Here is a 72,089-nt window from a genome sequence, read left to right on the forward strand (position 1 = left end):
ATGTGGTGTGTTGGCGTTGCTAAATTGTCCATTGTGTTTGGCGCATTAGTCAGAGTGGGATGAGTTACTCTTCAGAGGGTCGGTATGGACTTGATGGGCTTTGCAAATTGTCTGTTTCCACACTGTAGTGAATCCAATCATTTTCAATTCCTCGGAAGAGCTAACAACAACTGCATAGTTCCTGGAAAGTAGAGTTTCAGGGAGATCAGGTGTTGAAGGAGGCATTTGGCATGTTTGCATTTATTGGTCAGTGCACTAAACAAGAAAGGGATCTGGGTTATACCTCAGTTTTTGTCGAGTTTGCACATCCCCCCTTTGTCTGCGTCGGCTTCGTTTGGGTGCTCTGAATTCCTCCCATACTCAAAAGAAGTGCAGGTCCGTTGGATTAGCTGTGGGAAATGTAAGGTTTCAGAGATTGGATGGGATTCTGTTCATATTGTTGGTGTGGGGCGAACGGCCAGCTTGGACACCGTAGGGATTCTATCACTGGATAAATCCAGAGTGCGGTGGGTGCGTGGACTGCGGTAGTAGTAGAGTCAGAGATATTAGGGACATTTAAGTGACTGATGGACAAGCACATGGATGGCAGTAAATTGAAGGGTGTGTCTGTTAGGTTGTCCTTAGGTGAAGATAAATGGTCGGTGCAACGTAGTGGGTTGAAGGCTGGACTGTGCTGTGTTCTTTTTACGGGTTGGGAGGTCACGTTGTGGCTGTACAGGACCTTGGTGAGGTCAATTCTCGTCTCATTAATTTACGAAAGACGTTACCAAGGTAGGACCCATCCTCATAAAGGTAAATATCTTAGAAGGGTTGCTGAGCAAATACATTATTAAATGTGGGATCATAGTCCCTCGAAAGTGCGTTTGCAGATGGGCAGTTCAGTGAATGTAGCGTTTAGCACAGTAGCTGTTACTGGTCAGTACATTGAGTGTAGGAGTTCGGAGACCATGTTTCAGTTGTACAGAACATTGGTTTGATCAGATTTGAAACGCCCATACTGCCTTCAGTTCTGGTCTCCCTGCTATAGGAAAGGTATTGGACAATTTGCAAGTGTTCAGAAAACATTTACAAGGGTGTTGCCAGTGTTGGCGCATTTGAATCAGAGGTTGTGAATTAATAGGCCGATGCAATTTTTCCTGGAGCACTGCAGGCAATGGGGTGATCTTGTAGGAGTTTGTATAATCATGAGGAGTAATGGATAGGGTGAATAGATAATGTTTTCTATTCCCCAGGTTTGGCAATCCAAAACTAAAGGACATAATTTTAACATGAGAGGGGGAAGTCTGAAAGGGTTCAGAAGGGAAACATCCCTTATGCAGATGGTGGTGTGTGTCCAGCATAATCTGGTCACATGATCAAATTCGACCGAAGAGTCTATTTCCATTCTGTACATTTCTGTGATTGTGTTGCCATACGTGAAAGACTTCAGAAAATATCCAACAACTTAATGCTAAGTTTGTAGATCTTGGGTTAATGGGATAGGATGAACAGGCTGGGGATTTTTCCCTGGAGTGTCAGAGACGGATGGGGTTCTCTTATAGAGGAGAACGGAACATTTGGATGATTAGGGCCTTTTATTCCCCGTACACCTATCGTGTGGGGAGTTCAAAACTAGAGAGCATCAGTTTAAAGGTGAGAGCGGAAAGATTTAAATGTGACCTGAGGGGCAACCTTTTCACTCAGAGGCTGATGTGTGTAGAGAATGAGCTGACAGATGACTGATGAATGCAAGTAAAATTACAACATTTAAAAGGCGTCTGACTGAGTACTTCAATAGAAAGCGTTCAGAGTCATATATGCTAACTGCTCATAAATTGGACTGGATCAGCTAAGGATATCTCCTTGACAAAGATGAGTTGGACTGAAGGGTCTGTTTCTTTGCTGTACAACTCGATAACTCCAATTGCTTCAGCAAAATGGTGGAAATCTGCAGGTCTGGCAGGTTATGAAATGGTGACAGATGCAGGAAACATTGTAGATTTGAACAATTGTTCAGATGATCACACACGGCACTATCATATACGAGATAGTCAGGACGCCACGTGCTGGAGGTCAGAATCGAAAAGTGTGGTGCTCGAAAATCAAAGCAGATCAGGCAGCATCCGAGGAGCAGTAGCATCAACGTTTTTGACAGGATCTATAAGGTGGGATGGGCGATTGAAAGGTGAGACAGTTCAAAAGGGAAGTTGGGGGCAGAGAGATGATGAAATTGGTGAAATCAACACCCCTCCTGTTGCCTGATTAAACCATTCAACACTGGTCCCACCTCTCCATCTTCCTTCCCACCTGTTGGCACCACTCTCTGTTCCAACCGCTTTCCATCACCCCCGCCTGAATCTCTATATCACGCTCGCAACAACCTTTCCCCCATCCTCGCTCCAATTTGTCTTCCACTCCCCAACCAAACCACAAATTCTTGATGACTTGCTTATGCCCAAAAACAATGAATCTCCTCCTCCTCGGTGCTTCCTGATCAGCTGTGCTTTACCAGGTTCACACTATAATATAGCTTACACACGAAATGTCGGAAAGTGGGACTACAGGTGTTTGATATCCAGCATGGATAAGATGGGGATGTAGTGCCTACCAATTTTTTTTATCCGAGACTCAGACGACAAATTGTTCTGTGTTTCTCTGCGATTCCCTCTGTTAGGAAGCAGGCAGGAGCAGCAAGCACTGGAGAATACAAATGATATGTAGTCTCCATAGCGAGAAGATTCAAATGCAGGAGCAGTGCTATCTTTCTGGAAAGGCTTTGGTGAGTACTGTGTGGACTTTTGTTCTCCTTTCGGAAGGAAGGCTACCCGGGTTGTTGAGAGTGTGTAAAAGAGGATCACTGAGTCCTGAGATCTGTAGATAGTTAAGGAAGACAGATGATGAAATTCAGAATCGGCAAAATGTGGAGCTCGACAAGGGCGGCATGTCAGGCATTTCAGGTCAGGAATTTTCATCAGGTCTGACAATGTGTCCAGACCTGAAACCTTAACTTCTCTGCACTTCCGATACTATCTGACCTGCTGTTGTTTTCCAACTCCATATTTTATTGACTCTGATTCCTGAGATGTCGGGATTGATGTATGAAAAAAGACTCAATCCTTGTTTAATCCTCCTTCCTTTTGGCTTTCTGAGCCGCTGACTATATCACTAACTAATATTATACGTCCCATTTCCTTATCTGACTCTGATCTCATTCCTTATCTTATCTCATTTAAGCCTGTACACTGGTTCCCATCCCCGGTCAGACTAGTTTCACACCTCACAAGCGGAACTGGCAAAAGCCGCTAAAAGATTATCTGTCCCAGCTCTGCCCAGGGGCAACCGGTCAGTGTTGCACAGGTCCCACCTAACCCACAAACGGTTCCAATGTTTGAGGAATATAAACCCATCTCCGGCATACCATTTCTCCAGCCACACATCCAGCTGATCTCTCCTGAAATTATTACATTACAGAGCTATGTTTTATTGTATCTCTGATCTCCATATATTTAGCTTTTAGGCCCTTGTCCCTTTGTTTCGCGCTGTCGTTGGTACCTACGTTTTCCACGACTACTGGCTGTTTACTCACCAGTTCCTGAATATCGGTCAGCTGCTCCATGATATCTCGGACCCTGGTACTAAAGAGGTAACATAACATCCAGGATTCAGGTCTGCCGCAACAGAAGGGCCTCTCTGCCCTCTAACTACTGAACCCCCTGTCACTATTGTCTTGCCACTCCAATTCCAGCTGTTCTGAGCAGCAGAGCCACATGTAATGTCATGAACCTGGCTGTTGCTGATTTCCCCTGAGAGACCACCCCACCCATTTCCCCCTCAACCAGAATCCTAAGTGAGATGTCTGTTTGAGCAGGGGATGATCCTTCCTGAGGCATTTACTTGGTCTGATGGCCATCCATTCCCTTTCTGCACGTGTAACCCTCACCTCCAATGTGACCAACTCGTAAAAATACTGTTCATGACATTCTTGGTATTCCGTACACTCTACTGTGTATCCACCGATACCTCTAGATGTGAAAAACAGTTAACCAGTAGCTGCAGATGGACACATGTCTTGCACACATAGCCTTCAGGGACACATTGTTGAAAAGGAACACCCACAAGTCAGACGTCTCCTGTCACGTCTTCTCTCTAAATCGAACTAGTTAATCCCAGTAAGAGAATTTAAATGTGCTGGCAATCTTCGCACATTTCAAACATTTCTATTATAATCAAACACCCCAATCTTTACTTCAGCTAATACGTTATACTGTAAAAACTGTTAAAAATACTCCACAGGTATCATTTATAAATTGGCGGTTCCGATTGGGACTGTCTGACTTTTTGAAAATCCCGAACTAAAACTGAGTTTCAGTTTAACCTTCTCCTGTCTCCATTCACATTCTGTTTTCAGCCAATATCCAAAGCACTCTCAGTGAACCAAGCAACACACAGAGATCACTTTGTTGTCTGCTCACACCTGCACTGATGTAAACAGGCAGGAGGTTGCAACAACACAGAAAGCCTGGCAGCATCAGGAGATGGAGAAGTCGATGTTTCTATTGGAAGCCTTATTCAGGACTGCTTTCTCCAACTTCCAGATGCTGCCTGGCTTGCTGTGTTCTTCCAGCCTCCTGCCTGTCTCCTTTGTATTCCAGCACCGATACTGACCTCAGCCTCCTGAAACGTTCAAATGCATCTCAATGGGACCTCAGGGAACAGCATCTCGTCTTTCAATGCAGCGGTTTGTAACCCGAAACTCAACATGGACTTCAGAATTCCTGGAAATGTGTTGGAATCCAGGCCATAACCAACTTGAAAAGGATGTTTGCAGGTAATTGAGAATGATGCGTTTATTGGTTAAAGTCATTAACAGGGCAATTGCGAGTAAATATAATAGTTTGAACAAATAGACGAGGTGTAATTTGGACGAATGTGCACTCCCTCTCAGACCGGTGTCTCCGTCCTCAGCTGGAGGACCCACAACTGCGCATATAGTCCAAGGGCGATCTAAAAAGGAATTTGAACATCTTTCTGCTTTTCACATTCCAAAAATATTGAAGATATTTTCCACACACCGAACATACCAACATTTTTCTTCCACAGTTAAATGCCAATGATATTCGGATTCTGCTGACTCTGCTTATTGTAAACGCATATGTTTGAGACCCCGGTCTCAACTGTTCATGGAAAAAAATCATGGAGAATGAGTTCACAAAAAAACGCAGTCACTGCAGGATGAATACAAAAGGTAAATAGTTCTCTTGATTTCAGTTTGTTGCGTAAATGTTGCTCTTCAAAATGATCGTCACCACCCAGGTAGTGCATATGCGCATGTGCCTCGTGGTAACTTCCCCCAACAAAGATGGTGGGCATTACTCGGACCGAGCACGACCGGAGGCTACGGCCATTTTCCCATTTCCTGAAACCATGGGACCGAGAGTTTCTAATACCAGACAAGCGAACTACACCAGTTGCATATAAAATCTACCAGTCCAAACTGACTCTATTATCTCCCGGTATCCACTGTCACTCCCCCCGTACGCATCTGCTGCTCCCGCACTCACTGTGGTCTCCAGTCACATGACACTGCGCAGGTGTTGTGTCACTATCCACGCCTGCCTTTCACTCCCATTCGTTATAGGACGAGCCGCTCCAGCTTGGTTGACAGCCCCGCCCCTCCTCCTCATGACCCAAAGCTGCCATCAATTAGCTGGGCCCTATTGTGAGGTCAGTGGCGGGATCCTCCCTCTCTCTGACCTAAATGCGGAAGGTGTGCAGATGGTGACGATCAAGAACAACAAGCTGAAATTTTTGGGAACGCTCAGCTAGTCTGGCAGCATCTGGGAACAGAAATCAGTGTTAACGTTTCAAGTCCAGTGACCATTCCACAGAACTGATGGTAGCTGCAGAAATTAGAATCACTACAAAATCCCTACAGCGTGGAAATACACCCTTTGGTTCAGCAACTCCACACTGACTCTCCGAATAATATCCCACTACCCCATTACTCTGCATTTCCCCTGACGAATTCACCTCAGGTACATGTCCATCAACACTATGCGCAAATTACCATGGCCAATACACCTGACCTGCACATCTTAGAACGGCAGGAGGTGGGGGAAAAGAGTAACTAATAGATTGGGACAGAGCACACAGAGATAAATGGAACATTTGGAAGGATATAGGAGTCAATAACGATCTGGCCGCGAGGGTGAATAGCTGTTAATGGAGGCGAAAGAAACCTGTATCTGCCAACATCTTCGTGAAGGTGGCGAAAATGGCGGCTAAATATCTACTTTCGGCCTGCAAAACAACGTGAGCGTCAAATTGCCGGCCACGAGCCTGTTCCCTGGCCAGCATCTGTCTTATGCGTACGGCAGTGTTACAGTGAAACTCGTTGCAAGCTTCCAGAACGCTCCTGAACATGCCAAATGGCCTCCTATTTCAAGAACGTCAATTCCCTTCCCAGTTGGTCAAAAATGCCCTCGAGTGCATCTCCACCATTGTCCGCACTTCCGCCCTTGATCCCCACCCGTCCAACTGCAAAAGGTTTAAACGCAATGGGCGGAACAGTAGCTGAGTGTTTCGCGCTGCTGCCTCACAGCGCCCGAGACGCAGCTTCAATTCCCACCTCGGGTGACTGCATGGAGTTTGCAGTCTCCCAGTGTCTGTGTGGGTTTCCTCCGGATGCTTTGGTTTCTTCCCACTGTCTAATGATGTGCTGGTAAGATGAATTGGCCATGATAAATTGCCCATTGTGTTAGGTGCGTTCGTCAGCAGTAAATGTAGGAGAATGGATCTGAGTGGGTTACTCTTCATAGTGTCAGTGTGGACTTGTTGGGCCGAAGGGCCTGTTCCATACTGTAGGTAATCTAATTAATCCCCCTGTTCATCACCTTCCACCAAGTCAACCTCTAAATGCAACGGATCGCCCAGCGCAATTTCAAAGACTTACAAACAGATCCCAAGACTAAAAATATATTTCCCAACCCACCCGTTTCAGCATTCTGCAGAGAACATTCCCTCCATGACTCGTCGTTCGGCCCACAAACCCCAACAAACCAACATCCACACACAGACCTTCACTTGCTGTCGCAAATGATGTAAGACCTGTACCCACACTTCCGCCCACATATCCATCCAAGGACCCAAAGAATCCTTCCACATCTGCTAAACGTTTTCATGCACATCCAACCAATATGTGACCTTCTCTACTTTCGGGAGATAGGACACCAGCTCGTGGAATATTTCAGAGATCATCTCGAGGACACATGCACCAAACAACCTCAGCTCCCTGCGGCTGATCAGTTCAACTGTCCCTCGCACTTCGCCAATGACGTGCAAAGTCCTGGGCCTCCTCCACCACCACATCCAAGACACCCTGCGCCTGGAGGAAGATCACCACATGTTCCACATTGGGACTTTACGACCACACGACATCAATGTCAATTTCTTACCTTTCCTTATCACCCCTCCCCCGCTTTTCCCAAATCCAATCAGATACTCGGCACCGCCTTTTTGAACTGCCGTCCCTGTCCAATTACCTTCCCACTTATCCGGTACACCAAGCTGTCCGACTTATCACCATCGTCCCAGCACCTGCATTTACCAATCACCTCCCCAGCTAACTGCCCCCAGATACGCACACTCCTCCTATTTAACTCTTCGCCCTCTTCCCCGTATCCTAAATTCCTGAGTTACAGCCTATGCCTAAAATAGCAATTCTCCTGTTCCTCGGATGCTGCCTGATCTGTTCTGACTTTCCAGCGCGAAACTTTGACACAAGTTGAAAGAACATCACCTCATTTTCCACTTTGGGAAAATGCATCCCTTTGGTTTCAATGCCGATTTTAATAATTTGAGCTCCAGAATTCTCCTATATCCTATCATCCTCTCCGCAGAGGTTGGGGTGGTGGAAAGTGAGGACCGTGGGATTTTGTCCTTGTTGCTATTGGAGGGGTGAGGTTTTAGGGTGGAGGAGCGTGATGTGGATGTGATGCTTTGGAGGGCATCGTCAACGACATGAGAGGGTAAATAATGGTATTGAAAGAAAGAAGCTATCTGGTATGTTGTATAGTAGGAACTGGTTCTTCTGTGAGCAGATACGTCAGAGTCAGAGGAATTGGGAATACGGGATAGCATTTTTGCAGGAGTTAGGGTGGGAGCAGGTGTAATCCAGGTAGCTGTGGGAGTGGGTGTGTTTATAAAAATTGTCAGTGTTGAGTTGATCGTCGTTGATGGATGTGGAAAGGTCCAGGAAGGGGAGGGAGGTGTCAGAGATGGTTCAGCTGAATTTAAGATCGGGTGGAGTTGATGATCTGCTTGGAGTGGTGCCAGTGCAGTCATCAATATAGCGGCGGGAGAGTTGTGTATTGGTGCCGGTGTAACTGCGGAAAGTGGACTGTTTACATAGCTAACAAAAAGGAAGGCATAGCTGGAGCCCATGTGGGTGCCCATGGCTACCCCTTTCATCTGGGGGAAGTCGCAGTATTCAAAGAAGGAATTGTTAAGGGTGAGGACCATATCAAGAAAACGAATAAGAGTGTCAATGGAAGGGTACTGGTGGGGACGTCAGGAGAGGATGAAACGGCGAACATGGAAGCCCTGGTCATGGCGGATGGAGGTGTAGAGAGATTGGATGTCCATGGTAAAGATGAGGCATTGATGGCTGGGTAAACGTAAGTCTTGGCGGAGGTGGAGGACGTGGGTCGTGTCTCGAACATATGTGGGAAATTCGTGGACGAGGGTGATCCGACAGTATAGAGTTAGTGGAGATGAATTTCGTGGTGCAGGAGAAAGCTAAGATAATCAGTCGGTCGGGTTGTGTTGGGCTTGGGAGTCTTGTCCGGAGGTAGAATCAGGCGGTGCAGAGTTCCCAAATTATGAGGTTACACATGGTCTCGGAAATAATTGTGAGGTCATGGGGACGAGGTCATGGTCGTGGAAGCGGAAGGAGGGGCTGTCTTAAAGTTGGCGCGTGGCTTTAGCGGTTTAGACGTCAGTGCGCCACACTACCACTCACCGCCTTTTCTGGTGAGGTTGTGATTGGAGTCAAGGGAGTGGAGGGCTGTGTGTTGTAAGAGTGAGAGTTTGAAGTGGAGGAAGGAGGTAGACAGGTTCGAAATAAAGAGATCGAGGGGTGTAATTCTCCAGTGCGTGGTAGCCAGGTGGATGGAGTCTGTTAGAGGAGGAAGAACGGGTCCTTCAAAGGTGGTCGGGAGTCCTCAAATAAAAAATAAGCTCAGAGGCAGTGATGGCTGAAATCGTCGATGTCACGACACGTAATGAATTCGTTGATATGTGGATGGAAGGGGATGAAGGTAAGGCTTTGGCTGAAGACTGTCCATTCGTCCTCAGTGAGGAGGAGGTCTGGGGGATGGGGAAAACTCGGCAGGGGTGGGAGCTAGGACCTGGTGTGGGTGTCTACCTGGAAGTGGGCGCGGAGCCTGTAACTGAATTATGCGTGGTGTGAGGGCAATAAGGGTGGAGTCATTAGCAGAGGTGATCTGCCCCTCAATGTTCTTCAGGGGTGGAAATGGTGACAGTGGGATCTGTGGGAGGGCGTTTCGGCAGTATGCAAGAGAGTGGCGTGAGTAGGGGCGGAAGTGCTGGTGACGATGATAGGCGTCATGACGCAGGGCGCGTGACGCCATCGATGACGTGAGGGGAGGATTTGATTTCACGCGTGAAGCATGTGAAATCTTTAATGGCTGTGGACGAAACCACGACAGGAATGGAAGAGATGTGATTGATCGCCGTGAGCATGGTGGCTGTATCGGCCTCATTGTTAATGGTGTTCCCCAGCCCGAGGGACGCTTCTGGAATGTTTATGAACCGCTGGTTATGGAGCTGGCTATATAAAAGTTTGTTGTACTGACAGGTTTTAACGTTTTAGTTGGTGGAGAAATATTGTTTGATGAGAGTATGAATTCGTCTTAGGTTCCAGTACAGAACGGGTCCTTTGCACTTCTGAGAGAATGTAGCTCTCAGTTGAGGCATAGCTTGACTAATTTCTATTCTACATGGTTGAAGATGCCCTCCAACGCATTTCATCCACGTCCCTGATCTCTGCCCTCAAACCCCAGCCCTCCAACTGCAAAAAGACGGAATCCCCCAGTCCTAATCCTATCCCCCACCAAATTCCACATAAACCGTATCATCTGCTGACATTTCCCACAACTACAAACGGACCACACCACCAGGGTTATATTTCGCTCCACACTCCGATCCGCTTTCTGCAAAGACTATTCAGTCCATGACTACGTGATGAGGGCCACGCCCCCCAACAATTCCACCTTCCCCTCCTGGCACCTTCCCCTGCTTCCACAATCTTTGCAATACATTCGCTCACTTCTCCCTCCTCACATCCGTCCGAAGCCACAAAGGAGTCTTCCTTATCTATGAAAGTTTCACCTCCACTTTCAGAAATGTCATTTCTTGTATCCATTGCTTCCGATGTGGTCTCCTTTACATTGGGGAGACTGGTCGTGTACTCGCAGAGCGCTTTAGGGAACATCTTTGGGATACCCGCATCAATCAACCCACCATGGAGTGGCCGAACCTTTCAACTCCCTCGCCAACACTCCCAAGAACATGCAGGTCCTGTGTCTCCTCCACTACCACTCAGTTACCGCCCGACGCCAAGAGGAAGAACGCCTCATTTATGATCTCGGATAACTTTAACCCCAGATAATCAATGTGGACTTCATTAATTTTCTCATTTCCCCACCACCCACACCTTCAACTTGTTCCAAACTACCAGTTCAGTACTATTCTCATGTCCTATCCTCCCAATCTTCATTCCCACCTATCTGATCGACCCTTCTCTCCGAGCTATCATCTTCATCCCCACCTCCATCCACCTATTGCACGCTTAGCTACCTTCTCCCCAGCCCCACCCCACTTCTATTTATTTCTCCATCCCGGAGGCTCCCAATCACATTCCTGATATAGGGGCCCAAGCGGAATTTTCCTGCTCCTCGGATGCTGCCAGAATTAGTGCGCTTTTCCAGCACCACTCTAATCTTGACTACAGCCGTCAATCAGTTACATGCCATTGTAAGTTGAGTGATGGGACCCTCCCTCTCTCTGCCCTGGGATGGTCTTCATCATTCACAGTGAATGGGGCACTATCACAGAGCAAAGGGGATGGGGCTATTCAGTCCATTTGGGCTGTACTCTCTCCCTCAGGAGATGCTGCAAATCTGTCCCAACTCCCCTGCCATTTTCCAAAGCCCTCAAATCATTCCTTAAAAATGTAACATCCAAATCTTTTTTGTGAATAACTGCTGAATCTGCACCTGGTTGCTGTTCAAACTGGACAAAATGCTCAAAACTTACAGAGTAAAATACTCTTCACGTTTTCACACTGCATTATTCATTAATTACCTGAAAGGTGTTAATACAAAGTTTATAAAGGCGAATAATGTCTCTCTCTCTGAAAATTATATATCCTGGAAACAAATTTACATAAAATCTATATCACTGTTTAACATTCTCAGCTCCAAAGGCAATTATCTGAGTTTCTGTTTATAGGCCTTCCGTCTGAAAAACAACCCTCAACCATTGCTGTCTGTATGCAATTGACACGCTCACCCTGAGTCTCATGTGCCTCAAGTTTATTCATTTGTCTACGATGCGGAATTGGGTCAAACGTTTTAGTATGGTCCAAATAAACAATTCAGTCTACTGTGCCTTTCTCAGGCTTCCTGCTTACACATCAAAAAAACTCAAACAAATTTATGAGGGAACCTCTCACAAAACCATGCTGAATATCCAAAATCATTCCGTGCATCTCCAAATGCATGCAAATCCTATGCTTCAGATCCATCTCAAAATACCTGCTAACCATCGAATCACAGACTTCTAATATAATTCCCATTCTTCTAATTTGGATTGCTTCTTAAACAATGAAAAAACGCATGCCACTCTTCACTCATCAGGCACTTCACCCATAGTTATAAATTACACAAATATCTCTCCAAGGAGCCCTGCGATTTCCTCCCTGATGTCCCACGATGCATTCAAATACACTACAGCATGTTCTGGAGATTTATCTACCTTTGTGTTTTCTTAGACTACATTTGTATTATCCTTGACCTTATTTGCCAAGATTACCTGAAATCTTGACTTTGCCTTAGTGATCTCCCGAGACTAATATAGTGGCATCTTATTTGCAGAGGCACAATCTGTTAGAACTGTCCCAGAGTCCAGCAAAATTGAATGAATTGTCAAAAGTGATGTGCTATTTACAACGCTACAACTTTTATGATCCTAGGATGCATTACATCCGGGCCAGAAGACCTGTCTACCTTTCGGCTGGTAGCTTTCCCAACGCTGCTTCTTTACTGATAATGATTGTTTCGGTGCACCCATCTGCCATTGTCTCCATAAGTCTGCAAAATTGAGATCAGGAGAGTCCAGAGACAGTGTGCTCCTGTCATAAGACAAAGCTGTTGAATGTAGATTCTTTTTTGCGAGCGTGTAGAATCTTAAGACTTATTTTAAGGTAAGAGGAGAAAGTTTTGAAAAATATATGAGGATCATTGATTTTTTTACACAGATAGCGGATCGTCTATGGAATGAATCTCCAGTGCAAGTGGTAGATGTGGGAGTTACAATGTTTAAATATATTTGGACAGATGCATGAATCAGAAAACTTTAAGGACTTTGGCCAAGCGCAGGCGGTTGGAACGGGTTTAGTTGAATTTGTGGTCATTGTGGAGTGGTTAAACCATCCAGTCTCACAAATCTCCCAATCATAGTTATAAACTTTTCTATCGATGTCAGCACATCTAGCCACACAAACCTCCCTGTCACAGTTATCTCATCCAGCCTCTCCAACCTCTCCATCACTGTCATCACGTCCAGTCTCACAACTCTCTCAGACACCTCATTCAGTGTCACATCCATCCCTATCAATGTCAATTCGTCCAACCTCAAAACCCTTCCTGCCACTGTCACGTCATCAACACAAATCTTACTTTCACTGTAAGTTCATCCAGACTCAGGACTCTAACCGTCACTCTCATCTCATCCAACCTCACAACCGTATCTGTCACTCTCATGTCATCCACACACCCTCCCTGTCATTCTCGTTTCATCCAGCCTTACAAACGTATGTGGCACTGTCACTTCATCCACACTAACGTTCTGTCAAAGTCATCTCATTCAGCCTCACAACCCACATTATCACTGTCATCTCATCCAGACTGACTACCCTCCCAATCGCTCTCATCCCATCCTGCCTCATTCCCCTCACTATCACTGTCATCTCATCACCCCTCACAAATCACCCTGTTACTGTCGTCGCAGCCAACGCGTAACCCTGGCACTCAATGTCACACCATCCATCCAACCCTCCCAGTGACTGTCACATGATGCAGACTCACGACTGTCCCTGTCACTGTCATCTGATTCAGCCTCATAAAGCTCGTTGTCTGTTATCTCATCCAGCCTCACAACTGTATCTGCCATTGTCATCTCATCCAACCACACAACACTCCCGGTCACTGTCACCTCATCTGCACAACCCTCCCTGTACTGTCATCTCATCCATCCTCACAACCCTCCTTATCACTGTGATCTGATACAGCCTCACATCCGTATCTGTCACTGTCACCTCATCCACACAACCTGCCTGTCATTTTCATCTCAGCCAGACTCTTATCCCTCCCTATCACTGTCATTTCATCCAGTATCATATCCCTCCCTATCACTGTCATCTCATCCAGCATCATATCCCTCCATATCACTGCCATCTCAGCCAGTCACACAACCCACCCTATTACTCTAATCTCATTCAACATAACACCCTTCCCAGCCACTGTCGTCTCATTCAGCCTCACATCTCTCCATAGCACAGTCACCTCATTCTGCATCACAGGCTGCCCAATACTGTTACCTGATCCAGCCTCATAGTTCTCCTTGTCACTGTCCGCTCATCCAGCCTCTCAAACTTCCCTGTCATTGTCACCTCATCCACACTCAAATCCCTCTTTCTCACTGTTACCTCATCCAGCCTGACAAAACTCCTGATCACAGTTACAACCCTTTCTATCGATGTCTGCTCATCTAGCCTCACAAACCTCCCTGTCACGGTTATCTCATCCATCCTGATAACGTTCTCTCTCACTGTCACCACATCCAGCATCACGACTCTCCCTGTCACTATAAACTCATCCAACCTCACGAACCTCCCTATCACTATCAGTATAAACTCATCCATTCTCAAGATCCTTCCGATCACTAGAACACAACCAGCCTCACAACCCTCCCTGTCACTGTCACCAAATCCAGCCTCACAACTCTCCTTGACACTCACCTTATTCTGTCTAAAAACCCACCCTATCATCGTCATCCGTCATCTCATCCAGCCTCACAACCGCATATGTGACTTTCACCTTATCCACACTACCTTGCTGTGAAAATCATCTCATTCAACGTCACGACACCTCCTCTCATTGTCATCTCATTCAGACTCACAACCCTCTTTGTCACTTTCGAGTCATCCTCACAACTCTCCCTGTCACTGTCATCTCATCCAGCCTCGAAACCCTCCCCGTCAGTTTCATCTCTTCCAACCCCACAACTGTCCCTGTCACTGCCATCTCATCCAGCCTCTCAACAGTCCATGTCATTGTCACGACATCCATAACCCTCGCTCGTCCAGCCTCACATACCTGCTATAATGTCACTGCGACCAGCCTCTCAACCGTCCCAGTCACTGTCATCTCATCTGGACTCACAATGCTCCATGTCACTGTCATGTTATCTAGCCTCACAACGGTCCCTGCCACTATCACCTTAACCAGCCTCGCAATCCTCTCTATCACTGTCTTCTCATCAGCCTCACAAACCTCTCTGTCGCTGCCACCTCATTCAATCTCGCAACCAACCCTATCACTGTCATCTCATTCAGCCTCATAAGAATCCCTGTCACTTTCACCTCATCCTGAAACTCAGACCTCCCTACCACTGTCACCACATCCAGCCTCACAACCCTACATGTCACTGTCATTCATCCAGCCTCACATCCGTCCTTGCCACTGCCATCCATTCCAGCCTCACAACACATTCTATCGCTGTCAGCTCATCCAGACTCACAAGGCTCCCTATCACTTTCTTCTCACTCAGCCTCTCAGCCTGATCTGCCACTGTCATCTCATCCAACCTCAAAATCCGACGTCTCACTGCAATCACATTGAGCCTCACAACATTTCCTGCAACTGTGACCGCATCCAGCCTCTCAACGCTCCCTGTCACTGTCACCTCACCCAGCTACACAGCCCTACCTATCACTCTCTCCTCATCCGCCTCACATTCCTCTTTGTCACTCTTATCACATCCAGTCTCGCAACCCTCCCTATCACTGTCACCTAATCCAGCCTCGCAACCCTCCTTGTCACTATCATGTCATCCGTTCACAACCCACCCTGTCAGTGTAATCTTATCCAGGTTCACAACCATCCCGTTTAATGTCATCTCATCCATCCTCGCAACCCTCCCTGACACTGTTACCACAACCAGCCTCACACCTGTTCCCGTCCCTGTCAGGCCTTCCAACCTCACAAAACTCTCTGTCACTGTCATCTCATTCAGACTTCAAAACGCTCCTTGTCACTGTGTTCTCAGCTAGACTGAAAGCCCTACCTGTCACTGTCAAGTCTTACAACTTCACAACCGTCCCAGTCACCGTCTTCTCATTCAACCTGACTACAATACTGGTCACTGACACCTCAGTCAGCCTCAAACTCCTTCTTCTCACTACCAGCGCATCGCCTCGCAACCATGCCTGTCACTGACATATTAAACTGTCTCACAATTCCTTGTCACTGTCACCTCATCCAACCTCACATCCCTTCCTGAACTGGCACTTAATCGAGCGGTTATGAGTGTGTGTGTGTGTGTGTTTGTGTTGCGGGGGTGGGGGGCGTGGAACAGGGAAGTGTCAGAGAGAGATACTGTGGCGTGGAGAAGGGAGTTAGAGATTGCGGCCTCAGTAGAGAGAGAGAGAGAGAGGCAAGCGAGGAGAGAAAGAGACAGAAGAAGAGTAGCAAGGAGGAGAAAGACACCGTGATAGGGAAGGAGAGAGAGAGAGAGTGCGAGCAAGTGTGACATGGGAGGACAGAGAGAGTGGCGGTGAGGAGGGAGAGGTAGACAGTGTGCTGCATGGAGTAGAGGGAGGGTGTGGCGGGGAGAAGAGAGTTTTAGAGAGAGAGTGCGACATTCGAGGAGTGGTAGAGAATGAGTGAGTGCGGCAGAGGAGTGGGCGGCACGGTGGCCCAGTGGTTAGCACTGCTGCCTCACAGCGCCTGTAGACCCGGGTTCACTTCCACTGTGTGGAGTTTGCACATTCTCCCCGTGTCTGCGTGGGTTTCCTCCGGGTGCTCCGGTTTCCTCCCACAGTCCAAAGATGTGCGGGTCAGGTGAATTGGCCATGCTAAATTGCCCGTAGTGTTAGGTTAAAGGGGTGGATGTAGGGGTATGGGTGGGTTGCGCTTCGGCGGGTCGGTGTGGACTTGTTGGGCCGATGGGCCTGTTTCCACACTGTAAGTAATCTAATCTAATCTAATAAGGAGTGATGAGTGAGAGTGTGGCAGGTAAGGGGAGAGAGATTGGCACGGGAGCGAAGAGAGACTTAGAGTCTGGGTCAGCTGGAGGAGAGCGAGAGTGGTCATAGACGAGAACAATAGAGTGACCGACTGTGGCAGGGGAGGGGAGAGAGAGAAAGTGACAGAGCTGGAAAGAGAGAGGTGGTGAGAGAGCGTGGCAGTGGAAGTGGAGAGAAGGAGAGGCGGGGACGAGACATAGAAATTACAGCTGGAAAGGAGAGAGAGTGAGTAGTAACGGAGAAGAGAGAGATTGAGAGAATGTGGTGGAGAGGAGACAACATGAGGAAGTGGCGGGTAGGAGACACAGAATCGCAGAGAGGGCGGACAAAGAGAGAGAATACGGTAAGGCAGAATGAGTAAGAGAGCGTGCCATGGAAGGAGAGTGAGTGAGAGATTGTGGGAGAGAGGGAAGACAGTATCTGACAGAGGAGGGGAGAGAGGAAGAGTGACAGTGGAGTAGGGAGCAAGAGAGATTGTGTGTCGCTGGGGAGAAGAGAGAGTGTGTGGCACGTGTCCTATATCTATCAGACCTCAATTTAAAGCTACGTTCCCTCGTGCTACCACCGCCATCTGAGGAAAAACCCTTTCTCCCACCAACATTATCTAACCCTCTGATTATTTTGTATGTCTCCGCCTCGGAACCCTCCAAACACACGAGATGAATGTAGATTTCTCCAGCTTCCTGATTTCCCCTCCCCCCATCATATCTCAATCCCAACTCGCGGATTCAACACCGCCCTCTTGACATGCAATCTTCTTCCAGACATCTCCGTACCCACCCCCTCTCCAGCCTATAACCCTCACCCTCACCTCCTTCCACCTATCGTATTCCCAGCGCCCCTCCTCCAAATTCCGTCCCCACCAGCTTTTATCTCGGCCTGCTTGGCACATCAGCTTCATTCCTGACGAAGGGCTTATGCCCGAAACGTCGATTCTCCTGCTCATCGGATGATGCCTGGCCTGCTGTGTTTTTCCAGCACCACACTTTTCAACTCTGGTCTCTGTCCTCACTCTGTCCTCACTTTCTCCTATGTCTCAATAAATTCGACTCTCAAACTTCTCCGCACTAACCAAAAGACCCTCATGTCCTTCATCCTTTCCTCGTAAGATCTCCCCTTCATGTCAGGCAACATGCTAGTAAAACTCCTCTGAACCCTTTTGAAAGCATCCACATTCTACAAAAAGGCAAAAACTACACTGTCGACTATCCCTAATCTACGTATTCCTTTCTCGGTGTTTATAAATCATGTGTCTTAGAATCCTTTCCAGCACCTTATCCACAACCGAAGTAAGGCTCAAAGGGCTATACGTTACAGTTTTCTCACTACTCCCCTTCTTGAACAAGGAAACAACATTTGTTATCCTCCAGTCTTCTGGCACTGTTCCTGTGGACAATGGCGACATAAAGATCAAAGCCAAAGGCTTGGCAATCTCCTTGCTGGCTTCCCAGAGCATCCTAGGTTAAATTGAATCTGGCCGAGGGAATTATCTTTTTTTTGCACTTACCAGAATTACTAACACTTCCTGCTTATGCACCTGAATCGCACTTAGTCTTTAGCCTGTGTCTCAGTATTCTTTACGACCACATTTCCTTTTTGTTGTGTGAATACTGACCAAAACTATTCATTTAACACATTTCCCTATCTCCTCCCAATCCACTCCAAATTCCCATTACCGTAATTGATTGGCCTTCATCCTACTCGACATTCCTGATGAAGGGCTTTTGCCCGAAACGTCGATTTTACTGCTCCGCGGATGCTTCCTGAACTGCTGTGCTCTTCCAGCACCACTAATCCAGAATCATTGTTTTCATGGTGATATAGCTATTCTGATTTCCTGTCATGGCTCGTCTTAGCTCTATATTTAAGTCTTTCCTGGCTGACCTGTAACTCTGAAGCGCCCGAAATGAGCAATCACATATCATCCTAACACTAACCTTCTTCTTCCACATAACAAGTGATTCAACTTCCTTAGTAAACCACGGCTATCGCGCTCGACAATTTCTTCCCTGCCTGACTGGAACATACCTATCAAGGAACCAAAGTACCTGGGCATTGAATAAGCTCCACACTTCAACTGTGGCAATCCCCTGCAGTTTTCTCCCCCATCCTAAGCATCCTAAACCTTGCCTTATGGCATGGTAATTGCCTTTATCTCCATCTATAACGTTTGCCCTCCTGTATATACCTAACCCATTCCACAACTAAATAAACATAACAGAATTGTGGTCATTATCACCACAGAGTTCAACTACCTCCAAATCTAAAAACTGCCCGGGTTCATTCCACAGTACCAAATCTAATATGGCCTCACCCCTAGTTGATCTGTCTACATACTGTGTCAGGAAACACTCCTGCACAAAGTGCAATAAACTGAGCCATGTAAAGAACTTGAACTACAGTATTCCCGGACAATATTTGGAATGTTAAAGACCCCGTAACAACTACCCTGTCACTCCCTCTCCCATTGAGGATCATCGTTGCTATCCCATCTGCTGTATCTCTGGAACTTTTCAGTGGCCAACAGAGCACGCCCAACAAGGTCATCTGTCCTTTCCTTTTTATAATTTCTGCCCATACTACCTCAGTAGACGAGTCCTCAAACGTCCTCTCTGTTGCCGTAATGCTGGTTTTGACGGACAGTGCCACACCCGCTCTTTTAACATTTCCTGAGTTCTTACTGAAACAGTTAACCCCGGCACATGCAACAACGATTCCTTTCCATGCTCAACCCATGTTTCGAAATTGGTTACAACATCGAAAGCCCAGGTACCAACCCATGATGCAGGTTCATAAACCCTATTGCAGATGGCCCTGGTGGAAGCAGACAAAATTCAAAACAACGTTTTGCTTTCCAGTGACTTCTTGCTATCTTGAAACTTTAGTTCTGTCTTCACTGCTGTCAACCTCCTATATACTCGAGCCAAATTTCCAGTTCCCACCCACCCCGCTGAAGTATTTTAAATCCACAAGAAGAGCATCATCAAATCTCGCTCACACCTTGCCCCCTCCCCCCCCCCCCCCCCCCGACTCCTCTGGTTCAGGTGATGACGATCTTATTTATACAGCTGCTAACTACCACAGAAAGAGCCCCATTTACCTAGGAATCCAAAACCCTCCCTTCGGCACCATCTAGGTAGCCATCTAGGTATTCAACTCTTCCTCTCCTTATTTCTCGCCCCCCCAGCACTTGGCCCGAGCAACAAAACAGAGACAACTCTCTTCTACCTTCAAAATTCCAGCCTATCTCGCTGAACTTTTGCCTTAGATCCTAGCTTTCTTCCTAACTAAGTCGTTGGTGCCTAAGTGGACCACAATTAGGGACATTCTGAATCCGGGAACCTGGTAGGCAATACACCGACTCTCGATTTCTCTCGCTCCTGCAGACCTTCTATCTGAAGCCCCCCCAATATACAGTCCCCAATGATGAATGCTCTGCTCCTCTTCCCTCTTCCCTTCTGAGCAACCGAGATTAACGCTGTGGCCCATTGATTACCCTTGGTAAGTCGACTCCCCCCCCCCCCAACAACATCCAAACGGGTATACTTGTTGTTGAGGGGAACGGCCATAGGGGATCCCTGCACTGCATGCCCATTACTGTTCCTTCGAGTGACGATAATTCATCCATGTTCTTCTTTTAACTGAGCTTTGGCTACCTCCCTGTTCCAGTTCCAGTTCCGCATCACAGTTTTCGAGGTTTTGGAGTTGGATGCACTTCCCACAGATGCAGTCAGCAGGGACACTAGTGGTGACCTTTGCCTCCCAATTCTGAAGCAGGTACATTCAACTGCACCATAACCTCTACTCCCAATATTCTGAATTCGTAACGAGACTACTGAAAATCTAGAAAACACTAAAGAAACTAGTCATCTTATCAATTGGCGAACAGTATCTTTTCTTTTGTTTAAAGGGTGAAAACGGATGGAAGACAATGCAAAAGTAGTATTTCAGGTAAAGTAACCACCTAAATATAAAGGGTCCCTTACCCAGCATTCCCGTGACTGTTCCTGCTCCTTGTGGACTCCGCCGATAGATGAGGTAAACCATTATACCTTTTAAAATTCACCTTCCCGTCAGGTCTCAGGTCTCGCTGTCGCTCCTTTCACTGCAACTGTCGCCACAAAAGAAGTGAAGAACGCTGAACTCATGAAATAAACTTTTATATCGTTCTAAATGTACCTTCACTTGGGTCTCTGGCCCTCGCTTTTACTCCTCCCATTCCAAGTGCCGCCGGAAAAAAAGTGAAGACTCCATCGATGTGTCAGCTTCTCCAATCCCGAAACCCACCTCTATCTGTGTAGCATTCTCCACTTAGATACTATATTCCCTATCCTGTAAATCCCCACAGTCCTGCCTAACCCTGGCAGCTTCTTCTCCCAAAAGAAACCTCCAAGTCTGTTTATTTGCCTTTAATTCCTATATCTGTCCCTATTGGTGAAATCTTCTCCAGCCTTTACAATCCCTCCTTATCAGTGAAAACACTCCTCAGTTTCGTCACCCAACCCTATCAGTGGAACCCCTTCCAAAACTGGAAAAGTTCCCTATCTTTATTACTATGTCAAGCTGCTACTACCTTCATGATCTATGTCACCTTCCCCACCACGGCAAACAAAACCGTCCTTGGTTATCTTCTCCAGCTGTTACAATCTGACTAATGTCTGGATACCGTGCAGAGCTATCCTGCCTACCCGTAGTTTAGTGTCTACAATCCGAGTGATAACTGTAATCTCCTCCTCTTTAAAGCCCACTCAAACTCTGACAGTCCATCTACCCTCCCTAAGCAGGTCATCTCCTTCGTCACTCTAAACATTTACACGTTCATCCTACTCTAGACATAATGACACGACTTCAATTATCTACATGAGTTCCTATAATCCTCGTTGCCTGTCTCATCCCATGTCTGAAAACCTCCTAATATCTGTCACCTGATCCCGCCTCCAAAGACCACCATATCGCTTTACAACTTCCTCCAGTTTCTACGCCCTTCTGTATTACTAAATTTCACCAATCACGATAATACCCGAGTACGGGGTGAAACAGGAGCAGTGTACTGAGCTTGATGATCAACTGTAATCATATTGAATGGTGGGGTAGCTTGTCTTGTCAAATGCCGGTGAACTGCACCTCTTACCTGTGTTTCTCCGTAATGCCCATCACCTCCTTCAGATCAAACAGCCCTCCCTGTCTTCATAAACGCCTTCAGTCCGACGACACTCCCATCTGTGTAACGTCCTTCATTCCCCACAGCTCGCATTGTCTCAATAACCTATGTCGATCCCCACAATCCTCCCTGTGTCCATAACTACCTTCAACCACCTTACTTATCTGTGTAACCGACTCAAGCTCCGACACTGCTGCCTTTCGCTGTAACCTCCAACTTCAAACCAAAGCATAGTCCATTTTGTCAAGGTTGCTCAAATTCAACCATGCCAATTATTTAAACTTCTTACAGTTCAAAACCCTTCCATCAAGTAATATACTACCATGTCTATAGCCCTCCCTATTCTTGTATGCTCCTCAGAAGACTACAAACATTCTTGGCGTTGTGACAGTGTTCTGCATTTAAAACCGCCTGATTGCTGAAACATATTCCGGCACTACACTTTATCTCATTCTGTTACCTTCCCCTGCTCTTAAAAGCCTCCCTATCTGTATGGTTCCCTGTGATCTCTGCAGCGCTTCATATCTCGAACGTGACCAACCTGATAGTCCTCCCGACATCTGTAACCTCTTCCAGTCCGTTCAGAATCCTGTTTTACTGAAATCTCCTCCAGCCCCTCTATCACTTCCCAGTTTCCAAGCCTAAGCCAGTGTGTATCAGTGTCTGAAGCTCTCCCTCTCTCGAATCTCCAGGATCTACAAAGAACAAATGCATTTACATGCCGGAGCTAATTCCTCTCACGCTTCCTTCAATTCCATCCCGACCTCGGGACTTGTACACCACAATGTCTTTTAAAATACCCAACACTTGCTCCATCATTATGCCGACTTGACCTAGAGTAATGTAACATCTATTGCTCACCTCAACATCTCTCGTGTCAGTCTCCTCAGTGAATACCGATGCAAAGTAAGCGATAAAAATCACACCCATTTTCTCTGACTCCACGCATAACTGTCCTCCTTCGTTCTTCAGTGGGCGAACCGTTTCTCGAATCGCCCACTTGCTCCTCATACATGAAGAAAACGCTTTGGGAAATGACCCGTTTTCGCCCTCCGAACTCCTCACTTTAGATCTGTCCTACATTCCCGATGTTCTTCCAAAGCTTCCTCTGTCTTCAGCCACCTTCATCTTAGGAATTCTTCCTTCTCATCTTCGCTAATCTCATTATCTCACCGGTAATACATGACTCCCTAATCTTGCCATTTCTACCCCTCATTTGAACATGAGTATGTATCTCCTGTACTCTTTTCGACCTCTCTTTAAAAGCAAACGTGGATTTGCCTTCAAACAGCTGCTCTCCATTCACATTCCACAGCTCTCTATAACCCATAAAACTCTTCTGTTCCCTAACCATCCGTACCTCTCCTCGCTCTTCCAGATCTATTAAACTTTCAATTATTTCATAATTCACACCAATACAATGTTTTATGTTGTCTGTTACGATTGTGCCGAAAACCTTTCCTCTCTCTGTGAGCTGCTCGAGCTCCTCCACGGTCTCCATAAACTCCTGCAGACTCTAATGTCCTCCCTTTCTGTGTGACCATTTCCAGTCCTGTCAACATTCCCAATCATTGGAACCCCTACAACCTTTCCTAGTTGGGGAATCCCTACAGGTCACTGCAGAATTCCTGACCTGTATCATACACTCATCCTTGCGAATATCCGTTTTGTACAAGACTCACTTGTAATATCAACTCATCCAATCTTTCTATAAAATTACTTATCTCGATATTCTTCTGCAGCACTTACATCCTAATCTGAGGAATGTTCATTATCCCCTTCATCCTTCTGTATTCAGGGTACCTCCTCCAGTTTGTGTGATCCTCCCTATATATGTAATTGTCTCTGGCTTAGAAAACATGCCAGACTCCACAGTCTTCCTTTCGATGTAACCTCCGGAAAGTACAAAGCGTTGTTATATTTGCAAACCTCTTCAGACACTACAACCCTCCATACCTCTGTTCGCTCGTCCCATCGTCTCTCTGAGACACTCCTCTCTGTGCCTGGCGCTATCTGACTGCCTCTTTCTGCACCCATGCCTATCTCTGGAATCTCATCCAGCCAGATCGATGCGTGAAAATTCCCGCAATCCAAAGCCCTTTTCTAACCGACCTGCATTGTCGCCTGCTTGTAACTATATGTAACTCTGTAACATCCTCGAGGCCCTGAACGTCCCCTGCCCCAACTCTGTGACCTCTTTCCATCCCTTTAAATCTCCACTTTCACGAAGATAGTCCCGGGATTTGCAGCAAGGCAGATGTAATGACCGCATTAACTGAATTGAACAGATATGGTCGAACTGTCATTATCGAAATGTGGCTGCAGAATGACTGTGGCAGGGAAGTGAATATTGAAGAGTTGTCGGGATTTAGGCAGGACAGGCAAAACAGCCAAAAAAAGGTCCAACAACGTTGCGAAGAAAGGATGCAATCCGTGAACTGGTGAGATGGCTACGTGGATATGAATATCAAAATTAAGGTTCTATTTTGATGGAGTTGCGAAACATCAAGGGACAGTAATCATTACCAGTAGATCTTTTACAGGCAGCAGCCAGCGTTGATAATGTAACTATGGTTTGAGTCAGGAAATTGAATGTACTTGCAGCAAACGAAGTACACTAACTATGTGTGACAGTATTCTATATCCCGACTGGATAACTAATGGCTTATATACGAGTATGTTTTTTGCAATAGCATGTCAATGAGCCATCAAGAGAATGGTCCTGTCGAGATCAAATGAGTGTCAAGAAATGTGTAATAATCTCATTCGAAAGAAGCTTTGTGAGCAGTCAACCATACCATTATAAAATCTTTCATTGTGTTTCAAACTGACTACGTGAAGACCATGAGCTGTAGGAGTGGAATTTGGCCATTTGCCCTCTCGAGTATTTCCGAAATTCATTGAGTTCGTGGATAGTCCGATGATGTCCAATTCTACTTTGCTGCCTTTCCCATGTAAACCTTGTTTCCTTGATGAATTAAAACCTAACCATCTCTGCTTTCAATAAGTGTAATGACCCAGCCTCAACGGCACTCTGCAATAAGACTTCCATATATTCACTGCACTCTAATTGAAGACATTCCTTCTCATCTCCATCTTTAATAAGTGAGCACTTACTGGAATTTTTTGCCCCTGGTTACAGATTCTTGCACAAGAGATACCAAAGGATGTGGCAAAGCTAATTACTGCAGACGGCAAGAACATTGATGGAGCTGGGGATAATGAACAATGATACAAAGATTGCAGCAGAATATAGACCAGCTGGAAAGATGCGTGGTGAAATAGCAAATTGATTTTAACTGGACAGGTTTGAGAGTATGCATGTTGTGTGGTCAAATGTGAGGAGGTTGGGATACTGAGGGTCATTGATTACAGAGGGAAGTTCGTGCATGCTCATAGCTGCCTGAAAGTGGCAATACAAGTGGAATGGTGGGAAGGAAAGCAAATAGCATGCTTGTTCTGATCACTCACAGAATTGAGTATTGAGGGTTGCATGTCATGTTGTAACTGTACGAAACTTCTGCTTGGCCATGTTTGGGGTGCTCTCTTCACAAAACACTCTCCCACTGTCATGTTCATTAACCTCACACACCCGTAACATCATGCTCCGTTCGCAACCCACTCCCCAACCATCATGCACAAGCACCAAACCACTCCCCAGCATCACGCTCAGTCACCAAAAAAATCCACAACTGCCACAATCACTTCCCAGCACAATCCCCCACCGTCATTCTCACTCGACACATACAGCTGCATAGTCACTTACATAACTTCACATAGTTCTCCACCCTCACGCTCACTCCCCTGTACAGCACACCTCAGTAAGGCTGACTCCCCCAACACACACCCACCATAATGCTAACTACCCAGCACAGTCCGCCAGCTTCACGCTCACTCCCCTGCACACTCCCGCACCATCTGCTCAGTCTGCAACATACTCCAGCACATCACACTTACTCCACTTTGCACTCCCCCATTGTCATGCTCAGTTGTTCGCAAACTCATCCTCCGTCACGCTCACTTACCTCCCAGCCTGCCACCATCGTGCTCACTCTGCTGCACACACCCCACTGTCACATTCCCTCATCTGCACTCTCCCCCAACCGTCAGGCTAACTGCACAGCACACTCTTCCACTTCCACACTGTCTCAACCAAGCACTCTCTTGCCGTTATACTTGCTCCACCGGACACGCCCACACTGTCATGCACACTCCAACACACTCGCCCACCGTCACACTCGCTAAAGACACACTCCATTGCCATCATGCTCATTCCACCACTTGTCCGCCTACCTTCACGCTCACTCGACCACACACAAACCCACCATCACACACACTCCCCGACACGCACACGCATCGTCTCCCTTACTCACTTCACCCTGACAAAAGGACTCTTCCGCACAGTCCCATGTTGCCACGCTCACTACACCCCATACAGACCATCAACACCACATGCACTGAACTGCTCACACCCCACCAACATGCTCACTCTCCTGCACACTCCCCCACCAATGTGCTCAGTCCCCCGGGCACTCTCTTAACGTCACACTTACTCCCCGCACACTCCATCACTACCGCAGTCACGACTCTGCACAAACACCTACCGTCATGCTTACTCCTTTACGCACACCCTCGTCTTCACGTTAACTCCCATGCACGCTCCCCCTCCAACCCACTCACTCTCTAGCACGATCCTCGGAAATCACGCTCACTCCCCTGCTCACTGCTTCACCATCATGCTCACTGCCCGACATGCTCCCCACCATCACGCTCACTCGATTGCACACTCTGCAGCGTCACACTTACTCTCCATCACACTCTCCCAAAGACATGTTCACTGCCTCGCACTCTTCCCCACAATTGACTCACTCCACTGAATCCCCTCGCACCATGACTCTCTCTCAACCCCGGTCATGCTCACTCACCCACAAACTGTCTTACCATCATGCTCACTCCCAGAAATGCTCCCCACTATCTCAGTCACTTTCCTGCTCACTGCCCGCCGTAATGGTCACTGCCCATTACACTCCTCGACTCTCATGTTTACTCCCCAGTACATTCCACCACTATCACAGTCACTCGCCGTCACAACTATCCTGAGTCACGTTCACTCCAAAGCACACCCTCCACTGTCTTATTTCCTCCAATGCATATACGATCATGGTCTCGCTCACTGCCCCACCCACTCCCCCACCATCACATTCTCTCTTCCACATGCTCCTCCACCATCACGCTCAAATTCTGCACACTTTCTCAGCTGCACACACTTTCAAATTCACACCACCTCCAACACGCACTCACCATCATCACAGTCACTCACCAATGCACACTCCTCAACCATCATGCTCCCTCTGCAAACGCCCCATGCCACTCTCACTCCCCACACGCGTCATCACCATAATGCTCACTCCCTCACTTCCTCTCCCACCATCATGCTCACTCCCCTGCCCACTCCCCGAAGTCAGGCTTAGCCACCCGCTGAATCCCTCCATAATGCTCACTTGTCCCTTACTGTTTCAGCATCACACTCACTTCCCAACATGCTTCCGCTACATCATGCTCACTTCTCTACGCACTCCCCACCGTCACTCTCACTCCATGGCACACATCCCCACTGTCCGGTTCACTGCCTTGCATGCTCCCCTACTTTTCATTCATTCCACTGCAAACCTCACCTCCCATGACGCTCACTATCACGCTCACACACTGCCCCACCTTCATGTTCATTCGCCTGCACGCCTTCTCACCATTACAGCCACGCCCCTGCACACAGCCACAGTCACGTTGACTGCCCCTGCACACATCCACGTTGTCTCACCCGCTCCCATGCACTCACCGCATGATGAAGTTCACTCCCCCGCCCACTCCATCATCATCATATTCACTCGTCATCACATTGCCCCATCATCATGCTCACTTCGTGCATCCTCTCCCATCGTCACTTTCACTCCCCCATACTCTCTCCCACTGTCATGTTCACTGCTCCAAACACTCTCTAACCAACACGCTGCATCCTCATACTCTCACCCATTATCAAGGTCATTGCCACAAACACTTGGCCAGCATCACACACACAGACGCACGCACACAGCACACACAAGATAATTGTCTCGCTCACTTCACTGCACCCCTCAAACGGTCACACACAATCTTTCACCTACACACTACCTCCCCCACACAATCCCCAGCATCACGGAAATTCTCCTGCACACACAATTATTGTGACGCTCACTCCTCTGCATACTCCCACACCATCACGCTACTTGTGCCGTACACTCGCCCATGTTACAGTCACTCTTTGCACTCTCAACTACTGTTACACGCATTGTCCCGCATGCTTCCCAACTATGACACTCACACCCCGACACAATCTCTAACCATCATGCTCACTTCCCCAACATCACACTCACTTCATGCACACTGTCCCATCGTCATATTGACACCCAGCACATGCTCTCATCTTCTTGATCACTCTGTATCACACTCCATCACCATTATCCTCATTCCCCCCAGACGTAGCAATGTCAAACTCACTCTCCCACACGCTCGCCTACTGTCACACTAAATCATGTGCTCACTTTCACTCTGACACGCTTAGTCCTTCCGCACACTCCCATTCATCAAAATCATTCCCTAGCACACCGCCTCCGCTCAACCCATCACATTCTCCATCCCACACACGTTCCCCGACTATTACACTCACTCCCGATACACTGCCGCCCCATCACGCTTCCTCTCCTGCACACGACCCCTAAGTCACGCTCACTACCACGCACACTCACCCACCGTCACCCTTACTTGCCTACAACGGCCCCACTTCACTTCACTGCACCCTCCCCCACCGTGACACTCACTCCCTTGCACACTTACCCACCAAAATGCTCACTTCACTCCCACTCTGCCAGCGTCAAGCTCACTCTCATATACATGACCCACCGTGACTCTAATTCCACCGTATACTCCCCACCATCGTGCTCACACGCTTGCAGACTCCTTCATCTTCACGCTAATTCACCTGCACTTTCCCCATCATCAAAATCAATGCCAGGCTCAATGCCGCAAAGACATCCTCACTCTCACCTACACGGCCCCATTGTCATGCTCACGCCCTCACGCACTCCCGCACCATCACGGTCATTCCCCCACACACTGCTCCAATATCACACAACCTGCCTGTCACATTTGCTCACTATCATGTGCACTCCCCGCACTTTGACCCAACGTTACATTCACACCCCGCACAATTGACCATCATCACGCTCAGTCCCGGCATTTTCATCCACCATCATTCTCACTGCTGTGCACACACCTCCCATCTTCATGCTCTCTCGTACACAGTCGCCCACCGCCGCCCTAACTCCCGCGGATACACCTCCAACATTACGAACCTTCCCCTGCACTCTCTCACTCCCACACACAGTCTCCCAATGAGAAATTCAGTGTCTTGCACACATCCCCTACATCATGGCACTCCCGCATACAATGCCCCGTCATGACACTCACTCTCCACACACTCCCCCTCCATCTTAATCACACTCCTCCACAAACTCCCTCATCAACACACTCACTCCCCAGCAGACGTACCCACCATCACGCTCACTCGCCCGAACAGTGCCAAACTATGACAGTTTCTCCCCCAACCCTCCCTCAACGTCACGCCCAATATCCTGCAAAAGCCCGATCCTCACGTTTATTCCAACCCACGCTCCAAGGTCACGCTCACACCCCCGCACACTCCCTCACCATCACACTCACTCCCCTGCACATTCGCCCAACGTTGCGCTTACTCTCCCACACGCTTCCCACCATGTACACTCACTCCCCTGTACTCTGCCCAAGCTCAACGCACAGTTCCCCAAAGGCTCCTTCTTGCACAGTTTACCCTCTCCACAAATTCCCTCACCGTTAGTTTTACTCACGAGCAAACTCACTGCCCCACTCACTACCCCGCCCACAGCCGCACCGTCATGCACAGTCCCATGTACACATTGCCAACGTCATGCTCACAACCCCACACAAACACCAACTGACACGTTAACTCCCTGCACACTCTTCCACTGTCATGCTACCTGTTCCCCATAATGCCAAAATCACGCTCAAAAGCTGCACTCTCACCCATCATAAGATTAAGTCCCCGCACGCTCACCAACGTCAGGCTCAGTCCCCACACTATCACTCACCGTCATGCTCACTTCCTTGATCACCCCGCCACCGTCACGCTTCCTTCCCTCCCACTCTCTCACTGTCAAGCTCAAACTCACGTACACATCAGCACCGTCACGCTCAATCCCAGGTCTCTCCCCCACGGTCACACTCACACACTCACACAATCCCGTAACGCCACGCTCACTCCCCACCCACTCACCACCGTCATGCTCCGTCACATTAGCCCAATGTGACACTCACTCCCCAAACTCACCAAACTCGGAGAAATTGAGGACTGCAAATGTTGTAGATCAGCGTCATGATTGTGGTGCTAAAAAGTCACAGCAGGTCAGGCAGCATTCAATGAGCAGGACAGTCGACATTTCAAACATTAGCCCGAACATCCCAAACTCTCATGCACCACCACACTCAGTCATTGCACACTCATCCAACATCTCACTCACTCGCTGCACCCTCACTCACCATCACACTCTCCCCAATGTCACACTCACTCCTTCACCCACCGTCCCACCATCACACTGCCTGCTCCGCACACTCACACACTGTGATGCTCACTCCCCATACACACACCCACCATCATGCTCACTCCCGGCACCCTCTTTGTTGTCATACACTCTCCCACAGATACTCCCTCATCGTCATACTTACCGCTCTACTCACTCGACCAATGTCATGCCAGTTGCTCAAAATACTAACCCAACGTGACATTCACTCTCCTGCACACGGATCCTCCTTCACGTTTACTCCCCTGAACCCTCCACGACCATCAATCTCACACTGTACACTCATCCAACATCGCACTCACTCCCCCACTGAATCCACCAGGAGCACGCTCTGGCACCCGCGCTCTCCCCCCAAGCCAAGCTCAACTCCACTCTTACTCACCTCACTCGCCATCATGCTCACTTAATGCACACACCCCCAGCACCCAATACACTTCCGCCCACTCTTCCCCACCATCATGTTTACTTCCAGCACTTTGCCTCAATTTGTGCTCACACTGCTGCTCAGTACCCCACCGTCATGCTCACTCATCCGTACATTCCACTACTGTCATACTCACTACCCCACACACTCATCCACCATCACATAGTAACCTCCACAACCTCCCACGAAGTCACGTTGAAAACCGTTCTCCCTCCCACACCATCACGCTCACACCCCTGCACATTCAGCTACAGTCAATGTAACAACCCACACACTCATCCACCATCATGTTACATATCCCGTACAGCTCATGTTGTTGCACACATAACCTGCACACTATCACACAGCCACGCTCATATCCCATGCACTCTCCACCACTAACACACTTACAGGCCCGCTCAGCCACTCGCACACGTCCACACCATCACGATCAATTCCCAACCCCCCTCTCTCTGTCACACTCCATCACCCACGCACTGCCTGCAATTACACTTTGTATTCTCCATACAATTTCCCACTATCATGATTATTCTCACACACTCTCCCCCACCATCACGCTCACTCCCTGCACATAACCACTTATTCAAACTCACTACAACACGCAATCTCCCTCGTCACACACACTCTCCCACTCACAGACCGACCATGCTGCTCACTTCCCCACACACCCCCATCTGTCATACGTTCTCACCTGGAAACACCCCATCATCATTCACACTCCACCAAATGTGGTCCCACCATCAATCTCACTGCCCCAGGCACTCCCCCACCGTGCATGTTCACTCCCCATCACACTGCCGAACTGTAATGCAGACTCCTCCGCCGGCTCATTCTCCTTCAATCCAACATCCCCACACAATCACCCACCATAGTCTGTTCAACCCCGCACACTCACGCACTGTCACACTCATTCTCCTGAACCCTCCCCAACTCTCACGATCACCACTGTTTCTCACTCCCCATCCAACACGTTCCAGCTCCCACAAACCTCACATTGTCTCACTCCCCCACTATCACGCTAATACCCAAAGTTCTCTCTACTACTGTCACACTGCCTGCTTATAACCTACTAACACAGTCAACAAATTGCATACTCTCCATCCGTCACACTCTCACTCCACATTCCACCATTGTCACGAACACTCCTTTGCACATTCAGCCACCGTTACACTCATGCCCGTGCACACAACCGCATGGGCAAACTCATGCCCTGCACACTTCACTACCATTACATTCTATTCATGGAACAATTCCCAACCGTCATTTTCACTCCGACGAAACTCCCCTACAGTCACATTCACGCCTCTGTCCACAGCCCCACTCTCATGTTCACTCCCCACACTACCCACAACTGTCATGCATCTCACATTCCACACTACCTCACCAGCACAATCGTTTAACCGCAAACACTCTCACTCAAACATTCTCAAACACCCGCAAACTACCCTCACCTTATGGTCCCTTCCTGCACACTACCCCACTGTCATGTTCACTCACCTGCACACGCCCCACCATCCTACACAGTCCCGCACATCACGCAGAACCCCCAGAAACTTATGTTCTGTCATGGTCAGTCCCCCGCACACTCACACACCGTCATGTTCATTCGGCCTCACTCTAACTCACCATCACGCTCAATCTCCCACAACCTGCCCCTACATAACGTTCACTCCCTGCAGACTTCCCCTTTGTCACACCCAATCTCCCGCACACGTACCCACCATCACGGTCAATTCCCTGCAATCTAACCCATCTCAAGCTCACACCCCTCACACTCACTGTCATGCTTTCTCCTCCTCACACTCCCCCACTCTCACTCTCCTACCCCAGGACTCTGCCCCACCATCACAATCATCACTCCACACACGAAATCACGCCATACTTACTGCCACACACGGCTCCAGCGCTGTAATTACACCACACCAACGCCATCACCATTAGGCCCACTCACCTTCACACTTTGCAGTTCTCACTCACTCCACAAAACACTCCACCACCATTCCCGTAACTATTCTGCAGCTAAACCACAATCTCGCTCAACCCGCCACGCTGTACCCACTCCTCCACTGTCATGGTCAGTTGCCCGCACACGCACCCACTATTATGCACACTTCCTCACATCCTGCTCAATCCCTCACATGCTCCCCGACCATTACACGCCCTCACCTGCACACCCCATCACCGTCATACACACTCTCCCGCCCTCTCCCAAAGTATCACACTAAATCCTTGCACGCTCCACCACCATCACGCTAACTTTCACGAACGTAACCCACCGTCATGGTCATTCCCAGTGACCCTTTCCCATCATCACATTCACTCCCTCAAACTCCCCCACTGACGCATTCAATATCCTGCACACAGCCCCACTGTCACACTTACATCCCTGCACACTACACCACCGTCATGATCACTCTCCTGAAAACTACCCCACTGTCATGGTTATTCCCCCACTCTCCACCGCCCCACACGCCATCACACACTGCTCCACTATAACACCACCTCCTTCGTGCATACTACCGCACCGCCACGCTAACTGCCCGGCACATTGCCCCAATGTATATGCTCACTTCCCTTTCACACCAACTCTCTCCACTTACAGTCCCACCCCGCAGACTGACCCAACATCATTCTCTACCTTGCAGCAACCAGCTCATCTCCCACACATTCACACACCATCACGCTCACTCCCTCGCTCACACTGCTCCACCGTCGCACTCATTCCCCCACATACTCCCCGAAGGCTATGCTCAAATCCCAGGACACACCCTACCATGTCACTCAATCCCCTACCCACTGTCGCTAAATCAATTTCACTCATCCTCCATTACACAATCATCATGCACAATCCATCGCACCCTCGCACACCATCACACTCACTCCATGCAGACCACACCACTGTCATGCTTACTACACCGCATAATGACACACCGTGAGGCAATTCCCCTGTATACTCCTTACCCGTCAGCCTCACTCCCCTACACAATCCCCCATGACGCGCACTCCCCTGTTCTCTTACCCACCATCATGATTCCTCCTGCACATTCCTCCTCCTTTTCCAAGCTCACAGACACGCACACTCCCCATTCTTTACACTCACTCCCCCACACACTCTCACACGAACACTCTCCCTTTTCCAAACACTCCCCCACTGTCAGGGTGACTCCCACGCACACGACCCAACCGTCATGCTCAATGTCCGTACTTTGCCCCAACAATATGCTCAATACCCAGCACACTCCCTCACGGCCCTCACACGTCCCCACACGTTTCCTATCGTGACGCTCAATCTACCCTACCCTGCCCCAACGTCACGCTAACACGTCTGAATACTTGCTCACCGCAATGCTCACTCACACACATACTCCTCAACCATCTCACTCATTTACACAAACACATCCCCAACACCATTCCCAATCCACCTCAGATTCGTCCACCGCTCACTCACTTGCACACTGTGGCACTGTCACACTCACTCTTCCACGCACTCACCCACTGTCATACTCACTCCCCTGCACACACCTTTCCACCTTGAACCTCACTGCCCCATCGCCATACTCACTCCCCCACACACTCAACCACTGTCAAGTGCACTTACCGCATATGGTGCTCCCGTCACGCTAACACATCAGCATACTTCCCCACCATGACATTCACTCCCGCACATACTCTTCCATCGTCACCCTCACGCACCCACAAGTTCTAATTCCGGCACACTCTCTCCCCTGCATACTCCCTTACTGTCACACTCACTCCTCTGCACACACCAACATCTTTACATTCACTCCATCGCGCACTCTCCTACCATTAACTCACTGCCAAAAACATGCTGCCACCGATACGCTCAACGCCCCGCACACAACCCCACCGTAAGTCTTACTACGATACACACTCATCCACCGTCACGCTCGCCACCATGCACAGTCCCCGACTATCATGTTGTCTCGCTGCACAATCTGCGGCACTCTGCCCAACCGTCACCCTCACTCCGCCACACTCTCGCCGACCATCATGCTCACTCACCCGCACATCCCCTCAGCATCATGCTCATTCCCCTTCTCTTTGCAACACCAGGTGCACCTAAAAATGAGGTGAAGTTACCAAATAGGATCACTTGCTCACCAAATACCATAAGCAGCAAGTGATGCACAGAACTAAGTGAAAGCATCACGAGCGAATCTGACCCAAACTCTGCAATATTGCCACATGCTGTATATGTAGATGGTGGCAGACAATCAAACAACACAGTGGAAGGGGCGGATCCACAAACATCACCTTCCTCAATGATGGAAGAGTCCTGCACAACAATAGAAACGTTAAGGTTGAAACATTCACGACAGTGTTCAGATGGAAGTGCCAAAGTGATGATCTATTTTAATCTCCTCCAGACGACAGTTTTCAGCTAATTCGATAACTTTCTTATCGTATGTACAAACAGGTAGAACCGTTGGATAATGCAAAGGCTGTGGACCCTGATAACATTCCATTCAAGCTGTTTCTGCTGGTTTGCAACATTGCCATCGACCTGACAAATTTGGAAACACTCCGGGTGTTTCCTGTACAAACACAGACCAAACATCAGGCAATCAATGACTGCCCCATTGGTCTAATCCCTATTATAAATAATGTGACGAAGGATGTCACCTACAGTGGTATAATGCAGCACTTCCGCAGCACCAACCTGCTCAGTGATGCTCAGTTTGGACTCTGTCAGGGCCATTCATCTCCTGTGCTCATTGAAGCCTTGTTTTCAAGATGGATAACAAGAAAACACACAGTTGAATTCTAGAGATGAGGCGAGAGTGACTGCACTTAAGATCATCATTACTGCACTTGACCAACTGTGGTACCAAACAATAATAGCAACACTGGAGAAAATCACCATTAAGGAAACCTCTGCACTGGTTGAAGTTATATCTGGTTCAAAGGAAGATGGTTCCCCAGCTCCAGTTCCCCAGGAGAGGTGTGTGTGTGTAAGTCTGTACATCAGGAATGGAAAAGTAAGGCACAATACAAATATGGGACAATTGGGTTGCTCCCTCGTTAGACAGAGACGACCGGTAGTCGATTAACTGTACAGTAAGCTTTTCTCCTGTAAGGGAGAGGTTGAATCGAACACCTTAGTCAGGGCAGGAACGGAATCCACATTTTTGGCATTAATTTCCATTGCAAACTAGCTGTCGAACTGATTAAGCTAACCAAGTCCTCATTCGGCTTCTTAGGTTTGATATTTTAATATTAATCTATTCACAACTGTTGCTGAACATCGCTGAAGTTTCCTCGCACAGTGGGAGGGACACTTTTAGTGAGTTATAAGAGTGGTCTCTCTCATGGACACAGCAGTATTCAGCAGTTTTATTAAAGAAAATCCCTCCACCGTAAACTCACAAGTGGGAGTGTCTGACAATGACTGGATAATGTTAAACAGCATTCGTGACTGTTCAGACGCTGAATGAGACCTTATCCAAATGCAACAAGTTCTGCAAAATATGCAGGCCTGTGCTTAAAAGTGACAAGTAACGTTTGCATTACACACGTGCCAGAAAACGATCACCTCGAATAATGCAGAATTGGACCATATCCTTGAACATTAAATGCCATCGCCTTCTCTGAAATCTCAATTATTAATATCCTGGGGATTGCCGTTAACCAGAACTGGACTGATCATACAAGTTCAATTTCCTTTCATGTGAAGGGCTTATGCCTGAAACGTCGACTCAGCTGCATCTCGGATGCTGCCTGTCATCCTGTGCATTCCCAGCGTCTCACTTTTCGAGCCATATGAATTATTTGGCTACAAGAATATATCTCAGGCTAGGTATCCTGCAGCAACGACTTCCTTCAGGATTTCCTAAAGCCTCGACACCATCTATAAGACACACTTTGAATGTATGCGTGTTCAAATACACATTGCAACTGTGCAGCTTCACTGCTCATCCACTGATGCTCAGTACCCGCAATGCCTGCCATCCACACGGTGATCTGCAGAAATATTAGAAAGGTCCTGAAGAAGTATCTCTGAAACCACGGACATTAACAAACACAAGGGAAGCAGATATATATAAGCACCGCCAATTTCACATTACGTTCCAAGCCACCCACCATCTTGGTTTGAAAATATATTGCTGTTCCTACAGTTCATTGTTTCACGTTCCAGCTCGAATGATAGTGTAAGTCTACCTACAGCACACGGATTCAATGTGGCATCTCTGCTCCATCTTCTCAAGGACAGCAAGGGGTCAGCAATAAATACTGGCCTAATCTCATTAAATGAATAAATTTGAATGAAATATATGGTCGAAACCCACCCAATGTTGGAAACTGATGGTTGAGTTTTGAGAGCGTAGGCTGGTTGGGTTCAGTCATTACCTTGTTTGTTGTGAACAGCTGAAGGGATATGCTGTTTGAAACAATCTGTCAGTTTTTCAGAGGCATGGTCATATACCTAGCATCACACAGATACTGACATTCACACATCGTATTACTGAGCTGTGAAATAGACAGAAGCAATTGAAAATGTATTCGTATCTGTTTGAGAACGCTGAGACACACGGTATTACTATTGCTATGAATATGAATGTGTGTTTATATTAGCACACAATATTAATATAAGGGCAAATTACTGCATGTTTCAAAAGTCCTTGCACTTAGTAATAATTTGCTCTTGGGTACAGTAATGAGGCTCGTTATTCAAAAGTCCCTGACTGTCTTTTGTGCACTGTTTTTACTGTATTGTTGAAATAAAATTCAACTGAATAAATGGGTGGATATTGTGCTCAATGAACAATCGAAAAGTAGGTATTATCCAAGAATGTCGGCCTTTCAGTGAAGAGACTTTGCTGTTATATTTGGAGCAACGCCGAAAACATTGACATAGAAATCGCCACACAAAAGGACGTTGGACAGGGATCATGCTGGCCATCAACGTAACTGCACAATTCTGTTGGGATGCTGACGTTGTCGAACTGACATACACTCTATAGCATTTATGAGGGATTCAGTGCAAGGAGATATATGCTGCAGGAGTTCATCACCTTTATTACATCTCCATTCAGCCTTTGGTTCAAGTGGCAGAACTACAGAGTTTATGTAGCACATAAGAATAAATAAACTTACCATATGTACTTGTTTGCAGGTGATTGTTTGAAGTGTTCAAAGTGGTACTCCTTTGGCCAGTCTGCTCCACGCATTTTTCTGTTTATCAGGTATGTTTCTAACTGTTCTGTTGTGACGGAATGTGTGAATAATGTGCAGAACCATATTGGAAGCTCTCTGGACAGATTTTCCAGATGCTAAATGCTTTATAGTCAGTTGTGAGGTCCACTTGTACGATGTCTGAATTAACACATCTTTCAAAGTCATTTTCAACAGCTTTGCTGCCTGAAAGATTGTGGGTTCACTGATCAGAACATGAAACAACTGTTTACGACAGTCACTGAATTGTGTAATACTTAAGTGTGCACTCTGATAATTTAATTATTGTTCCCTTCAATCGTTTTCCACTGAAAAACAATGATGTTTGTTTTCTTTTAAAATATGCAAGAAATAAACTGATATTCATTTTTCACTGTACAAAATATACGAAGTTTAAACGTGACTGCCATATATTTCCCAGAGACCAATCAAGCAACTATAAGACATTATCTGTAAAGCAGGATTCTGTGAACAACACTGTGTCCCAGACAATGTCACCACCCTCTCTGGTAAGTTCTGTCCCACTGACAGGCCAGAGCGAGGCAGATATGGCAAGCTCGTTCGTATGTAGTCTGGACCCTTTGGCTGCTGCACTACTCCAGGTGGTTATGAGTCAAATCAACAAAAGGGAAACATAGAATTTATTACATCATCACCAGTCCATCTGCTGCAGATACACCTCTCAATTTAGTATATTGGTAAGAATGGCCACTGCACAGGCCGTATGGGGACGAAGGACCATCTTCACATTTTGTAGACATTAGGAAGCTGTGTGCTGAATAACACAGACTTCAAACTGATCGAACAACTAATGACGATGCGTCCATGAGGTGCAGGGGACCATTGGAAACAGCAGAACCATACTCTGTACAAATCATACAGTCTGTGACCTCATAGTCCGGCATTTCACCCACTCCACAGTAACCATCAATCCAGGGATCCAACCTGTTTCAATGACGAGTGCAGAAACTCATGCTTGGAGCAGTAGTAGGCAAACTTATATATGGGGTCATTGTGGAGAATTACATATTGTCTTCAGCTACAAAATAGGATGAATTACATGTTAAACAGCATAGGCAGCAAGAGATCAAAAGGCCTCTGTGATCATACAGGTAAAAACAATGACTGCAGATGCTGGAAACCAGATTCCGGAGTAGAATGGTGCTGGAAAAGCACAGTAGTTCAGACAACTTCCGAGGAGCTGAAAAATCGACGTTTCGGGCAAAAGCCCTTCATCAGGAATACAGGCAGAGTGCCTGAAGGGTGGAGAGATTGAACAACTTTGTGATCACACAATCAATGGTTCAGATCTATGTTTGCAGTACTGCCACGTGTATTCATAAAGGTAAGTGGACAACGAAAGGGACCAATGGAGGAGAACGTTAATCTCCAACAATGCAATCCCGAGTTGTGGGAGAGCACAGCACATTGGGACAAAATAAAGCTGCCGAATTTGTAATAATCTTCAGCCAAAAGAGCTGAGCAGATGATCCATTTCAACTTCCTTCAGTGGGCCTTGCGTCATATACCCCAATCTCTATAAAATTCGATTCACTTCAAACAATGTCAAGGAATAGCTGAGACACTGAAAACTGTGATTTAACTCCGGAGACTGTCACTTTACTAGCCTCGGTGTTCCATTACAGCAAGAACACTGAAATCTGCCAACATTGTGGTAAACAGCCTAAGTATTCCTGTAAACAAAACGCATAGCATTTGCACTGTACCCAGTCACTGGTCCATCAGCATACGGTCTATCATATCAATGTGAAGGATGTGTCAGCAACAATATGATCAATCAGCAATAACCTCTCAGTTTCATTCAGTCAGTGTCCCGTCAGGCTCACTCAACTCCTCACCCCATTGGAACCTCAGTTCAAAAGAGTGGAATTCGAAAGGGGCACTGAGAGCAATTGCTTCTAACATCTAGGTAACATTTAACAGTATGTGACAATAGAGGCCCGAGTAAAATTAAAGTTAATCAGAATCTGAGAGAAGCATTTTCCTGGTTGGAATTCTCACCTGCAAAAAAAAAGATTGTTCTGATGGTAAGTAATTTGAACTCCAGAACACGCCTGCTTCCATTCCTCTGGAAAGGGAATGTCCGGGTCTCAACCATTTTCAGCTGCTGCGATGACCCTATCTCCATCATGAGGTCAGCCATGGGAACGTTCATTGATTATATCATTCCTGAAACAGTCCGTGTTGAAATGCAACAAGACCTGAAAAACAACCAAGCGTATTCTGACAATTAGCAAGTAATGTTCAGGAAACACAAATATTACAAAAATAAGAAACAACGAATCAAAACATCCGTCTTTGATTTTCAATGGCATTACATTCAGTGAGTCCCCAGCATGGTAGTGATCAACATCTTGGATGCTATCTTTGACCAGAAATTTGCCGGACTGGCCACATTAATAACGTTAGCTTCGAAAGCGGGTCAGACGCGAGGAGTTCTGCAGTAAATCACCTGTTGACTCCCCAAAGCCTGTGATGGATTACATCAGATATAAGCCAGGACAAAGCCAACACATTTAACTGCTATCACTTCCACAAATATTAATTTCCTGCACCACTGAAGCTCTGTCTAAGCAGTGTATACCATCTTCAAGATTCACTGCACCAAGGCTTATGAGGGAGCACCACCTAAATCCACTGCCATCCAGAAGAAGAAAGACAGCTCGCACGTTGCAAAACCGGCCATCAGCAAGCTGGCTCCTACATAGGTTATATCTAATGATGTTTGTTCGTGAGTTTATCATTCTCAACTCCTCAAATCACAAAATTAGTCCAAATACAGTAAGACTTGGACAATAGCCAGGCTTGGGCTTACAATTTTAAGTAACAATTATGCCGCACAGATATCAGAAAATCGCCATCATGGAACATCTCACCATCGCTAATCAACATTCAAACATATTACAATTGTTGTGTGACAATAACATTCTGAAGTTTATGAAGGAACAACCAGCTGCAATTGTTAGAGCATCAGATGGGAAGTAAGGAATTCTGCTGATTGTAACTTTTTTCCGGTCGTGCGAAAGCCTGTCCAGTATCTCCGAGATTCAAGTCAGGAATATAACGGAGTAATGCCCACTTGTCTGAATGAGTTTAGTGCAAACAGTACTCAAACAGCTTGACACGATTTAAAGATCAACTGCCCACTTGATTGGTCCCCATCCACAATAACTCACTCCCTCCACCACCGACACACAGCAATGAGTGCAACGAGCGTGGCACTCCTTTGACAACACCTTCCACACTCATTATCAGTGTCATCTGGAAGAAAAAAATCTAGCATTTCAGGAATAGTGATCAAAAATCATTACGTTACATAAGTATTGTAAAGGACAAAGCTTGACGAAGATTTGGATTTTCAGCATGATCAGTCTGAGCTGAGAAGATATTACAATGAAATGCACAGGAAACAATAGCAAGAAGATAAATCATAATCAGCGCAGTGTCACGTATTCTGAGGGGAGATTAAATTGCTTCGTGAAAGCGTGTTCTCAAAAGTAAAAAGGGTCAGGCTGTGAAATCCAGCCTTAAAGAGAAAATGGAAAAACTTCATTTATTTTCACGTGAACATCAGTAGCTGAGTGGCGACCTGATAATCATTTACGAAATCATCAAAGGCATAGGTCGAAAGATCCTTGGAGGATTTATCAAAGAGTCGAAATTTCAATTATTTGTGGCCATAGCTTTTCGGTAAAAGAGGAAATTTGACGGAGGGATGATTGGCACGTCCTTTCTTTTTCTTTACCTTCAGAATGTGGAAGTGTCTAGAAGGCACTAATAGAGGAGAAGAGGAGACAATAGCAAATTTAAGGCGTATCTTGGGACAGAGATGAGGAGTTAACGAATAGAATTACATAGAATATACAGAAGCCAAAGCTTTCTTTTTTGACTTTAGATGGTCATAGAACATAGAAAATTACACCGCAGTCTAGGCCCTTGGGCCCTCGATGTTGCGCTGACCTGTGAAATTAATCTGATGCCTATCTGAACTACACTATTCAATTATTATCCATGTGTGTGCACAATGACCAGTAAATATCGCCCGTAATATCAGCGAGTCTACTACTCTTGCTGACAGGCCGTTCCACGTTGCTACTGCAATCTTGAGTAAAGTAATGACCCCTGATATCTGTTCTAAAACTATCACTCCACAATTATAAACTATATCCCCTCGTGTTGTCCTTCGCTACCCGAAGAAAATGGCTCTCACTGTCCAATCTACCTAACCCTCTGACTGTCTTTAAAGTGTCGATAAAGTCACCTCTCAACATTATTACCAACGAAAACAGCCTCAGTTCTTTCAGTCTTCCTTCCTAAGGCGTTCTTTATATACCAGGCAATATCGCAGTTAATCTACTCCGAAACTTTTCCAAAGCTTCCGATTTGTTCCTTTTATGCATTGTCCAGAAATGCATTCAGTTCACCAGGTGCAGCCTCATCTGTGTCTTGTGCAGCTGAAGCATGACCACGTGGTTCTGAAACCCAATCCACGGACCAATAAAGGTCAACACACCATATCCTTTCTTCGAGGCTCTATCAATCTGGGTGGCAACTTTCAGGGATTTATGCACTTGGACACCGAGGTCTCTCTGTTCATTTACATTGACAAGAATTTTACCATGAGCCCATGACTCTGCTTTCCTGTTACGTCTTCCAAACTTAACTAAATCACACTTCTTCGCATTAAATTCCATTTGTCAATTCTCAGCACGTCTTTGCATCTTATCTATATCACTCTGTAAACCACAACATCCTTCAGCACTATCTACAACTCTACTTTCCTGAGTGTCATCTGCAGGTTTACGAACCCATCCTTCCAGGCCCACCTCCAGACGATTTCTGACAATGACAAACAGCAGTGGCCCTAAAACAGATCACTGCGGCACACCACTGATAACCAAGCTCCAGGATGAACGTTTCCCATCAACCACCACCCCCGTCAATTTTCAGCTTGCCAATTTCTGATCAAAACCGCTAAATCACCTTCAATCCTGAAACTCCATATCTTGTGCAATAGCTTATCTTGTGGAAGCTTATCAAACGCTTTATTGAAGTGCACATACACCATATAAACCACCTTACCTACATCCACCTATTTTGTCACTTCGCGAAGAACTCAATAATGTTAGTGAGGCACGGCCCAACGTTCACAATACCGTGTCGGCTAATCCTAGTCAATTATTCCATTCCAGATGATCATTAATCCTACCATAATAACATTTTCCAACATCTAAATCACAACCGAACTCATCCTCTCTAACCTATAATTACAAATATTCTCCTGAAACAAATTCTAAAACGGGGAGCAAATTTTGCTATCTTCCAGTCTTCTGGTACGTTAACTGTCGTCGATGATGATATAAATGTCGAAGCCAAAAGTTCCACATCCTCCCCCCTGGCTTCCCAGAGAATCCGAGGATAAATCCCATCAAGCCCAAAGGGCTTATCTATTTTCAGAACTTCCAAATTTTCTCAAACCTCCTCTTTGTCAAATTCAATCCCATCTAATCTTGTAGCCTCTTTGTCCGTATTCTCACAAACATTGTCCTTTTCTTCCCCATTTTATGCATTCTAAATCTTTCCTAATTGCATCATAATAGCGTTTACCCAGTTATACCTGTTTCTCTGCGGTATATACCTATCCCTGTCCATTATTATTGTTAATATAATCAAAGTTTCATCACTATCGCCAAAATGCTCAAATATCTCCAAATCTAACACCTGGTCGAGTTCATTCCCCAGTACCAGATCTAATATGGCATCGCCCCTTTTTGGCCTGTCTACATACTCTTGGCAGAAAACCCCCCTGCACACCTCCAACTGACACGCTTAAATTAATTGAACCACAGTATTACCCTTCAATATTGGGGAACCTAAAGACCAACGTCACAACCACTCTGTAATTATTCGTCCTTTCGAGTATCACCTTTGTATCCTTTCTTCTATGTCTCGGGATCAATTCGGCGGCCTATAGAAAACTGACAACAATGTTCCTCTCCTTTCTTGTTTCGAACTCAGCCCAAACTACCTTCGCAGATGAGTCCTCAAACGTTATCTCAGTTGCTGTCATACTACTCTTGATCAATAATTCCAATTCCCCGCCTCTTTAACCATCTTTTCTGTCCTTGCCAAATCATCTAAATCCTGGAATCTGCAACAACGATTTCTCTCCCTCCTCCAGCCATGTCTCTGTAATGGCCGAATACCCTGTGTCGGTACAGGCAGGCTGGGCTGCAGGCCCTCTTCCAGTGTTTATCTGTTCTGAAGGACAATATTTTCGCAATTGCATGGCGAGGTGCTGACTGAATAATTGCTGATGATCAACAACCACTTTATTGTAGGTCTCTCCTCATCAATTTACAGCTTCATGCCCTCTCACCCACGGTGGAGAGACTTAATATGGAGAATTCGACATGAAAGTCAGAGTTGAAAACTGGTGACAACATCTGGTCCCTCGTTCCTGCGGTCTTCTATCTTGGATACCAACGTCTTAGCAGATGCTGCACAGACAGAAGCTGCAAGCACTTTACACCCAAAAGTGCGGCATCTATCACATGCCCGTCTCACCATGCCAGAGTCCCTCACACCCACTGACAGTTCGCTTCTATACTTCAATGCTACAGCTCAGGGTGCAATGGTAAATCTCATTGCAATGTTCCTGCATGCACATTGTGCTCAGCGACACACACATAGTTCTACTGTCCCTTTCGGCTGCACACTGGATGCACGTAGACACACAGTTTGAGCGAAATGGAATGCTCACAGAATGATTCGTTTCCCGAAACCTGACTTTATGAGTATTTGCACCTCAGCCAGAGCCACCAGGTTTACATGACTGCTGTATTATCTTGTTGTTTACAACAGACGCAAAACGAAAAAGTTTGATTTCATGTCTAAAGTTTGTTATGGTTCCCAGTACAGTGAGGCAAGGGGAGTCTGAGATACCGTTCCGAGCTCGGGGACACTGTCAGTCAGCCTCTCATAGTTTTCAGGGTCACGATCCTTCCCTGTTAAGGGTAATGAGATGTATGTTGGTAGACCCCAGTCCCTCTTGGCACTTTCTGCCCTATTGTGAGATGCTTCGTTCTGGAGTGTGAGAATTGCCAAGAGGAATTAGTGAGATGGAATGTTTTCTACAGCTGTTTGTACTGGGAAAGCCTGGGAAAAGATCGTGAGGTGTCCTGAGTAAGTGGGTATGGAACACACCAGCAAGCAGAGTTGGAGAGATGAGTAGAGAAGTGGTGAGAGAGACCAAGCAAAGGTGTTGCATTCAATGGGAGTGGGAGAACATGAGCCTTAGTGGGAGCTGGGTGCAGCAATAGAGATAGAATCAGTTCGAAGTCACAAGTGTTATGGTGACATTTGCCCTGGTAGAGTGGCGAAGGTCACGGACCTCCTTGCTACATTGTTGGGGTTCACCCAGAAGGCTGGCAGCTCACTGACCCAGGGGCAACCTCAGACCAAACAGGCAGTGTCTGGATTCATGGCTTCCTCTTTCAGCCATGGGGGAAGTTAATGTCCCTTTCATGCACTCTGCCGTTAAACAGAACAACAGGGGATTGTCCCCAGTGTTTCATCCCCCCTGCCATGTCCACGGGAGAATCGGACTGATAATTCAAGAGTTGAATGACGTTTCAAATAAAACACTTGTCCGTTGTGGGATATTCAGGCAATGGACAGTTGTTTTGACAAAGGGAAAAAAGTTCATCTGGTTAATGTGTCATGAGAGGAAGATCATCGGAGTCAGGAAGTTAGTTAATGAGGTGGATTGGGCATGGCATTATGAGACCATGCAGTGAAACGCATGGAGAGAAACCTACCATGAACATCGACTAAAATGTCCCTTGATCAAACATCTGATTATCTCGGCCTCTGTCTGCCTGGACCAAACCAGGGAAGTGTTCCAAATTTGGTGTCAAACGTTGGGAGTGAGAAACGTATGGAGAGGGGAATTATAAAGGAGATTCACATCTTTAAAATGCACTCACACAATGTTCATGGCTGTTAAAATAAATCGGGGAACATATTGCCCTGTTTTTCACAGAGCATCATTATCCAATCCTCACCCGAAAAAAGGATATAGCAGGGGGATTGGATAACTGCTTTTTTTCAATATGGAATAAGGTACGAACTGATTCGTTCGAGTTTTGAATTCTGATATACAGCAAAAACGGTCACGAGGAAATCCCAGGCACCTGAGGGTCGTCGGTGTGGATTTCTTCAAGCAAGATCAGGGAAGGATTTAGTATGTAGTGGTTGCAGAAATAGGGAAATCTGTGGTGGTAGAAGGTGGTTACACCATTCGAACTCTGCAAGGACTGGTGGATGTTACACAGCTGGTGAGGCATTGGAGAAAGCTACACAGTCGGGGATAGTGTAGGGGTTAGAGGAAGTTGAATAGATGTTCACAGCTACAGGTGGTGAAAGGAGTTGCAGACATAACGAGCACTGTATTGGATGGACGATATTATGGAGACAAGGATATTTGTCAAGGCAAGAGGGTGTTAGTGACATTGAAGACTGTGTGGACTAAAGGGGATTACGAAGATTGGGAGGTTTACACAGAAAGGAGCGGTTACAGAGAAAGGGATAGCTGTAAGGACTTGAGGGTTATTATATGGCAGGGAGGAAATCGGGAGCTGGTGGAGTCTCCAGTGAACGGAAGATTCTTTTGATCTGTATGTGTTACAGAGATAAGCACGGTTGCATTGGCTGATTGAAAGTGTAAAGATTCGAATGAATCATAACGGATCAAAGAAGATGCAGAGATAGGATGTTATCAGAGTTGGATAACTCGAATATATCAATAATGTCTCAGGACATCACTCTGAACCACACAGAAGAATTCATTCACCGAAGGACGTCATTTAGCCAATTATGTTGACACCAGCTCTTCAACTGAACACAATGCTGAGTACTGATCTCCTTCTTTCCTCTATATCCTGACATTATATTTAGTTACACTAATCATTCAATTCTCTTGAATGTTTCAATCGAGCATGCAGCTGCAAAACTTCCAAGTTTATCAGAACGAATTGCGGAGAATTATTTGACGGCATATAACCCCTTTCTAGTCTCGAACCAGCTGTATTTCTTTTTTAACCCGTTCAATATGCGGCTGTCTGCAGATGACTTTGGGACAGCTCCATTTTGGCTCTCAGTTTGTCCATAATTTTCACACTCTCCAATCTTCAGGCACTATGCCTACATTCCTGATGAAGGGCGTTTGCCCAGAAACGTCGATTTTCCTGCTCCTTGGATGCTGCCTGAACTGCTGTGCTTTTCCTGCACCATTGTAATCCAGAACATAATTTCCCCCGCTTTTCCATCTCCCATCTGAACATTCAACATTTCTCCTGGTACCCGTTTCGATTCTCTATCTGACAGTGACTCTGTTGTTCTTCTCTGTCATACAGTGATTCTTGTTTGAGGGACCATTCCTCGACTGGACCCAAACTATTTCTTATAGAAGAATACAGCGCAGTACAAGCCCTTTGGCCCTCGATGTTGCGCCGATCCAAGCCCACCTAACCTATACTAACTCACTATCCTCCATGTACCTATCCAATGCCCGCTTAAATGCCCATAAAGAGGGAGAGTCCACCACTGCTACTGGCAGGGCATTCCATGAACTTACGACTCGCTGAGTGAAGAACCTACCCCTAACTTCAGTCCTATATCTACCCCCCCTTAATTTAAAGCTATGCCCCCTTGTAATACCCGACTCCATACGCGGGAAACGGTTCACACTGTCAACCCTATCTAACCCCCTAATCATCTTGTACACCTCAATCAAGTCACCCCTAAACCGTCTTTTCTCAAATGAAAACAGCCCCAAGTGTCTCAGTCTTTCCTCATACGATCTTCCTTCCATACCAGGCAACATCCTGGTAAACCTCCTCTGCACCCGTTCCAGTGCCTCCACGTCCTTCCTATAGTATGGCGACCAAAACTGCACACAATATTCCAGATGCGGCCGCACCAGAGTCTTATACAACTGCATCATGACCTCAGGATTCCGGAACTCAATTCCTCTACCAATAAAAGCCAGTACGCCATATGCCTTCCTCACCGCACTATTTACCTAGGGTGGCAACTTTCAGAGATCTGTGTACATGGACACCAAGATCCCTCTGCTCATCCACACTACCAAGTATCCGACCATTAGCCCAGTACCCCATCTTTTTGTTATTCTTCCCAAAGTGAATCACCTCACACTTAGCTACATTGAATTCCATTTGCCACCTTTCTGCCCAGCTCTGCAGCTTCTCTATATCCTGCTGTAACCTGCCACATCCTTCCTCACTGTCAACAACTCCTCCGACTTTCGTATCATCCGCAAACTTGCTCACCCAACCTTCTAACCCCTCTTCCAGGTCATTTATAAAAATGACAAACAGCAATGGACCCAAAACAGATCCTTGCGGAACACCGCTAGTGACGGCACTCCATGAAGAAACTTTGCCATCAACTACTACCCTCTGTCTTCTTCCATCCAGCCAATTCCTAATCCAAACCTCCAACTCACCCTCAATGCCATATCTCCGTATTTCCTGCAGTAGCCTACCATGGGGAACCTTATCAAACGCCTTACTAAAATCCATATATACCACATCTACCGCTTTCCCCTCATCAACCTCCTTCGTCACCTTTTCAAAGAATTCAATAAGGTTTGTGAGGCACGACCTGCCCTTCACAAAACCATGCTGACTATCCTTGATCACATTATTCCTATCCAGATGTGCATAAATCCTATCCCTTACAATTCTCTCTAAGACTTTGCCCACAACAGAAGTGAGACTCACCGGCCTATAGTTACTAGGGTTATCCCTACTCCCCTTTTTGAACAAGGGAACCACATTTGCTATCCTCCAGTCTTCTGGCACTACTCCTGTAGACAAAGAGGACATAAAAATCAAGGCCAATGGCTCTGCAATCTCCTCCCTTGCTTCCCAGAGAATCCTAGGATAAATGCCATCAGGCCCAGGGGACTTATCTATTTTCACCTTTTCCAGGATTTCCAACACCTCTTCTCTACATACCTCAAAGCCATCCATTCTACTTATTTGTGACTCAGTATTCGCATCGACGACAATGCCCTGTTCCTGAGTAAATACTGAAGAAAAGTATTCATTCAGTGTCTCCCCAATCTCTTCCGCCTCCACACGCAACTTCCCACTACTATCCTTGACTGGACCTATTCATACCCTAGTCATTCTTTTATTCCTAACATGCCTATAGAAAGCCTTAGGGTTTTCCCTAATCCTACCGACTAAGGACCTTTCATGTCCCCTCCTTGCTGCTCTTAGCTCTCTCTTCAGGTCCTTCCTGGCTACCCTATAACTCTCAATCGCCCCAATTGAACCTTCACGTCTCATCTTGAGATAGGCCGCCCTCTTCCATTTAACAAGGGATTCCAATTCCTTATTAAACCACGGCTCCCTCGCACGACCCTTTCCTCCCTGCCTGACAGGTACATAATTATCAAGGACACTCAATAGTTGCTCCTTGAACAAGCTCCACATATCATTTACACTCTTGCCTTGGAGTCTACTTTTCCAAGCCACACATCCTAAGTCATGCCTCACCGCATCATAATTTCCCTGACCCCAGCTATAACTCTTGCCCTGTAGTACACACTTATCCCTCTCCATCACGAGAGTAAAAATCACCGAATTATGGTCACTATCCCCAAAGTGCTCACCTACCTCTAATTCTAACACCTGGCCTGGTTCGTTACCCAGAACCAAATCCAGTATGGCCTCACCTCTTGTTGGCCTGTCTACATATTGTGTCAGGAAACTCTCCTGCAAACATTGAACAAACACTGACCCATCTAACGAACTTGAGCTATAGCTTTCCCAATCAATATCAGGAAAGTTAAAGTCCCCCATAACTACCACCCTATTACTGTCACTCATCTCCTGAATCACCTTCCCTATCCTTTCTTCAATGATTCTAGGACTATTAGGAGGCCTGTAAAAGACTCCTAACAGGGTGACCTCACCTTTCCTATTCCTAACCTCAGCCCAAACTACCTCAGATGGCAAGTCCTCATCCATCGTCCTTTCCACCATTGTAATACTATCTTTGACAAGCAATGCCACACCTCCCCCTCTTTTACCCCCACCTCTGACCCTACTAAAACATTTAAATCCTGGAACCTGCAACAGCCAATCCTGTCCCTGTTCTAGCCATGTCTCCGTAATAGCCACAACATCGAAGTCCCAGGTACCAACCCACGCTGCAAGTTCACCTACCTTATTTCGTATACTTCTTGCATTGAAGTATACACACTTCAAGCCACTTTCCTGTTTACAGGCACCCTCCTTGGAAATTGATGCCATGTTCCTAACCTCCCTACACTCCAGGCCCTGCACCCTGAAGCTACAATCTGGGTTCCCATGCCCCTGCAGAGTTAGTTTAAACCCCCCCCAAGAGCACTAGCAAACCTCCCCCCAAGGATACTGGTGCCCCTCAGGTTCAGGTGTAGACCATCCTGTTTATAGAGGTCCCACCGTCCCCAGAAAGAACCCCAGTTATGAAAAACCAGAATCCCTCCCTCCTGCACCATCCCTGTAGCGACGCATTTAAGTGTTCTCTTTCCCTATTCCTCGAATCTCTATCACGTGGCACGGGTAACAAACCAGAGACAACAACTCTGTTCGTTCTAACTCTGAGCTTCCAACCTAGCTCCCTGAAAGCCTGTCTAACATCGTCGGCACTCCTCCTACCTATGTCGTTGGTGCCAATATGGACCACGACTTCGGGCTGCTCCCCCTCCCCCTCCAGGACCCGGAAAACACGATCAGAGACATCACGTACCCTTGCACCTGGGAGGCAACATACCAAACGTGAGTCTCTCTCGTTCCCACAAAACCGCCTATCTGTGCCCCGAACTATCGAGTCCCCAATTACTACTGCTCTGCTCTTCTTCACCCTTCCCTTCTGAGTAACGGGGACAGGCTCCGTGCCAGAGACCTGAGCCCCGTTACTTACCCCTGGTAAGTCGTCCCCCCCACAAGTATCCAAAACGGTATACTTGTTCTTGAGGGGAACGGCCGCAGGGGGTCCCTGCACTGGCTGCTTCCTCCCAGTCCCCCTCACTGTCACCCATCTATCTGCCATCTTTGGAGTTACTACTTCCCTATAACTCTGATCTATGACCCCCTCTGCCTCCCGAATGATCCGAAGTTCATCCAACTCCAGCTCCAGTTCCCTAACACGGTCTTGGAGGAGCTGGAGATGGGTGCACTTCCTGCAAGTGTAATCGGCAGGGACGTCGATGGCATCCCTCACCTCATACATGTTGCAGGAGGAACATTGCACTGCCTTCACTGCCATCCCTCTAAAGCTAACTTTTATTTAAAAAAAACTGGGTCTAAAGAATACAACAAGCAAAATTCAGCACTTACCTACTTACCACAACAGGTGTTATTATTAGGTTAGAGGAGGAGGGCGGGTGGGAGGCACTACCCGTGTAGTGCCTCGGGTTCCTCTCCTTCGCGCTTTTAAAGGGGGAAAAAACCTACCCAGGTAAGCTTATACTAACTGCTTCCGGGTCTCGGCTGCCCCTCTGGTCGTCGTCACTTCCCCCTGGTGCTCCCGCTCTTTCTGTGAAGAGAGAGTGAAAGAGAAAAAAAAAACACCGCTGCCCGCTACCGGTAAGCACTTTTAAAACCAAACGGTCTTACCTTCGCTGCTGCTCGCTCGCAAGTTCTGACCAACTTGTTGTTCCAGTCAAACTTTCCCAGCTTAATCTTTGCCCCATTGAAGACAGCTCTTAGTCAATTAACCTTTTTCCCACTCTCAATTATTGCATATCATTCTCGACCTCATCCTGAAATGTACACCAAAACTTTCCCCTACTAACAATAAAGTCATCAGGATCAGTCATGATGTCCTTGAATCGCAGAACAGGCTTAAAGGCTGCAGGGTGCACTCCTGTTCCTAGTTTCTATGTTTAATGAGTGGTGTTTTGCATTTTGTAAAAAAAAAAGCAGTTTAGTTATTATCCAAATTTTAACTGAGTTTGTGAAATGTGTGCGATAATGTGTTTACTGGGATTTTAGAACTAAACATTTAAAATATTTTATTGAAAGTCAATGGTTTGGTTTCTGTTTGATATCAATCTTTTTTGTTAATCTACAGCACTGTGTGATTCTGTTTCAGTGAGAATCCACATTGTTGAAACCAGCAAATGATATTATCCAATAATAACATCAGCTGATATAACAACGTGATATTTACAATACATTTCTGACTTTCATGTTCGAAATAACAGCTGCAAGTACCGGAATATGAAGCAACTGTGTAGTGGGGAGAGTTATTACACCAAACATAACAATGGCATTGGATGCGACTAAAAGTTTTCAAAAAGTGGAAGGCAGAACATGCCTCGTCTGAAATATGTGATAAAAGCTAAACGGAGAGATTTGGCAGATAAATTGAAGGTAGAAGAGTGTGTAGAATTTTGTGAGGTGGCAATATTTCACATCGCCTTGCAACATATGGAATAAGAAGAAAGGATACTTTGAAGCAGGATATCACAGGTGAAATTGTCTGATGCATATTTACAAATGAAAAAAAAACGCATGAATAAGAGAGACATTGGTTAGGCCACTGTTGGAATATTGCCTACAATTCTGGTTTCCTTCGTATCGAGAAGGTGTTATGAGACTTGAAAGGGTTCAGAAAAAAATTACAAGAATGTTGCCAGGATTGGAGGATTTGAACTATAAGGAGAGGATGAACAGGCTATGGCTGTTATCCCTGAAATATCGGAGGTTGAGGGGTGACCTCATAGAGGTTTATAAAATTATGAGGGGCAAGGATAGGGTAAATAGGCAAAGTCTTTTCTCTGTGGTCGGGGAGTCCAGAAACACAGGGCATGCATTTATGGTGAGAGGGGAAAGATGTAAAAGAGACTTAAGGGCAACTTTTTCACGCAGAAGGTGGTACGTGCATGGACTGAGCTGCCAGAGGAAGTGGTGGAGGCTGGTACAATTGCAACATTTAAGAAGGTCAGATAAGTTTTTACGTTGCCCTTTTGGCCCTGATCATTTGGCCTTGCCGTTTTGGCTCTCAACTGTTTTGGCGTTCTTTACTTTGGCACTAAGCTGTTTTGGCGCCACTTCAGAATTTAAAAAGTCTTTTTTGGTTAAAGAATAGAGGATGACTAACGACCCGTTGTAATTTTCTCACCTAGCAAGAGTTGATAGTCAAAGCTGGAATGATCTGCCGTCGATTCAAATCTCGTTTTGTAACCATTTTCTCATTTAACAATTGTTAATAGTCATCTACTGCCTTAATAATACTTAAGCCCTTCTGCCTTCACATTGGAAAGCTGTCATGCAATTTTCAATGAATAAAAAATAATTAGATTTATTTCTTAAAATGCAATCAAAACGAATTTCTTACGTGCTCTACAAGACTTTTTCTTATTCTGAATTGGTGCCAAAACAGCTCTGTGCTAAAGTAATGAGCGCCAAAACAGCTTAGAGCCAAAACGGCGGGGTCAAACGATCGGCGCCGAAAGGGCGGCGCAAAATAGTCCCATTTCGCATGTAAGAGGCATTTGGATGTGTATATGAATAGGAAAGCTTTGGAGAAATATGGGCCGGGTGTTGGCAGGTGGGACTAGACTGGGTTGGTATATCTTGTCGGCATGGACGAGTTGGACTGAAGGGTTTGTTTCCATGCTGTACATCTCTGTGACACTATGACTCTAAGACGTGAAATTGATGAAAATGGAAATTGGCGCAGAATGGAATTAGAAGAGAAAGAAAAAAGAAGGAAAAAACAGAAAGAGAAAAGTGGACAGAATTGGAAACGGAGATAGACTTTAAAAAGCAAACTCCGAAGAGATGAGGAAATTGGAGAACACGAATTTGCCTGAGGAAAGCTTGTCCGAGAGAAGGACTAAACAGATAGCGTCCTAAAGGATGATTATAATTCCACTGAGGATATTATAGAGAGGTAGGAAAAAAATGTTAAAAACCAGGAAATCGCCATTTGTTATCTCAAGATTACTTCCATTACCGAGAGCTAGCGAAGGTTAGAAGAGGAGTATATAGAATACGAATATGTGCCTAAAAAATTGCTGCAAATGACAGGGAATCGGACTTTTAGGTCAGTGCGATCTTTTCTCTGGCAGAGGTGACCTGTTCAAGAGGGATGGCTTGCAACTGAAATGGCAGGGTACCAATATCTTGGCGACCAGGTTTGTTAATGATACAGGGGAGGCCTTAAACATTATTGACGGCGAAGGTGGCCATTGTGGGTGGGAGTGGGTGCCATCCTCAACAGCAGGAATGCAACTGTGAGGCTGGTTGGAGATAAAATAATCAGAAATAGTAGGTTGAAGGGACAGGTCAGACTGGAATTTCACAGGGTGCACGGATTGCCTGTTGCATTTATTTCAATACAACAGAGTTGACAGGAAAGGCCGATTAACTCGGAGACATGGATATGTACGTGGGACTGTGAGATTATAGCCATTTCAGAAACATGCCTAAGGAAGGTACAGGATTGGCAGCTTAACGTGCCAAGGTACAGGTGATATAGGTGGGGCAAAGATGGTGGAAAGGGAGTAAGGGGACTTGCATTTTTGATTCTGGCGATTATCACTGCAGTCATCAGAGAAGAAATAACTGAAGAATCGTCTAGTGAGGTCTCTGGGTGGAGCTAAGGAATGAGAATGAGGACGGTGACGTTATTGGCATTGTACTCCAGGCCCCCAAGAGTCTAAGGGAATCGAAGTAACAAATATGTAAAGATTGGTACACTTGAATGAGCAATAGGTTTGGTACAGCAGGAAATTTTAATCTTCCAAACATGGACTGATGTCAAATCGCCTTCAGGGCTTATATGGGGTGCAATTTGATAAGTGCGTTCAGTTGGGATAATTTGAAATGTATATTATAGGTCTGGCTTAGAAAGGGGCAAAACTTGAAATACTCTTGCAAAATACGGTATGACAGCTGGCAGAGGTTACAGTGGGGGAGCACTTTAGGGCCAGTGACAATAGTTCTGTTAATTTTAAAATAGCTGTCGAGATAGAAAAGAAAAATTGTTGCACAGTTTCAAATTCTAGATCGGATCAAGACAAATGTTTTGATGAAACTAGACACGAGATTGCACAAGTTGATTGAAATAATTTGCTTGCAGGTAATGGGATATTTGGCCAGCGGGAGACCTTTAAAAGTGAAACAGCTGGATTTCAAGTTAGACGTGTTCCTGTGTGGACGAAGGGCGATGCTGTTCCGAAAAGGCAACCCTCGATGAGAAGACGTATTGAGGCTTTGAAGAGAAAGAAAAAGTGGAGGCGTGGCTTGGATGCATGCAGCTGGTAACAAGGATATCCCTGGAGGTATACAGGGCAGAAAGGACTTTCCTGACGATGGAGATCAGGACCTTGTCGCACGAGTCGCCTTGGCTGCGAATATTAACGCAATTCTGAAGGGGTTCTTTAAGGACCTTAAGTAAAATGAATATCTGGAGAGAGAATAAAACACCTCAAAAATGAACGTACGTGTAGAGCCACAGGGCATGCGTGAGATTTTCATTAAATATTTATTCTGTGTGCTTACTGCGGAGAAAGCTTGAAGGCTTGAGAATTTAAAGACGTTTGTGGTGATATCATGGGGCCAGTCTATATCACGGTAGAGGAGGTGTTGGACGTCTTGGAATTTTTCTAGCTGAATCAATCTGCACCTCTTGACTCGATGTATCCAAGATGTTAGGGAGGAATTTGTGGATCACTGACTGATATTTTCGCAACGTGTTAGCCAGGAGTGAGGGCCCAGAACGCGAAGGGTAATGAATGCTATGCCCTTATCTAAGAAGGGCTGCAAAGAAAATTAAAAAAAAACTGAATAGTAAGCCTAACAATTCGGTAGGTAAGTTTCTCGAGCAGATTCTTAGAGATAAGATATACATGCCTTTGGACAGACCGGGTTTAATTAGGAGTAGTCTGCAAAGCGTGGGAGTTCATACCTCTCAAATGTGTTCGTGTTCTTTGATCAAGTAACCAGGAAGGTTGAAGAGGATGGAGCAGAACAAGTAGCCTCATGAATTTCTGTAAAGCGATTGATTATGTTCCATAAGGAAGTCTGTTCTGGAAGATTAAATCGCATGTAACTCACGGGGGTAAGGTAAATTCAATACATCATTGGCTTTGTGTTCCGAAGAAGAGGGCAATAGTAGAAGCATGCTTGTAGGACTGGACGACTGTGACTATTGGAGTCACTCATGAATCGGTGCTCGGCCTTTTGTTGTTTATTATCTACATCAATGATTTGGATGAGAATGTACAAGGTATAATTTGTAAGTCTGCAGATGACAGTAAAGTAGGTGGTATAGTGGACAGTGAGGAAGGTTGTCAGAAATTTCAGTAAGACTTTGATCAGCCTGGAAAGTGTTACAAAGAACATAGAACAGTACAGCACTGGGAGTGTTCTGGTGTTCGAGACATCGCATAATCCGCCCCCTCCATCCCCTGGAGTTATACACAGAGGTTTATCTTACCATACAAACGCCCATTCTACAGGTAACCTCCGCAACACTGTCCTGTCCAGGACAAAATTGGAAATTGTCAAAACGTTTCAGTAAAACAATGTGCTTGTGTGTGCGGGTATCTGTGTATGTCCTCCACCTCCATACGTACATCAGTAATGCTGCATTGTAAAAAACGTCACACACACTCCTCTCTTTCCGCCTTTCTGTCCTCCCTATGTAGAGTGGTAATGCGATCACTTATCTAAAACACGACCGTCCCCCCTCTCTTCCCCATTTCTATCCTTCTGATAGCATTTGCATTCTGGAACATTCAGCTGGAAATCCTGTCCATTTCAGAGCCACTTTTCTGCAATATCTTTGATATCCCAGTCCCATGTTGCTAATCATGCCCTGAGTTCATCTGCCTTCTCTGTTAGGGCTTCAGACAGAATTGCAAGGATGTTGCCAGGGTTAGAGGATTTCAGATACAAGACGTGGCTGGGGATGTTATTCCATGAGAATCGGAGGCTGCAAGGTGACCATATAGAGCTTTATAAAGTCATGAGGTTTTTAATAGGGTCTCAATAATTGCTTTGCATCAGTGTTCACTGCGGAGAGGGACATGATAAATATACAGATTAGAAATATAAGTTTGTTTACTGTGGATCACGTTGACACAAGGAGGGAAGATATGTTGGATAGGCTCAAGATATTAAGATGGACAAATGCCCCCAGGACATGATGGGATCTATCCCAGCTTGCTGAGGGAGGCGAGAGAGGAAATAGCTGAGGCCCTGATAGTATCTTTGCATCATTCTTACACACAGGTGAAGTGCCGGAGGATTGGAGAGTTGCTAATGCTGTCTACCTTTACAAGAAGGAAAGTAAGGATATTCCAGGTAACAGCAGGGAAGTAAGCCTGACGACTGGATGAGGACCATTTTGAAAGACATACTTTCAATGCAGATTTGAGAGATTAAGTTTTAATTTCCTATTCTTATTCATTGTATTTATATAAATGGAACGGTATTATTGAAACAACGTTTAAAACAGTATAGACTTGAATTCAGTTTGGGAATATAGGAGTTGGTAAGGAATTGTTCGGTTTATTTATGCTTCTATGAATTTCTACATTGTTGGAGTTAGAGAAATGAATCGTTTGAGTTTGAAAAGATAAAGTTGGACCTCGAAGCAAAAATACTACAAATAGGAGAGGTAAGAGTGCAGGATTTTAATGATGAGCAATATTATCGAAGGCAACAACCTATGAGAGAAAAATACAAGTATGTCAACACATCACCAAAATTCGTTAAAACATATTTTGAAGCCTTTTTTTCATTTCTTTCAGAAAGGTGGTACGGCAGATGAATTGGCCAGAGACTCTGTAGACCAAGCTGGTAGGCAGAGCTAGGGGGATGTTTGCAGCACTGATGGATAAAGTGTCAAGATGTTATGAAGATGTTAAATAGGCTATTTTGAGTGCTTACAAATTGGTAACAAAAGCATATAGACAACGGTTCAGAAAGATTAGGAAGAAACCAAGGCAGTGTGACGTCGAATTTGAAAGAAAGAAACATAGCAATTTCGATAGATGGATGTGAGCATGCAAGGTAGAAAATACATTTGAGTCTCTTAGAGAGATCATTCTTCTGAAGGATTATAAAATCTCACTTCCAGAAATGATTAGAACTCATGCAAATGAACAGAAATTTCGTACAGCGAGAAGAGCTGCAGAGATGGCGGATGAATATGCGTCAGTGCATGAATTGACATCCCGTTTCGAGCAGCAATTGCATTCCGCAAGGGATAGCAATTGGAAAGAGTGAGTTCCTCCACTGAAAAGCAAAGGGTAGTTCACGCTGGGAATTGTTTACCACAGGTGACAAAAGAAACACGAAAGGGTGAAAAGGAGGTGAAATCTCTCAGGTGTTTTCAATGTAATAAGTTGTGACGCATAAATTCTCAGCGTTCGTATTTGTAAACTAAAATACGCTGGGGAAGAGGATGTGGTCAAGATGGCTAAACCAGTGAGAATGGCGTTAGTACTGAACAAAATCCGAAATATTTCGAAGAATTGCAGTAAAGTGCACATTCTTTTCAGGGGCTGAATAGTGAGATAGTGCCCAATCTCAAAAAAAGGACTTTACTCAGGAAGAACGGGGAGCGGGTGAGGAAGAAGTTACAATACTGAAAGATGTAGGAGATAATCCGTTTCTAATGGAGAGACAGGAAAATATTTGTATCCATCTGAAATGTAACACGACGCAGTGCGTGTTAGATGGAGAGAGGTTTAGCGTTCCCCTGAGTAAATTCAATTTGGAAGATCCAATGAAGATTGCAAAAAGTGATAGCGGGTGGAATTGACATTGTGTCTTATGCAGGAATTCAGTTTATTCTTGGAAATGACCCATCATGATCAAAGGTGTGAGTGACGCACCGTGTCGTTGTGAAGCCTGAATAAAACGAAGGAACTCAGGAGTTAAAACAAACATGGACATTTTTTTTCCGGACTGTGTGTTAACACGGTCACCTATTCATAAGTGAAGGCAAGAAGGGATAGATACAACAAAGAGAAGGACGAAGCAGATGAGGTCCAGTGAGCTGAAATCTTGTTTGAAAATAAATGATAAGGAAAAGAAAACCTGAACACCTGAAATAGGCCACTCCTCGTTCATTGTACAGGTGCTTTAAAAAAGACTTAATTTATTTTTGCAAGTAGCTATTACCAGACATATCGGAACCTCTGCCTTTACAACCTCTCTGAGACAAAAAAAAGGGTGAGATAACATTTTTGAAGGAGCAGCATTGTCACACTTGCAACAGTGCATTCTTTGACTGGCATTTCTTGTGGGTAAGAAAGTGCACTGTTTAGGGCTTAGTTTCTTGTGTTTTCGACCTGCAGAGGAAATATGCAGAGCCAGGGAGTTAGTGAAGGTATTCCAATGAATGGTGCAAGGAAATGCCACGTGCAGTTATGGGTGGACTGCTGGAGTGAGAGAGACTGAGTGTATGGTCAAGAGTTGTGCACTCATGCACGTTACCGCAAAACATTCATAAACACTCACAGTCGTGCAAGCTCCAACTCCCCTAACCGGCTGCAATTGCTGCCTTACTCTCTCGAACAAATCAAAAATGCTGCAAATGACAGTAATCCTAAACAAATACAGAGAATACTGGATAAACTCAGCAAGTCTGACATACTTGGGGAGAGAGAGGAAGATGCAACGCTCCTCGTTCAGTCCGGGTCTATCCATGCAGGGGAAAAATGCACCTCGAGGTTTCATAAATACCAAGGGTCGGTTCTATCCTTCTGTAGAATATCCCGATCTTGAACATCGTCAGACCTCAGTCATGGAAGTGGGGAATAAAAATTATTTTCACTCTGAGAAACCGTGGAATGTGGGAATGGATTCAGATATCCATCCAGCGACAATGCTTTTGGCATACACCAACCAATATGGTCAATTCTTCTGCCCTGAATGTGGAAAAGGATTCCACATTCCAGCGAATTCACATTGGAGACAGAGCATTTAAATGTTTAAACCGTAGAAAAGTCTAAAAAAAAGTCTCTGCAGTTGATGATCTCTCAACATGTTCACATTGAGAATACAGCGTTCCCGTGCTCTCACCGTGAGACTTTGTTCTGGCTACCATTTGATCTCATTGTACACCACCATGTTTGGGAGAGACAGTCCACCAGCTCTGTGGAAAACTATTAACTCAGCCCATCCCATTTTTGAGACACTGGTGAGTGTACAAATTCAATGTAATGATGGGATTTGGAGTGGCAGAGATGTACAGAATGCCAACAGACCCCTTTATTCCAAAGTGCCAATGCCAACCGGATATCCTAAGTAAATCTAGCCTCAGTTGTCAGCATTTGAACAATGTCCCTATAGACCCATGCATACGACTTTAAAATACAATAGTATCAGTCTCTATTCAGTGCACACACCGCTCTCTGCGTGAAAACGTTGCCCCTTAGGACTTTTTTAAATGTTTTGTCTCCAAGTTAACAGCTATACCCTCCATCTTTGGACTTCCCCAGTTGGTAAAAAGAATCTGTCTGTTCAGCGTACCCATGCACTTATGATTTTATAAACTTAGAGATAAGGTTATTCGTCTGCCTCGGAAACTACAGAGAAATGAGTCCCAGATTGTTTAGCCTCTCCATGTAGCTCAAAGCTTCCAAGCTTGTCATCAGCCTTGTAAATCTTTTCTGAACCTCTACAACGTTCATAACATCCTTCCAACAACAGGGAGACCAGAATTGCATGCCACATTCCAAAACTGCTCTACCAATGTCCTGTACAGCTGCAACGTGTCTTTTGGAATCTAATACACAATGAACTGACAAAAGAACACAAGCATACTAAAGGCATTCATCACTGTCCTATCTACCTGCGACTCTACCTTCAAGGAACTATGAAAATGCAACACGAGAGCACCTTGTTCACCGACACTACCCAAATCTTACCATTAAGTGTTTAAGTCCGATACTGATATGAATTTCAAAAATGCAGCACCTCCCATTTATCTCAATTAAACAACACCTACCACTCCACTGCACATTGGCCTATCTGATCAAGGTCTCGTTGTACTCTGAGGTTATCTTATTCACTGTTCACTATACCACCAAATTTGGTGTTACCTGCAACCTTACTAACGAAACCTCCTGTGTTCATTTTCAAATTATATGTCTTAATAATGAAAAACAATGGACACCAGAACGATCCTTGTGGTACTCCACTGCTCGCCAGTCTGAAAAACAACCGTCCACCACCATCCTCTGTCTTCTATCTTCGAGCCAGTTATGTATGCAAATGGCCAGTTCGCCTTGTATTCTACGTGGCCTAACCTTACTAATCAATATACTAAAATGAACCTTGTCGAATGCCTTACTGAAGTCCATATGCATTACGTCCACTGCTCTGCCCTCATCAATCCTCTCAAACATTTCTTCCAAGTTAGTGAGAGATAGTTTTCATGTGCAAAGCAATGTTAACTGTCCTTCATCAGTCATTGTCTTTCCAAATACATGTAAATCCTATCTCTCAGGATTGCCTCCAGCTCCTTTCTCACCACTAATGTCAGGGACGCCGACTGATAGCCCCCTCGATTTTCCTAACATGTAATTACATCCATAGGAGCACCATTATGAAATCTCCAGTCTTCCAGCAGCTCGCCTGTGATTGTCAATGTTACACATATTTCAGCAAGGGGCCCAGCAATAATTTCCCTTGCTACCCACAGCGTTCTCAGGTGCACCTGACGTATCCACGTTTATACATTTTAAGTCTTCGAGCACCTCCTACTCCACAAGATGACACCGTGCACTTTCCTATGTTCTCCACCATCTGAACAGTAAGTACTGATACAAAATTCTCGTTTTTCATCTACCCCCATCTCCTACGCTCTGGCTGAACGTTTACGGAAACTCTTCTCTCCCAAGTTACCCTTTTGTCATTAATGTATTTGTAGAATGCATTTAGATCCTCGTAAAACCTATTTGCAAAAGTTATCCGATGACCCCTTTCTGTCCTCCTGATTATTCTGAAAAGTATAACGAACTTCACGCTACGTGTAGATTTTAACTTTCTGGGGGGGAAACCTGAAATAAGTCAGCTTTTGATTAAGCATAAAATATGATAATTTCTTAAATGTCTTGAAAACAAGCTAGCTCCTTTCGAAGTGCTCTTTCTCTCTTCCCCACTCCCTTTCTGCTGCATTCTCATCTCCAACAATTATGAGAAGCTTCAGGAGCTGTTTTACAGAGAGCTGGACATAATCCGAGCTGGAGCACCCGTCCCACCCATTTGCCACCAGAAGGCCAACTCCTTCGGAAACCTTTCCTGTTTTAGTTCTGAACTTTCACTTTTACCTACTTTACTCTCATTATTCCATTGTAGAAGTCATGTTAAACTGAACTCACCGAACTGCGGACAATTCAACATCTCTATTTTAACTCGCGCTTATCCTTTCTCCTGTTTCTCCTCCCCTCCTTTCAGTCCGCCGCCACAGGCATTCTGAGATGAAGCACTTGTTTTTTTTTAATGCCCTCTGTCCTTGTAAGCCCCATCCCATCTCCTTCATTCATTTCCTCTCTAAAGTCCCTGTATTTGTTGTACTTCCAATTAACTATCGGCAGTCCTTTTTTCTCATCTGCATGCTATCAACTATTGACCTCATCCAATTGCAGCATGTTAATTTACACATGTAAACTGACAAGGCACAGCTCTACCTCACCACCATCCCTCTCCATTCCTGCACTGACTTCAGTTAACATCACAAATTCTGTACACAGCTGGAATCCATTCCGCTCCCTTGAGACTAAGGTTGAACCATATTGTTCTGAATCATTGACTCATTTTTGATTCAGGGTTAGATTCCGCACACAAATCATAAACGTTCTTGATTTTGTTTTCGTATTCACTTCACTCCAGTTTATCTGCTGCTGAAATCTTCATCTCTTTCTGTATTACCTTGGAAATGTCTGGTCCTGCCTACATCTGGCATCTTGACATCATCCATAGCTCTGTTGCATGTATCCGGCATCAAGATCCCTTCATCCATCGCCCTTGTCTTCCCTAACAGGGCAAGTATGGCCTCAGATATAAAACTAACATCTTTGACATTAATTCCAACCATGGTCTTGTCTATCGCCACCCCCTACACAAACAATCAGAGCACCCTGCAAAACACTTATACCCCTTTATTCTGGAATCTTTTTGTATCATTCCAGATTTTCATTATTGCATTACTGCTGGCTATGCCTGTTTGTGAGTGTCAGTAATTCTTTGCCTGAATCTCTTTTCCTCACTGTCCTGATTAAGCACATTTAAACATCTTTCCTCATATCACCTTGTCTGACTTAGTGAAACGTCTATGACGTATTTTGGAACGTTTTATGCATTATTGAGAGGTATAACGTAAAGAAGGACGTACACAGGCGTAGTTTTGAAGTAACCTCTTCCCTTTGGTGGAGACATCAATGACTCGAAACATAGATTTATAGTCAGGATCAAGAGGTTGAGTGGCAATTTGAGGAAATTATTGTATCAAACAGAGCTTGGGCATCGAATTCCCTGCCGGTAAGGGTTATAGAGACAGAAACGTTCATAATATTTAACAAGTTTTCAGATATACTTTTGTTTTACCAAATCGTACAAGGCTCTGGTCAAGACAACCATAGAATACTCGGATCCCTACAGTGTACAAAGAGGCAATTTGGACCATCAAGTCCACACCGACTCTGGGAAGAAAATCCCTTCGAAACTCACCTCCCTACTCTATCGCTGTAAACAGCATTTCCCCTGGTCATTCCCCTATACTGCACATCTTTGTACAATGGGAGGAAACCGGAGTACTTGGTGGAAACCACACAAATTCAGGGCGAACGTATAGGGTACACATCAACAGTCGCTCGAGGCTGGATTTGAACCCGAGTCCCTGGTGCTGTGAGGCAGGAGTGCTAACAACTGTACTAACTGATGCAAAATGGGATTCGTATGCTTATGTGATTGTTCACAGGAGCACTCTCACTCACATTAGGAAGTCAATATAAAGCAGTAGAAGACAATTGAAAATAAAAGCAGTAAGCTGAAGAACATGAAGCGTGCAAGCTAGCCCATTATAGAAAGGGAGATTGCAGGTGTATTTTTAACATATATAACAGGAAGACAGAGATAGAGAGAGGACATCGGACGACTGTAAAATGAGGCGGGCGAGACGGAAATAGGGAATAAAGAAATGGGGGACTATTTGAAAAGAACTTTGAATTAATCTTCAGAATGAACGAGACCAGCAGCATTCCTAAATTTCAAGAGATTCAGGGTGTAGAGACAAGTGTAGTGGCCAGCAATAAAGGGGACCTGCGTCAGTTGCAAGGTTTGAACACAGATGAATTATGCAAGCTGGATGAACGACAACCAATGATTCTGAGTTAAAAGTCTGATGAGATTCTGGAGGTTTAGGTAGTGAATTTTCAACAATGACTGCAGACCGGGAGGGTTCCAGAAGACTGGAAAATGGATAAACCCTGTGTAAGAAGGAAGGAAGGAAGAAGACAGGATGTTATAAGGCGGTTAGCCTCACCTGCGTTATTGGTAAGATTTTACAGTCCATTACTACTGGCTACAACTGCGGAGTACTTTGAAGTCCTTGGCAAGATAAGGCAGAGTCGAAAAGGGGAAGTCGGGTCGAAGAAACTGTTTAGAATCTGTTTTTCGATTTGGTAATGACCAGATTTAACAAAGGACAATCAAGGGCGCTGATGCATGGAAATTTCCATAAAGTTTTTGATAACGTACCACACAAGAGGGTGGTTAAAAAGACAAGACTCCATGGTGTGAGGGGCAAGATATTGGCAATGGTATAGAGGATATTGTGCATGGTAGCAAAGACAGTATCGTCAAGCTAGTGGATCTATGCCTTACCGCACACTTCATATTCAAAAACAAAACCGACAGACAAACCAACGGAACACCCATGAAATCTCCGACATCATGGTTCTTACCAGAGGCAGTAATGCAGAGACTCGAACAAAAAGCTCTGCCAACCTCCCAAACCAAACTTTGCGTCCGCTACGTGGATGAAACCTTTGTCAAGACTAAACAAAACAAATTAGGAGAAACATTGAAGACCATCAATAATACACTTACTGGCTTTAAACTTCACTAAAAAGGAGGAAAACAATAAGAAACTGTCATCATGCATGTCACAGTAGAGCGAACAGGCAAAGGGAAACTTCAAACCAGCAAATACAGGAAAACAACACATACGGACCAAATATTGAACTACAGAAGCAATCATCCCAACATCCACAAATGAAGCTGCATCAAAACATAATTTCAAGGAGCCAACAGCACTGCAGCATCGAGGAACTAAGCTATCCAGAGGAAAACCTCCTATACCTTTTATTCAAAAAGAATGAGTACACAATGAACACAGTCCGCCGAATTCTCAGCAACAAATCGAAACAAGCAGACAAAACACGTTCAGAAAGATTAGCCACGCTGCCCTACATAAAATACATCTCGGAAATAACTGTTAGACTACACAGACCACTTGGCACCATGGTAGCCCACAAACCGCCAACACACTAAAACAGCACCACATGAACTTGAAAGAACCTATGCAGACAACAAACAAAGCTAATGTCATTTACAAAACACTTTGCAAGAACTGTAGCAAACACCACTTTGGACAAACAGTCAGAAAACTAGTCACAAGGATACATAAACATCAACTTGCCACAAAACGACATGATTCTCTAACAAGAATACTTACATACAGATAAGGAAGGCATCACTTCGACTGTGGAGAACACATCTATCCTTCAACAAGCCAAACAGAGACACGCACAAGAAATCCTAGACGTTTGCTATTCCAACCAGAACGCTATCAATAAACACGTCGAGTTAGACCCTATATTTCACGCCTTGAGAAAAAAAAACAGGAAATAACATCACCACATGAAATAACATTACCAATCGAAGAAAACCCAAACATATCAACTGATCTAGGAATTATCAACAGTTCATTGCCCGAAGGCCCACTGACGATGTTACCGAGTAGAGTGACGAAATGTCTGGAAATGAAACTTCCAGCTGAACTCCCAGCGTACCTACATCCAGAACCTCAACTTGAGCTACAAACGTCTCAAAACTTGCTATGACCTGTGGAAGCAATATGTTAAAAATGGTCCGAAAATTGGAAATGAATGCCATCCGACCGAGTGGCACCCGCGAACACCTGTACTTCCTGCACGAATGCCGAAGAAAACAGGTACTAACTAAAGGTCTTAAATACAAACCTCCCCTAAACACCCCACTAGCCAAAAGAATTACATAACCAAACGACCACAGAATGTTTAGAGAAATGATTAATGATGCCCACAATCGACCCTGTAAATACAAGCGGGAAAGTTTGCACTCCCTCAAGCAAAAAACCATGAATGGATAGACACAGAACAACAGGCCATGGATATTAGACAGCGGGAAACACAGAAAATAAAATAAAACTGGACCTGCTGAGAAAAAAAAGAACTGGACAAACTTACACAAAGTGACAACACTGACAACACAGAAGCATGGACAAATAACTTACCTGACCGACCCTTAATAGACACTGAAAAAGTCATTTGCCTAAGAGGATTAAATTACAACTGCCAGGATGCGGACAAGAAAGATTTCTTAGCAGCATTAGAAACAACCCTAAAAGACAACCAACTCTCAGAAGAAACTCAGCAAGCTATCAGATACTTGGTCGCACCAAAGTAAGCAGTAGAAATGAAGGAAACATACGCAATACAAATAAAAGGAAAGCACTGGAAAGACTAAAAACAGATTTAAACGTTGTTATCCTCCGTGCATACAAACGACGCTTGACAGTCATTCTAAATTGAAGAGACGATATTGAAAAAGCGAACATACGAGGTCCAGATAACAACACTTACCAACAAGTGGTGATAGTCCCGATTCCACAATTAGAGAACCGAAATACAGCCCCATTCAAACAAACTTCAGAAATCTGGAGAAATAAATCGGACCGACTTCCAAAAATTGAAACCAGATGGATTCAACACACCACGCTTCTACAGATTATCCAAACTTCACTAAGCAGGAGCCAGCCCCCCACCCCACCCCCCGACCCATAGTCTCGCTACATCGAACACCAACGTACACAATGGCCAAGGAGATACACTAAGGACGAAAACATTTAGTAGAAGACCCACGCCTGTCTATCCACTCCACCCAAGAATTCCTGAAGACCATCAAAGACACCTCAACACAAGAGGATGAAATAATCATCTCGTTTGACTAACAGCCCTGTTTACTTCAATCAACATTAACACTGACTACACAATTAGAAGACCCAAAGACAAATATGAAAAACACCACTAACTTCATCAGAAAGTACATTATCGTTAAGTGGTCCTTTGCCTAACGACATACATCAACTTCAACAACAAAACATACATACAAACCAACGAAACACGCATGGGATCTCCGATATCAGGTTTCTTCGCAGAGGTAGTAATGCAGAGACTCGAACAAACAGTCTGCCAACCATGCAAGCCAATCTTTGGGTCCGCTACGTTGGTGGCACCTTTGTCATCACTGAACGAAAAAAAAGAGGAAACCTTCAAGACCATCAATAATACCCTTACTGGCATAAAAGTCACTATAGAGGAGGAAAGTGTCTTGGAAATTAAATTGACTCGACTCAAATGCTAGCAAGAGCAAAGAAAAGGTGGATTTTTGGATTATGCAGAGTGTACCCAATACTTTGGCAAGACGCCTCATTTAAGGGGCGCCTGACGGCTTTCACATATTCCCTTTATACTATACTTCGCTTCTCCTTTTCAACATCTCAAGGCCAGGAGCCTGGCACAATCGATTTCCTTTCCATATGTGGAGTTGTTTTTCTCATTCCTTGACGTTTGATAAGAAAGTTTACTGTCCTTATAATTATTTAGCTTCTGTTTAACTTTTTTTTCTGTCTGCAATGCTTTACAAGATCAGGCCCTTATCTTTTCGTTTCAACCACGCTTTTATATATTTCACGATAAATGTTAATTTTCCATTACATTTTCCCCGTTTTTATCATTTTATGACAATAATGACATAAGAAGTATACAGAGCCGGATAGCTGTAAATCAAACTGCTTAGGGAACGCCAGATCTTTCCTCAGACATCGTCTACCTTCAACACAGCATTCTTGTGGTATCGTCACTTGCTCTGGTGTGCCCTGTACATAGCCCATTTTCAGACGTCACACATTTCAACGTTAATGTATGGGGGGATCCAGACAATCGGATTTTCCTTCTGTTGGGTCTATGATCGTCTTACGGTTTGATATCCTGCTGCACTCATAAGCAAATCGTGTAGGCAGATACACAAGCATTATGAGTATGTCCTACAATTAGTAGAGAGTGAAGGATCTAATGCCCCGATCGGCCCCAAAGGGAGGTAAGCCATTGGATCCAGGAGTCCTCTGTTGGGGGAGACTATCTTATTGCCGCCTTCATACGATTTATTACAATCGTGATATTCTGTGACTCATCATGAATTTTGGAACAGCATGAGTTACCTAACATTTTGCAGACGGTCCCCTCTCTCAGTATGTCTAGAATGTCTCGTACTAGTCGGTTTTGAATCACTGCTACCCTTACTGCTGTTAACTCAGCATTACTGAGTGTTAGACCTTCTCTGGTATCATTTGCTAACAGTAATATACTATATGCAAGGTCATTGATCTTCCTTATTGCCACTGTTGTCCCTGATCCCATGAGACTAGACCACCCCAAAGTTCGCCCCTGGTGTATTGCAGGGGTGAACACTGGCGTGTCAGTGGCCAGTACCGCGGGGTAGCAGCACCCCTTCCATCCCAGGAGGAGGTGGTGGTACACTGTCTCGCCAAATGTCCATATTATACCCGCCATCATGGCCGGATTATTGATAAAGGAACAAGTAATGTTGATGATCGTACCATTTGCGTAGGTTGCTGAGCAAAAGTCATTGTTCAAGTACAGCGTCGTAGTACACTGTGAGATCCCCTGATTTGTGCCAATACAGTTTTCTCCATTGCCTTCCACTTTCTGGAAGGTTGTGGTCGGAAGCGTGTCAGCATTGGGACTGCAGTTCGCCTTGAGTTTCCGTGATGGCACGAGATTTTCCCTAATTGCTCGCCCTATCAGGGTCAGGATCGTCGCTGCCCACGGAAACAGGAGTGAGCATCTCTTGCCAGAATCGCTGTGATTGGTTCGGCAGTCCAACGTTGGGCTGAGTGCAAACATATCCAATAATAGTAGCCAAACTCTAATCTGCGGAGTTATATTAGGGCCAACCCACAAGCTCTCTACCTTTCATACTGGCGATGGCGCTTCGCATCTCCCAAACTACTGGCGTCGCATTTCCACCAGTTATCTCAAGAGGGGTCAGTTCCACTAAAGAGTCAAATTCGCTACGGCGCCCTGGCCGACTCCCTCCAGATTCTGGCGTGATATTAATGCCCTCTTCTCTGCTTGGGGTTAGGTCCAGGATTTGGTTTGGTTGGTTGCCGTAGCCCGTTGCTACTATTTCCTGTAAGGCTTTCTGCACTGCATCACGGGCGTCGGGTCGGGGCGGGGGTGGGGTGGGGAAGGCAATATATTCATCTGTCTACAGATGTTGGTGATGGGTCTATCTATTCCACACCACCAGGCTCCCTCACCGCTCTTCTGAGTCTTGGATATTATTGTCCGTGCCTAGACAGCTCCTTCCTTGAAAATAGAATACCGATTTCTCGTGTCAGGTGTCCCTGTAGCCATCGAGGCTACTACTAAGTACCATTCACTTGCACAACAAGGATTCCAAAATATATATTTATTGTCCTATTTAAAATCGTCCTGGTTACTAAACAGCCATGGGTCGCAATTAAAGCTCCCCTTCTCACCACTGGTTAAGATTACATTCTGCGGCTGTATCCCAGAAGCCGCTACCCTGACGAATAGTCCTGCCAGTGCGATTACTGACAATGACAGCTGTGGCAGTCCCATTTTTATATGAGGCATCCAGCAACTTTAAAATCCCTATGTATATAAGTCCATTCCGGTTTTCGGGGTTTCACTACTTGCACTTATTTGGTTCCAGTGTCGTCTGATGTCTCCTCAGATCCAGCTACACGTTTGCAATGGCTGGCGTGTATCCACGCGGCTCTTTCAGCGATACAAACAGCTGTTCCAGCTTTGCCTCCGAAGTGTTTCACCACTGTCCAGTTTCCAAGTTCCTGATCGTGCAGCTCCCATTCTGCTGGTTGGGGTAGTGCTGCATTCACTTGGTTCAAGTATTTGAGACAAAGATGTAGGGAGTTTGAGACAGTAACATAACATCTCATTCTCACAGTGGTATGTTATTTGTCTTCCCTTCGGTTTTGGGTCAATTCCTGTACTAGAAAGGCTACCAAGCAAAATTTCAAAAGGGTTAAAAGATCGGGTCTTCCTCTCCTTCGAAATCTCAAATACATTAGCACGATTGGAAGTGGCTTTGTCCATGTCACCCCTAGATCCTTACAGCATTTTGTCAATTTATTTTTCAGGGTAGCATTCTCTCTTTCCACTGCCCCACCGCTCGCTGAGTGTTAGGCACAGTGTTTTCTCATGTTTATTCCCAATTAATCAATGATCAGCTGTTAGGCAATATTGACAAATGGTGTCCCATTGTCGCTACTAAGCCTTTCAGGGATGCCCCATCTCGGAATTCTTTCAGTCAGCAAACGCTTGGCTACTGCACTGGCATCCTGTGTAGAAGTGGGGAACGCTTCCATCTATTTGGAAAACATATCAACCATTACCAGACAATAGGTTTTCCCTTCGCTGAGTGTTAGTTCAATAAAATCCATCTATAATTGTTCAAAGTGTCTTTGGGGTTGGAGGTGTGCTGCCTGACTCATCTGTATTCCTGTCCCTACATTATTAGTGGCACAGATAACGTATCGTTCACAATATTTCTGGGAGTAATAGTCCATTGCTTAGTATACCATTGTGAGGAAATACTGGTGTACATCCCCCCTTTTGACACATGGTCCTTACCGTGTGTGAGTTTGGCATAGAATGGGAATAACTGTAGCAGAAACCAGCTTTTACCATTGGGGCCACACTAAAACCCTTCCGTCATGTTGCACCCTGCCATTGTCCACTGGCGACTGTAACTCCCATACGCCTGCTGTTGGGGTAAACCTTTTTGTCATATCCATGTCAAACTGATCACTTGGCGGCTGCTGGGTTGCCGTTCTTGCCGCTGAGTCCGTCTTCGCATTGCCTTGAGAAATAGAATCGTTATTTCTCGTGTGGGCTTCACATTTGAACACAACAATTGTTTTCGGCAGTAGGACCGCTTCCAGGGCGTCAGAAATCAGGCCACGATGTGTGTTAAGCTTTCCGGTGAAGGTCAAGAAACCCCCGTGTTTCCACAGGGTTCTAAAGTCATGTGCAACCCCGAATGCACATCTCCTCTCAGTGTAAATATTCACTGTCCTTCCCTTAGCCAATTTACATGCCTCAGTAAAGGCAATCAGCCCCGCTGCTTGCGCTGACAGATGAGAAGTGAGTGATCCCGCTTTGACTACCTCGTGGGTAGTAACTACAGCATACACAACACATTTCTGGCCTGTCCCTTTGCTCCTGAGTGCTGACACATCCACAAAATAAAACTGCATATCCAGATTCTGAAGTGGTGAAACCTGCAAGGCTGCAAATTTCGTAAGTTATAGCAACACAGTCATGTGGGTTCTCCATCTCCTTCTGTGGGGAGAAGGCTAGCAGGGTTCAGGACGGTACATCCCTTTATTGTAATGTTAGGCATATCTAATAACACAGTATGGTAGCAGAGCCAACGTGCTGCCGACATGTGTGCTGTCTTTTGCTCAGAAAGCAGTAACGGTACCGTATGTAGGAACAGTGGGGTCAATTCACCATAGCCGACTATATTCCTGGATGTTCCAACTGCCTTTTGAGGTGCGGACACTGCTCGCAGGCATTTAGGCAATCTTGCC

Source organism: Chiloscyllium plagiosum, unplaced genomic scaffold, assembly GCF_037043375.1.
Source record: "Chiloscyllium plagiosum isolate Xiang-an unplaced genomic scaffold, Cpla_swu_hap1 HiC_scaffold_50, whole genome shotgun sequence".
In the NCBI taxonomy this organism is placed as follows: Eukaryota; Metazoa; Chordata; class Chondrichthyes; order Orectolobiformes; family Hemiscylliidae; genus Chiloscyllium; species Chiloscyllium plagiosum.